Source organism: Hydra vulgaris, chromosome 14 (genome assembly GCF_038396675.1).
Source record: "Hydra vulgaris chromosome 14, alternate assembly HydraT2T_AEP".
NCBI classification, from domain to species: domain Eukaryota; kingdom Metazoa; phylum Cnidaria; class Hydrozoa; order Anthoathecata; family Hydridae; genus Hydra; species Hydra vulgaris.
This window is the reverse complement of record NC_088933.1, coordinates 35025618-35088484: the sequence shown is the minus strand read 5'-3', so window position 1 is coordinate 35088484 and position 62867 is coordinate 35025618. Positions and strand designations below refer to the sequence as shown.

At 28.3% G+C, this 62867-nt stretch overlaps 2 protein-coding genes across 3 annotated transcripts in view; both read right to left on the bottom strand.

Annotated features, from left to right (window-relative positions):
- Positions 1-12771: 12771 nt before the first annotated feature.
- LOC124805918 (uncharacterized) lies at positions 12772-40587 on the bottom strand. The gene is made up of 2 exons (XM_065818281.1): positions 40345-40587; positions 12772-20014 (listed from the first exon to the last, which is right to left on the bottom strand). The coding sequence occupies exon 2, from the start codon at positions 19891-19893 to the stop codon at positions 12913-12915; it is 6981 nt and encodes a 2326-aa protein (XP_065674353.1). The 5' UTR covers positions 19894-20014; positions 40345-40587; the 3' UTR covers positions 12772-12912.
- A 16567-nt stretch (positions 40588-57154) lies between these two features.
- LOC136090542 (uncharacterized) overlaps positions 57155-62867 on the bottom strand; it is a 10881-nt gene continuing 5168 nt past the window's right edge. For both annotated transcript variants that reach the window (XM_065817318.1, XM_065817319.1), the window contains 4 exons: positions 59681-59715; positions 59480-59536; positions 58486-58565; positions 57155-58384 (listed from right to left, as the gene is read on the bottom strand). In XM_065817318.1, the coding sequence (XP_065673390.1) occupies positions 58347-58384; positions 58486-58565; positions 59480-59536; positions 59681-59715 (210 nt within the window). In that variant the 3' untranslated portion in view covers positions 57155-58346. The remainder of the gene's footprint in view (positions 58385-58485; positions 58566-59479; positions 59537-59680; positions 59716-62867) is intronic.

Below are 62867 nucleotides of genomic sequence, written 5' to 3'. Positions count from 1 at the left end.
TCCAGTAAATAGTGAATCTTTATTTTCACCAAGCCAAATTGTAAATTCAGAAATTAGGAAGAATTCAAGAGAAAAATTAACTCCAAAGAAAACAAAGTTAATGAATATGTTGTCTTATTTGTCTTCAAATTTAGCTAGCTCTTCCAAAGAATACAAAAATAAAACAGATTTAGTAAAATCTTAAATGAAGACCATGTCATATAAGCTGAAAGTGTTAAGGCAAAGTGTCAAAAGAAAAGAAGGTATTATAAAAGCTTTAGGAGAAGAAATTAGAGACTTAAAACAGAAATTGCAAACATATTATTACAGTAGGCGTATTTGCAAACTTATTAATACAAAAAAAGCTGTACAAATTAAAGAGAAAGAAAAATTAAGGCAAATTAACCTCAAAAATAATAAAATTATTAGGGAAAAAAAAATAGCATTAGCTAGTTTAGAAAATGACATAACCCAGATGGAGGAGGAAATTATAGCAAATTCAGTTACGTCAGAAGATAGCAAGTCTTATGCATTACAAACTAGATTGTTAATTTATTGCATGTTGTTGTCTAATGTGTCAGCAGGTAATATTCCATTCCTATTGGAGAAAATTAAACAATGTTTTGGTATTGATATTTTTTATATTCCCCAGCGCTTTACTGTTGAGCAAATGGCTCGTGAGCTTGGCAGTATATCTGACCTACAAGCAGCAGAATGGGCCTTCGGTAACAAAAATCTGACTCTTGGGTTTGATGCAACAACACAAGAAGGTGTCCATATTAACAGCATTCACTTGACATCAAAGGATAAATGTCAAGTCATTGCTTTGGACCACTTACCTGGAGGTATATCAGATGATTATCAAAAACACATATGTAACACAATGGATTATATGGCATTAATTTATTCAGATTATCACTCGTTTTCATTTGACGAATGTTGTAAGTCAATTATCTCAAATATATCAAGCACAATGACAGACAGAGTTGCAGCAAACCAAAGTTTGAAACCCGGAGTAAGAGTTTGAATGAGCTAAACTGTCATTTGCACCCACTTGACACAATAGCTATTTCCTGTCGTTCGCCATTACAGTCTCAATTTGTTTATTCGGTTTTATTGGAAATAGAAACTGGCCAATTATTTGGATACGATTGTATGGCCATTAAAATTGTTTTAGCAATGAACAAATTGAGGTTTAAAGATGGCAAGGGTGATCCTGAAGGCTTTGTTAACTTTTTATACAATAAAAAACTGCCACGAGGTATAATTCCAAGATATCGTGGCTATCGTCTTCACATTCTTTTTCGTACTTGTTTCATCTTTATATAACACTACAATGCTTTTAAAGACTTTCTGACTATCGAAATAGTAAAATGTGGCACTCTTCAAACAGCACTGCAATCAGCGTTTTGCAATACAACTGCCATAAAAGAAATGTGCGTGCTAGCAATATTTTCCAAACTACTCACTGGACCCTGGATGAAAAAATTTTATGTATCAGCTGACGAAGCAAGTCTTGATCAAATTGCCGGTATCCAGGTAGTTAAAGGTGTTTTGCAAACTATTAAAAGCTGCATTTCTAATACAAGTGCACTGTTAAAAAGAAAAAATGATTTTTTTGGAAATCCTCTTAAACCAAATGTATCAGAACCTATAAATAATTTATGCTCCATTGATGAGCAGCTTGTTGGCATGATTAAAGCTGGTCTTATTGTGGTAATGGATGTTTTGAAACGTCAATATGAGAGATATTTCTCTCTTTCCATTACAGCGACACTCAAAGAGGAGACAGGTAGTGGAAGACTTCACAACATAGATAGTGAAGAGTTAATGGGTTTAGTGAAGCTAAATGAAGATCCCCTAATGCAACAATATGTTATTTATCTTGCAAAATAAGATCAAAAAGAATAAGACTATGGATTATTTAGATAGTCTTGACCAAGTATCTAGAGAAAATGTAGTTAAGTGGTCAATACAAGCAGCTCGTAAAAAACGGTTACACAATCGGTTAAATCATACTGCGTTACGAGCAGAAATTTCAAAAAGATAGACATGCAAAAGGCAAAAAATGGATGAAAAAGAAAAAAGAAAGCTTGAACGAGACCTGCGTCAACTATCTTTTAATGATATGAAAAATTTATACAAGCACTTATCTACCAAACAACTTGAAGACTTAGGTGACATAATGTCAGAAAGAATTGTTGGCAGAGAACTCTGCCATGAATGGTTTGTAAATGATAAGTCTGTCATGTATGATGGACAAGTAGAAAAAGTAAATAAAAGAAAAGAAGACAGAATTTATACTATTTCTTACTGGAAAAAAGATTAAAATGATTCAAAAGCAGTTGACTATTGCATGAAAAAGTTTTAGCTTGCTGCTGATGTCATATCAGGAGAGTTGATCTTTTCACAATTATGATAAAAAAAATGTGACTTGCAAAAAAGTACAGCGAGTGGTGTGACTTGCAAAAAACTACCGCAAGTGGTGTGACTTGCATAAAAGGTACTGCAAGTGGTGTGACTTGCAAAAAAAAGTACTGCAAGTGGTGTGACTTGTAAAAAAAGTACTGCAAGTGGTGTGAATTGCAATATATTTGTTAGGCAGCTCTGGCTTACGTTCTCGTCGTGTCTATCTTTAAAAATGATTGTTATTAAGTTTCATTAATGGAATTTAATTTTACAATCATTCACTAAAGGCCAAGACACAAATTACTAATAATATTATGAAAGAAAGGATACACTTACTTGTCTAGAAATGTGGTGCATATGTTTTTGCATTACTTTGTATCATTTTAAATAGCCTTTTCGATTTTTTTAATCTTTTTTTGCGCTCTTTTTGGCCCCATTTAGCCCCCTTAATACATCAAGTGGTTAGAGGTCAATAAAAATTTTTATTATATATTAATTGTATCAAAATTAAAATATCATTTTGTATATAGAAATGACTAATTTCACAAAAAATATGCTCTACAATGGACAAACCATTTTTAACAGCGAGTATAGAAGTTCGGTACCCCTTCTTGCCCCCTGGATATTACCTGCAGTTAGAGTCTTTTAATGTGGTAAAATATGTTTAGCTTATATCTAGAGTCTTGTAATGTGGTAAGATATCTTTTTATGTTAATTTCTTATATTAATTTTATTTATTTTTTATATAAAATTCTATACATAATCACATTTTATGCCTTTTTTTTTACTTTATTTAGGTTGGAGGGGGATGGCACATACCTTTTTCCTAAATCAATGTATTCATTACTAGTATATATTGTAAAGTAGTAAAATATGATTTTTATTTATATTAATAGATTTCCTTTTTATTATAAGGATAAAAATATTTATAAGAATGAATTGTTTTTGATAATAGGGTGTGTTGACTATCTCCTTCATATCCACCCTAAACAAAGATACACCTTTTATATGCGGTGGTGGTGTAGGAGAAAATTATAATAAAAGTTATATAGAAATGATTAATTTCATAAAAAGACGCTCTATTATGGAAAAAAAATGTTTTTTTGGGTGGTATAGGTGGTGGTTCGGCACTCCCTCTAGCCCCTTGGATAGGCCCAGTGAGCAGAGGCCATTTTAATTTTGTAGCTCACTGTTACACCTATCTTATGATACCAATTTATAGGCATTTCTATAATAAATAGCAGAGTTATAACAATTTAGGTAAAGAAAAACTAAATTTTGACCACAATTTCTTCAACAAATCCACATATCAAATTTTTGGTACTAAAAACAACATAACTTTTTGTCTAATCGTTCGTTTTTTATAATTTTTTCACCTTTAAAATACTGTATTAAAGGGCTTTCTAATGATATATAAGTATATTTTAAAACAATTGTATACTAAAATATGATATATTTTAGTATACGATTGTTTTAAAATTTTCATGCTACGTACCTACATTATATTGTAAATTTTGCAGTGATTTTAATGTTCAATCGATGATGGATTTAAAATTGGATTATTTTAAGCATCTAAAGGATTTTGAAGATATGTCAAGCAATCTGCAAATACTTATTTCAAAAAACTCTTTAATTGAAAGTGAACTAAACAATGTTAAAAAACTTTATTGTGAAAAAGAATAAAAGCTCAATATTATTGAAAACAAATTAGAACTATTAAAGTCCAAAAATAAATCATTTAATGTTAGAAATTTGAATAAAAAATAAAATATCGTTATACTCAACTGGAAATTAAAAAAATGAAATAAATTCATTAAAAAATGAAACAAAATATAAAATATCGCAATTAAAAAAAAAATAGAAGATATTACTTCAGTTCTTGAAAATTCCAGTATAAACATTTCTGAATTAAAAAACGAGAAAGTAAAGCTGCAAAAAAAAGTGAGTCATTTAAAAATTATTTTGCAAAATAAAACCAACTATATTAATGACTGCAATATAAAAGATGTTATAAGTTTAGAGGATGAAGTTGTTTCGTTATGTAATAAGACAAACATTTTAAACGAGGAGAATCAAAAACTTCAAAAATTGGTTTCTTTGTTAGATGACGAGGAAGTAATAACATTTGAAGATGGCAGATACAGCGATGACATTCGAGAAACTATCATGAAACTTCTTTTAATGAACGTGAGTATGAATAGTGTCAACGGAGTCATAAAAGTAGTATAAAACAAACTAGCAAATAAGAACATATCTAGGCTACCATCAGCCGCTGTGAAATGTAGGTTAATGCAGGAAGCTTCAATTTTAGGTCAATTTCAAGTTGCCGGAGCAATGCTTGAAAATAATTTGACAAATAAAAACTCTAATATAGGGAATTGTTTGCATGGTGATGGTACTCAGAAATACCATAAGCATTATCAAAATTTTCAAATTACTACAACCAGTGGGAAAACTTTATCTTTTGGTTTGTCAGAAGTGGTTGGAAAAGATGCGGCAACTGTCTTGCAAAACTTTACTAATATAGTAGATAACATTTGTGACGTTGTTAGCAACTCAGCCACTGAAAAAGAAATTAGCTTTGCTAAGTTAATAACATCAATTAAATCAACAGTGTCTGATCTATCTTCAGTTCTATCCTCTTTTTAACTCACAGTTAAAAACATTAAGAGAACAACTTTTGCCGATTGCAATTAATAACTGGCATTTGTTTTCTTCAGATGTCAAAGACAATATGAAGGACATAAGTAATTTTTTCTGTAAACTTCAATTGCTCGCTAACTTTGCATCTGAAACTGATAAGGTTTTGAATTCTTTTGAAAAGATTTTGCTTTAAAATGATTTTGAAACTGTTTTTGCTTTTAGTGGTAAAGAATGTGGTGCTGTAAGGTTAGTTCGTACCAGATGTAAGGCATTTTATTCAAGGGGTAGTGAGGAAGCTGGTGTTTAATTCTTTTCTTTCTTCTCGTAATGATAAATCATTTTTTGTTCCATTTATTGGAAATCGTTTTAATATTTTATATTACAATGCAGCTGCCCTATACTATCATAAGGATGCTATAACAGAATTTCTTAATGCTTGGTCTAACCCTAATAATTTATTGAAAGCAATTAAAGAAGACATCAAAAATCTTGTATTCATTGCTGAAGTCCGTGCATTAGGTATTGTTGACAAACTACTTACTGGTCCAATGTGGCGAACTATCGAATCACTTGATAGTATTTTATTTTTAAACCCCTACCTACTTCGCTTAAAAATTAGACTTTCATCACTTTGTATGGATGCATTTTTTTTATTATTTGCTAATGGAAAAATTTTTGAGGATACTAATCTTCTTCATCAAGATGTGGTTTACACCAAACTGTTTAAATGCACTCAAAATGATGAGTTTGATTCTTTAACTGTGCAATTACTTGAAATTATTTTCCATGCGATTCTTGTTATTTTGGAACGTCAGTGTGCTGATCAGTTACCAGGTGGTAAATATTGGAATCCATCTAACTCAGTTTCTGAAGCTGCTTCTAATGTCCCTGTCACTAACAAAGCATCAGAAAGTGACTTTGCCATTTTGGATTTAACGGTTCGCACAAAACCCAATGCAAATTTTCAAATTATCCAGGCTTTGACAATGTGGTCTCTGAACCAAACATTAGAATGGCTTAATGGTAAAACAGATGAAGAAAGAAAACAATTACTTGAATATTCAAGAACTAAAGTAACATTAATGAAAAGCAAATATGATGAAATAAAAGAAGCTCTTAAAAAAGATAAAGCTATGCACCTTCTAGCAAAGCAAGAAGAAAAAAATCGAGAAGAAATTAAAATACAAACATAAAAAAGTTGCAGCTTGTAATGATTTGATAAATGTATGGGCATGAGGGCATGGATATCATTAGAGGAGGCAGAGAAAACAGTTTCTAATATAGAAGAGCCATTGAAATCAAAAGTACTCCTTGCTCAACTTAATTTTTATCGCATAATCTAAAATGTCGATTGTGACAAAAAACTATTTTGTAAAACAAAGGTAGAAGGAAGCAAAAGAATAAACTTGTTTTCAGAGGAATTATATCAAAATCTTCTTATTGTTATTCAAGCAAATTTAACACCAAACAAACAATCTTTAACTAATATAAGTAATAATTTAAAACCTCGTAAAATACGTGATGCAGCTGTTGAAAACAAAAAAAAACTACATACCTTGTTAAGTATGAAAACGAACCTGATGAAGTATGATCATTCTTTTATTAATTGATTTTGAAAAAGGTGATTTTATTCTTTGTAGCTAGGATTGCAAGGTTGTTTTATTTACTGTAAATTTAGAATAGTGTTATAGTATATATTATTCTTATTTATTTTATTGTTATGTTCCAATAAAGTGTTTTTACTGCATTTGAGTTCAGTGGTTTTTATCTTTATAAATAGTTTGAATCATATCTGATATGTTTATCTGTACCAATTTTGTTTATTTGTTGTTGTTTATTTTCAGCTTAACTGCACATTATTATTAAAAAAAAAAAAAAAAAAGCTTATGCAAAAATACTATTACTTTTACATGAACTGCCTATCAAGTAAAGGAAAGAATCTAGAAATGGAGGGCTAACCTTAGGCTAATTTACTCTTACTTTTACATGAACTGCCTATCAAGTAAAGTAAAGAATCCAGAAATGGAGGGCTAACCTTAGGCTAATTTACTATTACTTTTACATGAACTGCCTATCAAGTAAAAGAAAGAATCCAGAAATGGAGGGCTAACCTTAGGCAACATGACAGCTCACTGATGGAGTGCAAAGTCCTATGGCTTACCTTCTCGTTGGTGCACTTCGTTAAGTAAGTTAGACAATTTTGTCTAATTTATGAACGGAATAGCCAAGGCAAATTATGTATAAAATTGCATAAATTTACAGATATGATGTCTGCAAAGTTTTGAATGAATTTTGAAAATTGAAATTTCTGTGTTTAAATAATTTGCAACATATAGTCAAACTTGGGTACATTAATAGTGCGATAATTTATTTTGAAGAAAAAACGATTTAAGACATCTTTAAAAAAATTAAGACAAATAGATAGATAAGATAATCCGCATAAGTATTTCCATGACTGTCAATCTATGTTATTATGACTGTTTATTTCCATGACTGTTAGTCTATGTTAATTCCATATCTGTTAGTCTATGTACTCTCATTTTCCTAATACACGAGGGAGGGGGTACTAAAAGTTTTATTACTTATCAGTAACTAGTATATATTTTTTAATTTTTAAAGCTGATTTTCACTGATTTTTATTTTTAGTTTTTAGATATCATTTTTTTGTTAATAATAAGCAAAAATTAATAAACGGGAGGGGGGTCTTAATAAGCTTAGGGTGGGTGGCAAAGTTTCTCAAAAATTATTAAACGCCCCCCCCCCCCTTTAACTATGGACTCGAGAGTACACAATCAAATAAACCCAAACACAATAAAATAGAACAATTCAACGAGTTTTTCATTCATTGTTTTCAAAATTTTTAAAAAAGTTAAAAGCCCTAACCCCATTAAAAAATAGAAATTTATCGTAGATCTTTAATCTACGATAAATTTATCCATAAAATATTATCGTAGGTGCTGAAAACAATAAATTAGTCAAAACAGTAAACTATAAGCGGTTAAATCTCTTTTTGAATTTATAATAATACTGAAATTATTAACAAGTCGTTGACTAAAATCTTTTTTGTTTATGTAAAAATAAATTTTAGATTTATGTTTATTTTGTACGTATTTTGACGTTTTCGGCCTGTTTTATTTGGGTCCACGTTGTTCAATTGATAATTTATTAAAGAAAAATAATATTAATTTATTTTAATAAAAATAATTTAAGTTAATATTTATCATCAAAGTTTTGTTACGCTTAACTTATTATAAATTAAAACATTTGAAAGTTTATTTTGTACAAAAAATTTTTAAACATATTGAGACATTATACTGTTAATTGACTATTTCATGGTAGGTCTGCGTTAACCCTCCAAAAAATTCTACTTATTATTTGTTCAAATAATTTGGATGTACAATTTAATTTCTAATAAAATTTTATTATAAGTTAGTTTACGCAACTTTTTATGCAAGAAAAAAAAAAGATAAAAACGTTTTTTTTGGGTGCCAAAAATTTAACGAGATACTTAAAGAAAATATTTCATAAAAAGTCTATGAATTGAAAATATTTAAACACGTATATCTTTGGAACTAAATAAGCTACAGAGGTGGTTGAAACCATTTTGAAAATGAAATATAATAAGGAATATAATGGATTTAATATAAAAAATATTTACATACGCTATGAATATTGCCTAAACTCCCTACTATATTGGCTATTTAGACCATTAAAATGTATAGACACGGTTTTAAGGTGGTCCAATACTAAAAAAACCGAAAAACTCGATTTTTCAAAAGTTACATATTTTTACCGAAACATTCTTCATTCTAAATATATATAGACTATTACAGCAAATGATTTTAAAAATGCTCTAAAATAGCAAGCTTTGTAATGAAGTTAAAAATTTTCCTTAGCAACGCCCGTAGCAACAGGTTGTTTATATTAGAAATAGGTGTTTTAAAGTGTTGTGCCATATACTCTTGATTTGGATTTATTTGACACTGCTGCCAGTAACTTTTCATGTTTATTTTAGTGAACCATAATTTTTAAGAACAATTATTATGTTTACTTACTTACAGACGTTTAATTACTTACAGAAAAACTAAATACCTTGTGTTTTACTTTATTTACCTCGTATTTTTTTTTTATTATGGGAAAAATGATTTAAGTTTAAGAAGAAAAGCAGGTGGTAGCAGGATATTTATAAAAAATAATTTTGAGGAAATTAATTTTCCGCAGCATCAACAGCCTGCAATACAAATGGTTTGACTTCTTAATCGAAAATCACTAGTGTAACTCAATCAAAAATGTTGACATCAACTTCTTCAAAGAAGTTATCACACAGCAGTAACAATAGTAATAGTAAAAGTTGATAATTCAAAGGAGTTGTCTTCATGCTTTATTTTTATTAGCACAGACATTGTTACTTTGATTAAACATTGTCGACAATGTCATGATAATTCAATTAAAATCTTAACTGATTTATCGAAAAAGAAAGACTTGGCTGTATTTTTAAACATTTCTTTTAAAAAAATCTTCGTGCAATTGGAAGTAGTTTTTTTATTCTAGCAAAGAGATCGAAAAGCAAGGTCCTGGAATGTCACCATTTGAAGTTAGTTATAAATCTGTCGTTGCCATAAGTGAGGTAAGAAGTCATTTTGGCTTAGAAAAGTTTTCTGGTCTAATGAACTCAACTCCTACAATAAACATAAAAACATTTAGTGGTATTCAAGATAAAATTTCTATCATATATCAAAGAGTAGCAGATGTTAAAATGAAAAATGCAGAAAATGAATTTTGATATTTTAACATAAATATACAACAAAATGATTTTGATATTAATGCAGTACCTGATGTTTTTGTTTCCTGTGATAGAGCTTGGCAAAAAAGGGTTCATTCCTCACCTAATTGTGTTGTCACTTTATTACTAGTGACTCAAGGAAATGCATTAGCTATCAGGTTCTTTCAAAAATATGTGTGTACATTATTAGAATCAAGAAAAAATAGCGATGCAGATCTTTATAAAAATATGAAGTGTTGTCCTAAATAAGTATTTGTTGGTGGTACCACTTTAGATATAAGCGTTGCATCAGCAGTAATTTCAAATAATTATGGCATTTCTGCTATATTAGACATATTTGAATGTTTAAATGTTACACCAGGTACATTTGCTACTCAGTACTGTACCAAGACATACCAAGAATGAATAAAGTTGATGGAAAAGAAGTCGCTCGACTCCATAAAACAAAGAAGAAAGCAGTTTTGTGCAATATAGTTTTACTGATATAGTAAATGAAAGTGAAGATCTTATGAAGCAGGAGTGTTTAAGATTTTAGTTTTTTTTTAATTAAGTTTATGTTAGCGTAGTTATTGTGTTTTGTAACATAGTTATTGTATACTGTATTTCAAAATTAAACTTTTTATTATAAATTAAATAATTCTATTTTAATTAAATGTTTTTCAAATACTAAAGTTTTTTATTAAAGTTCACAATGTTTTGCAATAATTTTCTGACCTTTATATATGTACTTTTTTCATTAAAAATTTAAACTATTGTTTTTCTCAAAATACAGGGTGGACCAAAAGTCACTGACCCTTTTTATTTTTTAATATTTTTTTTATTTCCTAATATTTTTTATTTTCTTAATATTTTTTATTTTTTTCAGATCCTGGAAATTAATTATGTAGAAATTCAGTACCGTCCAACGTACACAAATTGTAAAAGTTTTTGGATAAACCAATCATGTCTGATGAAGCCCACTTCCACAAAAATGGGTTCGTCAATAAACAAAACTGTCGCTTTTGGGCAATAGAAATCCCAAGAGCTGTGCATCAGAGAGAACTTCACCCTGTAAAGTGCACTGTATGGCACGCAATAACTTTAAATGAAATTATCGGGCCATAATTTTTTGAAGATGATAATGGAAATGCTGGGACTGTGACAGGAGAGAGGTACAGAGCTATGCTTCAAAATTTCTTATGGCCAGTAATTAAAAATCGAGTTGGAATGTGGTTCCAGCAGGATAGAGCAACAGTTTATACTGCAAGAGAAAGCATGCAATTACTCCGGCAACGTTTTAATGGAAGAATTATTTCTATATTTGGTGATGTCAATGGGGCATCTTGTTCTCCTGATCTCACAAGCCCAGACTTTTTCTTGTGGGGATGTCTAAAGGTAAAGGTTTATGTTAACAAGCTGCAATCTTTAATCGAGCTAAAGGAAAACATCACTAGAGAAATAAGAGAAATAAGCCTAGAAACTTTAGAAAAGGTTATGGCAGAGGTAATCGAAAGAACTGCAATTTGTGAAGCGAAAATGGAAGGCATATGCAGGATGTTATTTTTCGCACTTAACGATAAAGTTTCTAAAGCTTACTAAAAGTAAATTTGTGATAATAATAAAATTAAATTTGTGATTTGTGAAAATCAATTTCCATCGACTTTAAGATACTAAAATTTCATGCATATAACTGTTAAAATAAAAATGTTATTTAAAATTGAAATGGTTCAGTGACTTTTGGCCCACCCTGTATAAGTTTCTTTCACGCTGCGATAAATATCTTGTGATTGGATTGTCTGTTCCCGTTGAAATTTTCAGGAGTTGTTTATTATAAATATATACATTCACCTTACTAAAATAATTTATGTTAGTTAACTGGTTCCAAAAAGGTCTAGGTTCTAAGCCTTTTCGGGACTATTTTTTAGGCCATAAACCGGTTTTCTTACAAAAACTTAAACTATTTGATTTTGGCAGGGTGTGTAATCATCTGATATTAAAAAGCTGTGAAAATTTCATGATCATACCATTATTAGTTCACAAGCTGTTTATCGCAGCACGTAGTCCATATTTAGGGTCCATGGACCCAAAATAAAATTTTTAATTTTTTCGTCTTTACTGTACTTCAAAATATGAAATACTATATTCTGTATAAGAATCATAAAAAATAAATGCATTTTTAAAATTTTGATTTTATTAGTATAGGACCACCTTAACAATAACACTTTTTAAAAAGTGAAGTTAAAATAAATTTCGCGCAGTGACGTTAGCATGTGGCAAAAAAAAATTTCAATGACGAATTTGGTCTTGCAGTTATCTTGAATTTTTTGATTAATTTTAATCACGTTTTTTAAATTTTAATTTGTTAATTTTAATCATGAGCTTTTTAATTAATAATAATTATTTAAAAAAAAATTAATATATTATATAAATATTTATATATCATTTCACGGGTAAAGGTTTATTTTCATTAATTAGTAATAAATAAATTGTTATAAACTTTATAATATAAAGTTTTTTTTCCGTGATAAAAAATCACGTGACTAAACTCCCTATATAAAGAAATAACTTAGCAATCATCAATAGCTTTAGACTTTCTTAGAATAGATCCCATTAAGTATATTCTATACTTTATTATTAGAAGGAATTTTTCTAAAAATTTCTATTTAAATTTTGTTTCTAGTAATATTTTTGCTACAAAGTGACCTGCGGAAAAATTTTTGCCTTCATGAAGCTAAAATCTTTTGTGTATGTGACGTCACTTTTAACTCAACGTTGAATTCAACGATTTAAAAAAACCGCGTCATCATTATTTTAAATTAGTCTAAGGATTTTTTATTTTACATTACAAAAAGTTTCAAATCAATTATTATTTTTTATCAATAAATTGTATATTTTATGCTACTATACATAAAAATTGTAAGATAGTTAACTATCTTTTTTTAACTATCTTACAAATTTCAAAATAAACTTTGTGAAAATGACGAGAAATAGTGTTCATAGCTTCTAAAAAGACAAATACATGGGGATTTATTCGCACTAATAATACAAGCATGTTAACATTTAAATATTTTTAAATTTAAGTAATTATTCTTAAATTAATTTAAGTATAACTAAACGGGTCACAATTTCTCGATTACTACTCTAGGGAATAAATTAAGTGAAGAATATTTTTTCAAGAAGTCTGACGAACTTTTTACAGCACAACATTTTTTTTTATGATCTAACAAAGACTCTGAATATGGAACAGCTTTACGTTTATGTGAGCTTTTACAGGAGGCATATTGGTAATTATCTTTTAAAAACGGTCCATCTATCAAACTCGACGTGGTAGTTTCGTTATTGTATTCTTGCGTGGTATCATTTTTGATTAACAAACCTTCTGAAGAAATTATTTCGTTTTCTTGGAAATTAATAGCCCAAGAGTCTTCTTCTTCTTTTATCTTTCTGAGAATAGGTGTATCGAAAGAGTTGTGTGCACTATAAAGATATTGTTCTGTAGGGTTTGTTTCGTTTAAATTGGAAAAAGTAGAAAGACTTGGATTACACGCAGATTCAAAACTGTTCAGATTTTGGAATTCATCAGGATCACTCTTTATTTCATTAATCAAATGTTGTATGTTTTCGTGAGGTCGGTCAACATAGCCAAGTGGATATTTTTTATGAGGTTCATATACAGAACCAAATATACTGATATTATTAGAATTTTTAGTGGACACGTTTTCTTTTTCGAAATCTTCACTTGGATGATGTTTTTTCAAGTATTTATCTTTTAATGAAGGAATTTGTTTGTCGCTTAAAAAATTTTGTTTAACTTTTAATAATGGAGTTTGATTATCTTTTAACGAAGCTACTCGTTTTTTTCTTAAAGAAGTTTGTTTATATTTTAATATTGGAGATTGATTATCTTTTTGCCAAGAAATTCGTTTAGCTCTTAAAAAAATTTGTTTATTTTGGAATATAGAAGATCGATCATCTTTCAACGAAGAAATACGTTTAGCTTTTATAGAAGTTTGTTTATTTTTTATTACTAGAGTTCGATTATCTTTTAACGAAGGAACTCGTTTTTCTCTTAAAATAATTTGTTTATTATGGAATAAAGGAAATCGATTACCTTCTAACGAAGAAATTCGTTCAGTTCTTAAAAAAGTTTCCTTACTTTTTAATATAGAAGTTTGGTCCTCTTTTAACGAAGGAATTCCTTTTTCTCTTAAAGAAGTTTGTTTATATTTTAATTTTGGAGTTCGATTGTTTTTAAATGACGAAACTCGTTTAGCTCTTAAAAAAGTTCGATTTTCTTTTAATAATGGGGTTCGATTATCATCTAACGACAATAATCGATTTTCTGGTAATATAGGAGTTTGGTTGCTTTTTACAGAAACTCTGTTATCTTTAAATGACGAAGTTGTAGCATCTAATAGAAACGTAGAAGTTTTGTTCTTTTTAAATAAAGAAGTGCGTTTATCGTTTAATAAACAAGTTTGGGAATCTTGCAACGGAGAAATCCTATCATCTTTTATCAAAAAATTTTGATTATCATTTAACACCGGATGATTGTTACTTTTAAAAAAAGTTTGATTATCATTCATTAATCGACCTCGACTTTCTTTTATTATGCAACTGTCAAAATCAGTTTCCGGAAATATTGGCAATTGAGAATATTTACTATTATAATGAAGCAACTCCTGTACACAGTTTTCAAGACCAATTAAACTTAGAAATGAGCATGTTTGAGATATTTCTTGACTGTTTGGTAAAAAAAACCATTTTTTGCGCTTATTCCCAATCAGATGATATATTTTATCTCGTTCACCTAAAACAACGGCTGGTATAGAATTGCTACCCATTTTATCATTTGTAAGCGTTTTACTCGTAACATTAACTGTACTATTAAGGGCACATGATGCAAAAGTATAACATGTTTGGACTGCTAAATGATTTGAAGTTGCAAAAATACCACTTGATCTTTGACTAAAAGAGCATGAAGTGAAAGGACAACTTACAGCGTTTGAGGATACGGAAAGAACTTTTTTGCTATTAGCTACTACCGAGCCTTTTAAGGATTCTTTATAATGAACAGATTTGTTTAAACGATCAAGTGACAACTTAACAGTCAAACAATTTAAATTTTTGTTTAAATAATGGTTATCATTTGATGACATTACAGTAGGCAATACTTTTGACTTTTGGTTTAAATTCAATTTATCTATTGGTGCTACCATAACAGGTGGAACATTTGATGTCATTAAAACATTTAAAGAACTTGTTTTTTGATCTGCCTGATTATTTGATATTTTTTTTGGTCTTCCTTTTGGTAATGAAGTAAACGATGAAATACTTGAAATTGGCAAAAAGTGCTTATTTTTCAAATTTAATGGTTTAATTGTTTTTAAATTGAGATAACTATTTGATGTGAACATAACAGGTGGAACATTTGGTGTCATTAAAACAGTTGAACAACTTGTTTTTTGAACTGAGTTTCCCTTCAATGATAAAGTAAAAGCTAACCCATTTGAAATTGGCAAAATATGATTGTTTATCAAATTTGATGGTTTAATTGTTTTTAAATGAAGATTACTGTTCGATGACAAATTAGAAGATGGTATACTCCATTTTGCATTGATGTGTGTCACAGGTGAAATATTAAATTCTTTACTTAAATTTTTGTTACTAGTTATTGATAATGATATACTTTCTTTTGGTGCTATTTTAACAGATGAAGAATTTGATGCCATTAAAACAGGTGGACCATTCTGTGTCATTTTAACAGGTAAAACAGGTTTTTGATTTAAGCAAAAGTTTGCATTTGATGACATCATAGAAGATGAAATATTTGAAATTGACATTATATGATTGTTTATGTTTAAAAGGTATTTTTGACTTACCTCTTGAGTAACAGAAACATCTAAAAATGCTTGAGTTGAAGATGCATCTGAAACATCTGTATTTGTGCGTAATTGAATACTTGAATGAACATTTTGTGTTTGATTTAGTTGTATCTTTGAGATTGGTTGCAATAAAATTGATGAAACACTTGAGCATTGTGAAAAATTATACTTTTTTAAACCTGATTGATTATTTGAAACAACAAACAAAACATTTGCAGAGTTTTTGCTAACACTAGGTGCCACACAATACACTTTACCTAACAAATTCCCTGAAGCAATTTTGTTATCTGTTTGCAAAGAATTGTTTTTTGTGTTATGCATTTTTGTAAGGTCAGATTGTAGAATGCTTGGTACAACTATAGGTTTTATTGGCATACGGTTGGATTTAAGAATTCTTGACATGACTGTAGGTTTTACTGGCATAAGGTCGGATTTAAGAATGCTTGATATGGCTGTAGGTTTTACTGGCATAAGGCCAGACTGAAGAATGCTTGATGCAACTATAGGTTTTACTGTAATTTGATCACATTGAAGATTGTTTGGTGCTACAACAGGTTTTATTGCAATATAGCGAGATTGAGGCTTACTTAAAACAGCAGTAGATCTTGCTAAAATATAGTCAGATTTAAGAATACTTGATACAACTATGGATTTTACTATAGCTTGCTCAGATTTAAGCTTATTTGAGACACCTATAAGTTTTACCGGATTAAGATTAGATTGAAAAATGCTTGATGGAACTGCAGGATTTACAGTAACTTGATTAGATTGAAGCTTAGTTACCATCGTAGATCTTATTGGAATATAGCAAGATTGAAGCTTACTTGAAACAACCGTAGATATTGGTGTGACAAAATCAAATTGTAGCTTACTTGACACTACAATGGGTTTTAATGGAATAAGATCAGATTGAATCATGTTTGAAATTAGCTTAGGTTTTATTGCATTAAAGTTGGTTTGAAGCTTATCTAAGGCTGCAGCAGTCTGAATACTTTTATTTGAGTTTCTTGATGAAACAATGCCATAAGAAATTTGTAAAATATTTGGTTGGTGATGAAAAAGTGTACTTTGAGAAGTACAGGAACTTTTTTCCAGTAAGTAAGCTGAACTTGTTTTAGCTGCATTTTTTGCAATGTTACAACATGGTCTGGAGATGATTGGGTTGGAGTTTTTAACTGCATTAGTAATTAAACCTTCACTGACACTTGTACTGTTATTAAATACTCCAAAAGATGAGGTTGGAGGTAAACCTGGACCCTTACTGCTTACTGAAGAGATTTGTGTGTGTGATTGTTGATTCGAGTTGCATATTAAGTTTGTAGATGCAGATAAGATCATATTTATGCTAGTTGTTGGTGACTTAAAAGATGAAACAATAGCCTCACTAGTTTCAGATTGAGTTGTAGATAAAATAGTTGACTCACAAGTCGCAGATAAAGTTGTAGGTGAAATCATAGTACTACATGTTGCAGATATTGTAGATGACATAATTGCTTCACATGTTGTTGCTGATAATTTTGGTAAAAGATTTGTGCAAATGTCTTTGTTTAATAGTGGTTGACAATATTGAGATAAAACCTTACGAACATTATTGAACAATTTATCTTGATTAGAAACTATATTAGCTTTTATTGTAAAATCTTCTTTCATTATGGAAGCTTCTTTTAAAGGCTTGCTTAATGTGTTTATCTCATTATTTTCTAAAATGTTATTTGTTGAAAATAAATTAGCGTTCAAAGTTGTTGCTGCAATTTTTGTAAAACATTCCTCATCAACTGAAAAATGTTTATTAACTGATGTGGCGTGCTCACCTAATGCTTTTGTGACAATAGCACTGCTGTTCAACATTTCTCCATTGAGGTCATCATCATTTCTTACATTAAGGTCATCTCTAACAAAATTTTTCTTAGCCAGATAAGTACTGCATTTAGAAAGATCAACAGGTTGAATATTTAATGGATGGTTAAGACTAGCTTGGAAGTGTTTATCCTGATGGTTATGAGTTGTTGACAAATTCGTTTTTAAGTTGTTGCAACTATCGGAATATAAAACTTTTAAACTTTTTTGGCTATTTTCTGAGATAATACAAATATCTTCAAGATAAATTATATTTTTATTTTTATTAACTGCATTGTTTTGAATGTTGCAATATGAACTAGAGATGGTTGTATTGCTGCTTACTGCCCCAGTGAAAAGATTTTCCATTATGATTGGATTGCTGTTAAATATTCCAACATATGATGTTGTAGATGAAATTGTAGTTTCATTGCTTACAGATGAGATTGTCAGTTGAGGTTGCAGATCAAAGTTATTGTTGCATGTAATAATTCCAGAAGAAGATATCTTTAAAGGTAAAGCCACATTCTCACTTGCTGTTGGTGATACTAAAAGTGACATAGTACTGTCACAAGCCACTGGAGATATTAAAGGTGACATTTCTCTGCTAGCCAGAGAAGATATCAAAGGTAAAATGATGGTTTCTTTAGCTGTTGGTGATATTAAAGAAGATACAACTGTGTCACAAGATACTGACGATATTAAAGGCGATATGGTGGTTTTGGTAGCTGCTGAAGATGGCAGTAATGAAAACATAGTCTTGCTTGTTGCTGTTAAAAATAAAGGAAAATTAACCTTGGCTGCTGAAGACTTTATAGTTAAAATGATTTCACTAGTTTTTGGTAAAACCAATGCTTTACTTGTGTTAAGACTGTGCTGTTCACTATTTGGAGCACAAGTTGATGAAGTACATACATCCGATTGTTTTAATTTTTTAACAGCTGCATTATTTATCATTTCACAACATACAGTTGATAAATTAGTTTTTATTTCATTACTAGTCAATGATCCTATGATACCGTTGATGTTAAACACTCTAAAAACTTTATTTGTATTATGATTTTTTAACATTTCACTATCACTTAAGTTATCAGTTGAACACGCTGTCTTGAATATGATACCAGATGCACTTAAAGAGTCTTTTATGACACTATATGTTGAATTTATTTTTTCTACTGTAAAATCAATAGAACTACTTGGCCTGGGAACTTTAATAAGAACATCAGTTTTTCTATTTCTTCTTTTCTTTTTTATAATGATCGGTTTATGAGAAATACTTTCAACAGTTTCGCTTGTTTCTTTAGGTAAGTCGGAACTTATCATTTTAGCTGTTTTTTGAATATTGGGTGTATTAGAATCGCTTAATAAAGGAAACTGCTTTTGTGTTTCACAGACTTGATTTTTTAAATGAACTTTACATTCTAACAGACTATTAGTAAAATAATTCTGATTCATTTTAAAATAAGATGCAGGTAGACTTTTTATTTCCTTAGTTGTAGTCATAAAACACTTACGTTTTTTCTGAGTTTCCAAAACTTCACTTTGTTTCCTAGTTTGTAATACTTTACTGTTTGTCTTGTTTTTATAAATTTCCTTTTTTCTTTTTGACCTATTATTTTGTTTTATATCCATAAAATTATTTTCTGAACTTTTAAATTTCAATTCAACAGCTTTACTTAGCTCCATATTAGCTGTTGGATGGTTTCCTGAATCTCCAAATTCTGACTCAAAAACATTGCTATGCTCCAAAGTACCAATTTGATAGTTTTCTGAGTCCTTTAAAATTGACTCAATAACAATTGTTGGGATAAGATCATTTTTTTCTTTGAAATTTTCAATACTTTTTAAAATTGCTTCATTTTTATTTTCAGTAAAAATTAAATTATCCGGAGCAATAGAACAAGATAAACCATCTAGAGTATTATCTCCATTATCTGGAGCATTGTTTACAGCAGAGTGGTCAGTTGCAAACACAGAACTGGAAGGAACTATAAGATTATCTAAGATAGAGGTAACAACAGGACTATCTTGTAAAGTAGTAATAACAGAATTATCTTGGGAAATGCTAACAGTTAATTTATCAGGATAAGTGACAACTGAACTATCTTGACACATGGGAACCACAAAACTGTCTTTGGATGTATCAATACAACTATCATTATTAAAACTTGGTTGATCAGATTCAATAATTCTTTTTCTTATTTTGTTATCAGAATATTCAAATGGAGTGATGAAACAACCACAGTTATTTTCTAATTTCTCTTTAGCTGCAGGTTTTGTATGATTTGAAGTTAGAGCATTGCAAATATCTGTTTTAGGCAATATAAAAACATTAGATGACTTTATTTGTGTAATAGAATGATCACTGCTGTTTTTCATTTTTAAATCAGCATACAAACTTTATTAATGGAGGATTTAAGTTATGATAAGATTTGTCTCAGATAAGATTCAACATTTCAATCTTTCACAACATTGATTTCCAGAATTAAAGTGAAAACTTCTAAACAAAAAAAACTAATTTAAACACAAAAATTAAAGAAATTTAATTTTTTCACAAAATTTAAAGAAATTTAAGTTCGATGTTTATATTTATTCACTTCAATGCGTATTCGCATAACACGCATATTTTTTGTGTTCATTATGAATGCGTCAAGTAAAAATTTTAATAACATAGACATGATTATGTTTATAGTTGTATATTACTGTCATTAGTTGTATAGAAATTGTGAGACATTTAAATAACAAAAGTGATATTTAATTTAATGTGGCAATTATGTTGAGGTTGTTCTGGAGTCAATTCCAAACATCCTGTATGGAATTTAAATCCACTTTGTGCTTGGAATATATTCACCTTCCCACCATGAGTAGGTGAATATATTAAAAAGAGAAAAAAAAAATTGACTATATTATTGGTTTTTTATTTCAATTTCATCTTTTAAATATGCTATTCACTTAAACTAATTATATTAGTTTAAATTTTTTAAATAACATAAAATTTAAATAATGTTATTTAAGATAATTTAAACTAACATTATTAATTTAAATTTTTTTAAATAACATTTTTAAAAAGATGAAAGTGAATGAAAAAATCAAATAATATAGTTATTTATAAATAGTTATACGAAAGCACATTTTCACCATGCTGACACTTCATTACTATGCCACTTCATCTGAAATGCTTGAAACTTAATGGTTCTTAAATATGTTTTGAAAAAATACAGCTCAAATGCTTTGTGTAAACTCTGCAGTTTTTTTTGTTTTAATATTATAAAATCCATGTTAAATCCAAAGTTAACTCCTGATATTTTTGATATTGGTCACCCTTTTATGCACTCTTGTTAGGCTCAATTTATAACTTGATAATCAATGGCAAATGTAAGGTATCAATTTCAAAAGAATCAATATATTGATTCTTTTGAAATTAATGTTTTGTATTTGCTATCACATTAGGGTACATTCAAGAAAAAAATCCTAAATTTTTTTTCAGAGCGTATTTCTTTTTGGGCAAAAAGAGCTTTAATATGAAATACTTATCTTATCATAAACAAAATGAAAACTTGCTAAAAAAATATTAGAAGATAAACTTGCGCAGCAACTTTGAAAAAAAATCCATTGCTTGTTGTAACATTATTATTACTATTACTACTATTATTACTATTATTATTATTGTTATTATTATTATTATTATTGAGAACTAGTGGCTAGATGAAAATAAACACTATTGCAAACCATGTTTGAAATTAAAAAAAAAATCAAATAAGATAATAAAAAATCTTCCTACTTGTCAAAAAGCCATTCAGCAAAATGTTGAAAGACTTGTGGAAAAATAAAAAACTATTTGTATTTAGTACACAAAATTATAACTGATAAAATTTCTACCAAATAGAATATATGAATGTGATATTAAAATATTTACTTTAACATCTTCCCAAAAGAAAACTACAATGCAAAAAGTATAACAGATTTTACAAAGGATATTATAAAATATATTTAGCTAACAGTATGGAGAGTTATATTTGCATGTTTATGATGGTGCTAGAAACATGATGAAAACTTCTAAACTGCTGGATTACAAAGAACACCAACATTGCTCAGATCATGTGCTAAATTTATTTCTGGCTTCTGATGGTTTAAAAAAATGACCCGAAGTCTTCAAACTATTTTCAAAATGTAAAAAAATTGTAACACTAAATTGTAAATTTAAAGCTTTAAATTAGCTGTTCTTATAAAGGAATTTTTATAAATAAATAATGGTGTGGATGTTTGTAATAAATAACAAAAAACTGTAGAAGTAAAAAAAAAAATCTTGATAAACAATTTGTAATTAAACTAATATCAAAAAGAATCAAGCAAGCCTAAATGAGAATCTTATTATTGCAGATAGCAAAAATAAATTATTAAAAAAAAAAAAAAAAATAACTTATTTACAGAAAACTCATGGTACAAATCTAGACAACATAAAAGTTAAAAACTTTAAATATATAGTCGATATAACAATACACTATTTATGACAGGATCTATTGATCAGTTGTATAATGTTGTAAAGTCAATAATTATATCAATTAGCTTTAAGCATCTGAAATTACAGTTCTCCTGTTACCTCGTAATAGGAGTACAGCTCTAAAACTCAGTTTAATGGTTCTAAAGGTTTTCCAAACTCTGTAGTAACTCTCAAAAAAGCTGATTCTATCAACAGCTGTAAAACATCAGAGTATTAACAGTGCCATGTTATGCACGGAAGTGGTTTAGTGCTTTTAGTGTCCATTGTAAAGGCCACATAAGGAGCCCTAAGTTACAACTTTGGATTAATTAATAGGACTAATACAACAGCATAGCTAATTGCTTGGGATGCAATTAGTTATGCATGGTCTATCTAGGAATGAATAAAGTTCTCTTTAACTTAAACCATACCCAAAGTAACTAATAATATCAAACATAAAAAACCATTATCATCACCTAAGTGTTACAAAATATCTTTCACAAATATTCTTGGCCTTTAAAGTAACTTTCCATTAATTGAATTTTATTTCTTGCAAAATTTACCACACTTGCTTGCTCTTTGTGAGATGAATTTAAATTCAGCTGTTCCTACTTCAGATCTCAACATTGATAGCTACTATCCTTTGATTTACAAAGATTCCAATAGTTACATGCTTGGCATATATATCATGTAATGATCTCTTTAAATTTATATAAATCCCAAAGCTGATTGGGATTCTACTCCTGATTTTCTTCGTGAAAGTCTTTTGGCTAATGTCTTTTTTCTCTTTACTGATGTATGCACCTCCTACATAAACTCCTGGATCCAGGCAGGTATGGAAGCTTTTATTCCTTCTTGTCAGTTTCAAGTCAAGCCTCATTCTACTCTACACTTTTTATCTTTTTGTGCAGCTGCTATATCTAATGATAATCATTTGTTATTTGTTAATTGATAATCTTTTTCAAAAGAACAACTCTCTTGACAACAAACTCCATTTTATTATTGCAAGAAATCAATGTAAAAAGTTGTTGCCTGATTCATCCTCCATTTTTCTCAGTTTACTAAATCTTGTATCTTATCTTAGAAGTTAGACTCCAGAGATTTTTGGAAAATCTTTAACAGCATCATTAACAAAGGTATGTTGAACATTCTGTCACTAATTCATGAGTCTGATCTTATTACATATCCCAAGGATAATGCTGAACTACTTGCAAAGAACTTTTCTTTTAATTTGACTCTCGAATCTGCCATCTCCTGCCATTCCAGTTAAATAGGTTTACCCATTGTTAGAAATTTACTCTGGCTTCCATTGCTAAAATCATCTTTGTTAAACTCTTCCACTGCTTGTGGTCCAGACAAAATTCCTGTCATAGTCTTGCAAAAGTGTTCTCCAGAACTTTTTTTAATACTCTCTAAACTGTTTAACAAGTGCCTGGATCTTGTTTTCCTGTCTGCTGGAAAAATAGCATCTGTGGTTTTAGTTTAAAAAAAATCTGGAGAACAGTTTCACCCTCCAAATATCGTCCAATCAGCCTTCTCTCTATTATTAGCAAAATCTTTTGAAATCAACAAATTCTAACATCCAATATGAGTCTAATCCATACAAATTCTAACAACCCATATTACACGGTTTGTAGATTTGGGGTCCTAATATCAATGAAATACCCTATGGAAACCCTTTTAAAGGGTGATAGTGCATGTCATATGGAACACAAAATGAGTGATTTGAAAATCCTGGATTAAAATCCAACAGACTTATTTAGCTTTGAATGTTTTACTACGAAATACCCATACATTTAGGCTATGAGTAGCCCAAAAAGTTTGTTAAAAAAAAATTTTTTTGCATTTTTTTTTACAAAACACAACATATTAGCCTGTAAAATTCAAACCAATATTCTTTAATTAATTTATTTTCTAAGTGAGTTTGTTTTCAAGTTCTGTTACAACCTTGGATTTACATTAATATATTACAGAGAAAAGGCATGTTCTGAAGAAAATGTTCTTTTCTAAAAAAAATTAAATTCTCTTGCTGTTGTAGTCAATGACACATTTTAAAAGGTGACTGGCATAATCTGGGTGCAATGGATCTCTCTTAAATCTCTCCCAGTGAGATTTGAAGTTGGAATGTAGAGCTTCTGTTGCCTGCTCACTAAAGAGGCCGAGTCCAATTTGTTTCATCTTGATGAACTGTGGCACGTGGTAAAACACTGCATGCACTTTGGGAGTCACAGAAATAGGAAGGTTGGTGCAGCTAAGTTTGAACTGTTTAATCTTGGATTCATAGTCAGGGTCCAGGCTTTTTCCAAAGCACGAAGTGACCACTGTCTTGAATAGTGTGAGTGTTTGAATGAAGCCAAGAGCTGGGCTGAAACCTTCTTTTTCTGAAAGCTGTTGAAGCTTATCCAGACCTCTTAGAAGCTTCATGCAATCGTTCCCATTGAAATACCCCCCATGGTAAGGCTGGATAGGGATATGAAGTGATGGAGGCCATTCCTTGGCCCTTGGCCACAGGTCGCAAAGATTTTTAAAGATGTGGTTCACAACTCCAAGTGGAGCTCCATTGGTGGAATAGCCTCAAGGACAAACTTGTCATCTTGAAATTCAATCAAAGGTACATGAATGACATTTTTGAATTCCTTCGACTTTCTTGAATCTCCTCCTGCCTGGATGTATTCAGAATGCTGTCTTCTGATCTGGCCAAAAGTCCGAAGTTGTCCACAATTTTCAAGACCTGGAGATGCAGCATCACACCAACAACAAGGGTGTTTGCTAATGTGAGACTGAATGCCACAAAGAATGTTGGCCAGCTTTAGGTCACAAGAGACAACCAAAGAACCTGTTTGGCATTTTTCTTTGACTCGAATGAGGTCGAAAATGGCCTTCACATTCTGGCAACTCTCAGGAGTGTTTTGTGACAGTGCTATCAGCATCTGCTGCCTAACACTCGTTTTTTTGGTTGATGCTGGTGCCATCAGCTTGATTGTCTTCTGTACTGAGCTGTGTGGAGGAGTCTCATCTTCTTCCAACACAATGTGAGTGAAGCTCACTTTCAGAAATGATCCACCACCATCAATCCCAAGTTTTAAAATGGAAGATTCTGATAGTTTTCGTGATGCTCTGAAAACATCACTGAGATTTGCTGAGGCTCTGGCAGTGCACAACTTGACAAGTTTGACCATTCTCTGCCAATCTGATGTTGCTGACCATGAACTGATCATTAAGTTTCTGGCCAGCTAGAGCAAACTTCAAAGGAAAACTTGGCTCCACCAATCTAATTGGGCTGATTTGATTTAGTGCTGAACCTAGTTTTCGCATGCCATTGTTTAAAAGTCCAGTATTTTGCTGAATTTAAACCATATTTTCTGTTGTGAGTGGTTCTTTGAATAGCTGCTGAGCCGATGACGGACCTTTAAAAACAATAAAATAACATCCATTAGGAAAAAAAATATTTATGCTTGCAATGAGAATGATTTAAAGTAAAATTAGGTTGATGAAATAAAATTGAAGCAGGGTAATTAATTAAGAGATGAATTTTCAATAAAAGCAGTTGCAATTAGCATTTTAATTAATATAAAAGCATTCTTGTTTCTTTTTCTCATAATTAATTATTAAAGGTCATAAATTAAATGTTTGTGAATCAACATTTTGAGTGCCTTTAATTTAGCATAATGATACTATGATAATTAACTAGACAATAGAAGTAATTACCTCTCCTCAATAGCAAAGGTTTTCCACAAGGCTGACTGAGTCTAATAGTGTTATTTGGAGATGCGCTTTTGGATGCTAAGACTGCTGCAGCCACTTGCTCTGCACCTACGGGATCATCTGTGGCCATTCTTCTCAGGTTTTCATGGCGAGTTCCAATGGTGCAGTTGTGAAGAAGTCCTCGGCCAATAATTAACAAGCACTTTGTGCAGCGCTTTTCAGAACTCTGAGAAGTTTGCTTTGGAATTTTTTCCTCAGATTCTTTGACTTAGTTAAACGGATGCTTCTCCTTTCTTTTGTTCTTGGCAATTTGGCATAAAAGGCACTCACAAACTGACGAAACTCTGGTTGTAGGTTTGATAGAAATTGACTTGAAGTCAAAAAGTTTAGGCACATGATTGATTTTTCCAGCACAAAGTTTTCCAATTTGAGATCTGCATGAAACACAAGTAGCCAAAGGCACTCTTTCATTACTGAAATCTATGTCTGTTTGAATCAGTTGAAGAATTTCCAACTTATAGTTTTCAGTCAACTCTTGATCACCCTTTTTCATGCATAAAACACAAACAGATTTTCTGCAATCTTCATGAGTTTTTGCAAATGTAGGCATCTTTAAATTTATTTAAAAAGCGTTCACTGTGTTTACATTTTGCTTTCTTCTTTGAATAATTTCCCGAAAAAATTATTGGCCGGTAATTTTTTAACCGAGGGGCAAAGTTCGAACTTGAGAATTTATCTTGATACATCGGAACAGCAATAAGATGCATATTTGGATAAAAGCTTTTAAAATAAAAAAGTTTTGTTTTTATGCATTACATTTTATATTATATATATTGTTTAAACAAAGCATGTCTTGTAGCATTTTAAGCACTTAAATAGATCGCATTATGGTATGCAAAAGCTTATAAACTTCTTGACCAAAATTATGGTTTGGATGTTAATGAGGGATTTCAAAACCCTTTATTTTGGGCTCCCATAGGCATGCACTATCACCTCTTAAAAGGATTTTCATAGGGTATTTCATTGATATTAGGACCCCAAATCTACAAACCGTGATTAGTCTAATAACTTACTCTCTAAAAATTAATATGGTTTTCAATCTTCTCATTCTACAGATGACTTACTAACTACTGTAACTGAAAGATAGATGGAAGCGTGAGACAAGGGCTGTTACTCTTGACATATCTAAAAAGCTTTCAATAAAGTTTGGAATGCTGGACTTCTTCATAAATTGCTTGTATGTTAATTTCAAATTTATAAATTTAAATTTTTAATTCTACAAGTTTAATTTTATTGTAAACAAAATAACGTGAATGTGTGTTGCATGTTTATATTGATTCTGCAAACAAATTTAACTCATTTTTTTAGCTCACAAAGTGGTATACATTTAATCAAAGAATAAATAAAATAAAATAAAAAAAACATGGTATATTATAATATAAATTATTAATATTATTATATACACAGTAAATTTTTTGATTAAAAGCAAACCACTAGCAATAAATAAGAATCAAGAGAAAAGAAAAACTCAATCAAAATAGTTGAATTTTGAATGAGACATAATAATAAATATAACAAACAAAACTTTTTTATATAAGTTATTAAATTATTCATAATTAGTTTTACAAGAAAAAAAGATAAAAGAGTACACTTAATTTTTTTTAATTTTGTTACAAACTAAATAAAGAGCCCTGTATGTAAGTATTGATAAGCCAGTATAAATATACATGTGAATAATAACTATTTTCTTAACAATAATTTATATTTTAAATAAAACTTTATTTTTGTAACACTACAAAAATTGATTTCGAACACTTCAAATCTTTTGCTACTGTTATTTAACAGTAAGTTAATATCAGTAATTTTTTTTTTTTTTTTTTTTTTTTTGTTATTCATCTCCTCAAGGCCGATAAAGCCACTACAGATGAGGAGGCTACTTAATAGTGGTTATAACCCTCTCTCAACTCTATAACTCCGAAACACAAACCTTGATTTAATTGAACCTTGAAATAATTTGGGAAAGATGCTATTTTAGTTTTATATCATGGTCTACTAAATTACACGGTCATGTATGTTACATGTATGTTAATTTTTTTCTCCGCGCAGAAGCCTTAATTATCAAGGTTTGTGTTTCGGAGTTATAGAGTTGAGAGAGGGTTGTAACCACAACTTATGTAGCCTCCTCGACTGAAGTGGCCTTCATTGCCTTGGTGAGGTGAATTGAAATAAAAAATAATAAAAAAAGAGAGAATGACAGTGCAATATGAGAAAAATTTAGATTTTAAAAATCATAAAAGGGTTAAAAGAATCTTTTAAGAAATTTTTAAATAATTTTCTAAAAAAACTATTTTAGAAAACTATTTAAAATTGAAAAAGTTGAATCATATCCTGCCTAATATGCGTGTTGCATATGGTTGTAAATCTGCATAGAACAGCTCTTTGAAAGATATAAAGTTTCAAGTTTTAATTTTCTGTTAAAAAAAAATAAACAGTTACTAAATTATTGGGCTCATTTTTTAAACCATAGTGATTGGGTGTCTTCACCAAATTATGTTTTGCAAGAAAATAATGAAAGTATATAATAATGAAAGTTTATAATATGCTATAAAATCCAGGCTAAATTAGAATCTCAACCCTTTTGCAATTTTTTCAAGCAAATGCTTAAAACACATTATTATTGTTTTGAGAAGACCACCAAAAATTCATATTTATCAAGAAGATAAAATTCAAAAAAATTGAATGGAACAAGCGAAACATTCACTAGAAGATTTTAAAACATCTCAATTGAGTAATTTATTACAATTTCATATTTGATCAATTAAAATATTTTTCATCAGTTCTTTAATTGATAAAAATTGATTATATGTTGCTTTGGAATATAAAAAAATAATGTTCCACTTCCTTCATGGTTTGAGGTCACAATGTCAAGTTAACTAGTTTGAGGTCATTGAGGCCAAGTTAACTTGATTATACTAGTATGATAGAAAATTTGCATTGCACATAAAATTTATAGCTTCTTCTGATAAAAAATATACTTGATATATATATATGATGAAACAAGTAGTTGAATATACTATAAAACAAAACCACAATATTCTGCCAATATATTTGACATGCTATATTGTTAAGATATGACATGATATATTGTTAACATCTAAACAAGCATATGAAATTTTGCTTGAAATGTTTCCATTACCGTTTATAGAATAAACTAAAACAGGATAAAGTTGATACAATAAAGGCTGTTAAAACACATTAGAAAGATTTGATACATGGAGATATATCACTAATAGTAGATGAATTCTATTTTCAGAAATAGGTAAATTAGTTTAGTGGTGCCTACCAGGGTTGGGGTAAAATACATTTTAAAATACAAATACATGGACTTTAGATTTCCAAATACAAATTCAAATACAAATATATGTAATCAGAGTTTTTAAATACAAATACAAATATTTGCATTTTAAGATTAGAAAAAATACAAAGACTTTTTCAATACACAACTGATAATATAAACTGATAAAATGATATATTAAATAGAAGAATGAAAAAAAACCTTTTGGTTTTTCTCAAATAAACACGGATTAACCTCGTTTAAGGAATTACAAATAAATTTCAATCAAATACAAATATTTAGGAAATTTTTAGTTAAATACAATACAAATATGCCAATTTAGCCTATTATTACCAAATACAAATACAAATATAATCCCAACCCTGGTGTCTACATGGGTGCAGATGATTGGTTTAGGGCACTTTCAGAGCAAATATCAGATTTTATTAGTTACTAAGCGAAAGTGCATTTGTGTTTTTTTAGTGTCCTGTATTAAGAGCATTTAGTTTGCTTCATTCTAAAACAAACAAATTTCATTGTTAACCAATGAAATTTGTTTATTAACATTATTCAACTATCATTCGATTGCTAACTTAAATAATTTAAAACTTCTTGCAAAAGTCATTTTGAAGACAATAGAATGTGTGAAAAAAATGATTGATTTGTAAATGTAAGCATTTAACTTGCTTCTTTTTTGTTAATTCTTTTATAATTAATTTTTCTTTTATTATTAATTTTTTATTAATTCCTTTTAATTTTAAATTACTTCTAAAAAATGTATATTACGACTATTATAATATCCTATATGATATATAAAGCATGTTTCAGTACAAAAGTGTCAAGTATTACTAGAAACCAGTGAAAAAATCTATCCTTGAACCATATCCAGCCAACCCAGATATACTTCAAACTACCTATGATAGATTTAACATCTATACATAGGTTTTATATTATCTATTGGTTCTAAAAGCTAGCTCAGACATGTTCCAAACACAGAAATATACTCCCATGGAAACAGCAATTATGTATGCAACTGTACCTATATATTTTAGTCATATTACTAGAAACCAGTGTAAAAATTTCATCCCTGAACCATATCCACCCAACTCAGCCATACTTCAAATTACCTATTATGGATTTAGCATCTATACATGGGATTTATATTATCTTCTGGTTCTAAAAGCTAGCTCAGACATGTTACAGAAACAAACATATTTTTCCGCGGAAACAGCAATAATGTATGTAACCATGTGATACGCTATAATGATACTAAAAGCATTGCACAATAAGAAAAGAGAAGTATATCATTAATAAATATGAAGAAATAAAAAAAAATTCGTAATAGATGTGTATATGTGTATATTAGCCTAGTACAGAAAATAGTCTTACCTCTCAAGTCTAAACATAAATAATTTTAAAAAAAGCAAAAATATGCATCAGAGGATTAGACCAAGTTGTCAAGCCCAAGTGAAATAAGGAAAAAAATAAGGAAGAGAGAAAAGAAAAAAATATATATTTAACAGCTGTTCAAAACAAAACAAAGACACTATAGTAAAGCATTTAGTAAAAAATAATAATGATAACTTAGACACCACGCATGTAATAGAAATGTAATGAAAACTAAACAGGACACATAAGTAACCATAAATCTACAGTAAATCCGAAAGTTTAACAGACTTAAAACAAATATACATTATATTTAGTTATATCAATATTAAAATGAATAAATATAAAATGATAGGAGGTATAAGATAAAGAAAAAACATTGATTTTGTGTAATCATAATTTAGGTAGTGGTGGTAAAAAACTTGTCCTCAGAATTGCGCTTATTATTACCAGCATTTCAAAGAGGCTCAGCACTAATACTTAGTTTATCTCGTCAGTTAAACATCATTGCCATCTATGTTTTACCCCACAATTTATACCTACTCCATACTGCAGTAACAACCACAAGCCTAACTTTACCCAAATTAGTAAAGCACTAATATTTTTGAAGAAATAATAAGAATAGTGAAAGATGTGAATTCAATAACAAATAATATAACAAATTTAAGATAATATATATATATATATATATATATAAATATATATATATATATATATATATATATATATATATATATATATATATATATATATATATATATATATATATATATATATATATATATATATATATATGTATAATAAGATAAGTATATAAAAATAAAACATAAAATTTCTTTTTAACAAAAATGAAAAAAAAACCAATAGACTAAAATGCAAATGATAATGTAAAATAATAAAAATTATTCTAATATAAAACCGCAAAATACTCTACTGCACTACCAATGTGATAAATGCTGAAATAATAAATTATAAAAATTATAAAAACAACAAAACCATACAAAGTTTAACGCTGCTATAGATATCTAAATTAAATGTTGCTAACCAATCAAAATTATTTGTTTTGTTTTTACATTTAGTTTCCTTCATATTAAACTTAAATTTAATTTATTAACCAATCAAATTTGTTTATTAACCATCATTTAACTATCATTCGAATACTAACTTAAATAATTTAAAACTTCTTTCAAAAGTTATTTTGAAGACAATTGAATGTATGAAAAAAATGATCAATTTGTAAATGTAAGCATTTAACTTTATTATTACTTCTAAAAAATGCATAATATGTCTACCAAGAAAAAATTAAAATAATTTCACATGCAACTCAAGAATCAATTTAAAAATAAAAATAAAAAGATCAATTTGAAAATATATGAATTTAAAAAACATACTACAAATTCAATCAAAGTAAAGTTTTCATTTTAAAATTCCAATAAAGTATAAGTTTAAAAGCCCTTAATGTCTAGATATATATATTTTTTAATTTTAGCAGTTACTGTTATGTTTTCTACTGTGTTATTTAAGAGTAATACTCTTATAATTAGAATTATTAGGAGAATAATACTTTGAATAATTATAATATTTCTATGAATAGATATGCATTAAGTATTGTAACTTAATTGTAAAGATTATATAGTGTTTAATTGTTTTTTGTATCTATTATCTTTAGTGAAACGTTAAGGCTTTTATATACCTTCACTCAAAAACTCATTCATACAAAATTAATGTCTAAGGCAATTATATTGTTGCAATCCTTAATAATTGAGCTGTTATGCTGTTATGTCTTTCTCAACCAGACACAATTAAAGACGGCTTTTAAACCCTTCCTTATATTCAAAAAGATACTGCAAACCTGTTTTTAAAATGCACAAGGTGAAATTATTTTGTTTATTTAAATATTATTAAACGGTTATTTAAGAAAAGCTTTAAAAATTACATTTGTACAATAAGTTTCTTATGCACTGTTTATTTTCAATGAAACAAAAATTGCAAGTTTTAAAAGTTATTTTCCGGAACAGAAAGACATTTCTAGTTTTCTGACTTTTTATTATTATTTTTTTTTTAAACATCTTTGCTTCCAACAAGGCTGCAAGCAACCACTTATTAGAGTTGGAAGTTAGTGGAAGAGAAAAAATGAAGTTTATAGAGCAAGATAACAATTGACGGACGACTTAAAGGATTACAAATTATATGAATCAGTAAAGCAAGATGAAGGAAGCGAATTCCAAAGAGCTGATGTTTGAGGAAAAAAGCTAGACAAATAAGTGTTTTTGGAGCACTTAGGAACAGTCGCAGAAAAAGGATGAGACTTAACTGAATGACGAGTAACACAAGAATATTAGCATATTTGTTTTATAGTATTTGTAGAAAAGAGAAAGAGAAGCAATATTGCGACGATATGATAATGGTTGTAGGTTGGCTGCAAGAGCAGGTCCAACTATGTTTTTAATGCATTTTCGCACCTTGTCTAAAAGAGAAAGGACATCATTAGAAGATCCGCCCCAGATATGGCAACAGTACTCCAAACATGGCCGGATTTGAGATTTACAGAGATAGAGAATAGAATCCGAAGTAAGAAAGTGTCGAGCTTGATAAAGAGATGCAACCTTAGCAGATGCTAATTTTGCAACTAATTTGATACATGGTTTCCAAGAAAGATTGAAAGTAAGAGTTAATCCTAGAAAATGAAGAGTAGATGAATCATCAAGTATATCACGGTTCATAAATATAGAAAGATCTAAATTATTGCGATAACGATTGGCTGAAAAAAATTGAGTTTTATCTGTATTGAAGTTCACCAGCCACTGTGAGCCCCATGCTGTAGCAGAAGTGAGGCCCTTTGCAAGCTCAAATGCCCCCTCCAAGCAATCAGAAAGTGTTGGTTTCTTATCACAACAAGAGTAAATGGTAGTATCATCAGCAAACAATGCCACCTTAGATGTGAGAATATCTGGAAGATCGTTAAAGTAAATTAAAAAGAGTATAGGGTCAAGGTTAGAACCTTGAGGAACCCCTGAAGTTACAGAATAAGAAGAGTGCTGTTGATCGAGGACAACTTTTATACTACGATTGGAAAGGAAGGATTCAATAATCTTAAAGGTGTTGCCAGATACACCATAAGAATAAAGCTTATGGAGAAGACCAGCATGCCAAACTTTATCAAATATTTTACAAAAATGGTGAACCATTTCATATTCAAAACAATAATCTAGTCCAAATAAACTTGGTAATACAATGATTTTTGATGATATTAAAATAACTTTTTTAAGGCGACTAGCTGATTGTCTGCTCTCTACACAACTCTGTGTTCTCAAGCAAAGTGGCAACTTATCAAAAAAGGCTTTTCAGTTGCATCCATGATAGTGAAAGCAAGTCCCTGAAGGGGCGGTATGCTGTATGGAAATGGCAAAGAGTTCAGTTTATTAATAATCTGCTGAAAAACATGGAAATACATTTCAACTTTTTTATAATGGATGATATCGTTTGACAAAGATATCATTTGACAAAGACACCATTTCAACTTTTTTTGATCTTGACTCATACATTTTCTTCTATGTCTAGTAAACAAGGATTCTAAAGAGTTTTTGTAAAAGTGTGTGGCTCTTTTTGTTGGGCAATGTGATAAACAACTTTGTATGATGCTTCCAAACACTGTTTTTGTGTTAGAGTAAAACCTAGTCTGGGTAAAGTAAGGGCTTTCTCAAATTGAGCTTTTTTAGCACAAAAAACGTCAACATTATTGAATGCATTACCCAGGTGGACAGATTTAAGATGTTCTAGTGACTTTGCTGGCTTCAAACTGCTAATAGTAAGCACTTTGCCACATAAAAAGCACTGTGGCATTAATGCTCCATCTTGTTCAGTAACAAAAGTGAAACCATAGGTGACATGAATCATTATTGTTTCTTTTGTTAACAAAATGTAATAAAGAATAAAGTTATTTTCTACAAAAATACACTTTAATTAATAAAAAACTAAACATTATCAAACTTCACATATCTTGCTATCAACTGAAAATATAAAAACTTTACCATTCACAAAATTCCACACTGTAATTTTTTTCATACTCGTACCAGCTACATGGATCCCCAAAACACATATCATGACCAAAAGTTAAGAAGCTTTGCTATAAAGCTTAAATTTTCTCAATATCAACAGATAAGTGGTGGGTGATTTCTAGTAAGGTTACTAGAAGTTCAACATTCAGAAATTAATTTAGCATTTCAGTCTTCAATTAGCAAAAGTGAAAATTTTTCAAGAAGATTGAATGGTCAAAGCAGTGGTTAATGTATTTCATATATAAAAATTGTCAAGTCATGCAATGTGGAAGAAAAAATTCATTTTGAATATTCAATTCAAATTTGGAATCCTCAATAGCAATAACAAATATTATAAATAGATAACACGAAAGTTTTAATACTTTTTTGTAATGGCATTGTGTATACCACAAATTCCCAATGGGTTTAAAATTTTCAAATTTTTTTTTTGGGTGAAGTAATACAAAAATATTAATAAAAATTCTTAATATTTTGTAGAGCAATGACAATAAATACTTCCAATATCACAAAAAGCCAGTAAAAAATATATTCCTGGCTAACACCCTGCATACAAACACAAAAACATGGTATAGATACAAATATGTATATGTAATTGATAAAAAATGTCAGTTTTAAGTGAATATATTGTAATATCATGATTGTATTTGTAATGTTATATAAGCTATCGTTTTATGATAGTATCAAGATTAATTATAATATCTTTTTTTGTAGTCGCACAGTCATTTTTTTTCTTATAAATAAATCAATATACTTTTTATTTTTTCTTATAAATAAATCATCCTTTGCAATGACATCGCAAATGGAGGAAGCATCTTTTTAATGGTAAAAGGCTGAAAAATAGAAAAAAGAAAAAGCAAATAAAAATAGAAGATTTACAAAAAACTAATGAAGTGAAAACAATGAAATTATTAAAGAATATAAATTGAAGAAAAATATTAAATAAACAGAACAACTAAAAGCAAAGTTAAAAGAAAAAATGTTCTTGAGATATTCAAAAATGAAAAACTTTAATAAGTTATCATAAGAAAACAAAACAAAAAAAACAATCTTTAAGTTTTATTAATCTACTTTGTTTGCATTGTTTATATTGTTATCGTGTATTTTTGTGTATTAGTTTGCATTGTTTATACTGTTATCGTGTATTTTTGTGTATTGATTATATTGTCATGTATTTTTGTGTATTGTTTATATTGTCGTGTTTTTTTGTGTATTGTTTATAGTGTAGTGTACTTTTTATATTGCCGTGCTTTTCTATTTTTGTTTATATTGATGTTTTTATACGTGTATTGTTTATATTGTTGTGCATTTTTTTTTTTTCTTTTTTTTTTTTTTTTTTTTTAATGTGGTGTTGCTGCTAATTATATTTATTATTGTTGCGTTTTTACATTTGCTGCTATTATTCAAGTGATTTCATTTTTTTTTTGTCTCATAGTATTTAATAAAATCTTTTTGTTTTCATTTTATTTTTTATCACCCTTGTCAGTGTGAATGAATGAGATTACACAACAATTAACAGTCAGAATCCGATCGTTAAACATTGTGTTATCTCATTCATTCATTATCTCTCATTTCAGCTCATTCACTTTTTCCTTTTTTGTTACTAGTCTGGCTTTTTTAATAGTTATTGTTCTTTTTTTTATTATAACTATTTTATGGTCACTATCTATATTATTACTTTTTGCTGTTTGTTTGTTTTTTACTTTATTTGTTTATTTTGTTAAGGTGTCACCCCAACGACTAGTTTTTAAGTATACGAGTGACACCGAACCTAATTTAATAAAAGTATAAATAAATCTGTAATTTTTCAATTTTATGGGCAAATAAATGGATAAAAAAAAATAGGCCTCTTAGAATTAGCCTCTAAAATGTAACAAACATAGCCATGTAATATAAATGGGGGTTAAAGTAGAATAGAAAATCAAGTGGAACGGTGTTAAAAAGTTCAAATTATGTATTCAAAAGGATGCGGAATACCCCATTTAGGTGCGGAATTAGTCCTTCAATTTTTTGCTGTAGGTGTATTTTTGTTAGGTACATTTTAGATGTATTTTGAAGACTCCAGTGAAGACCAAAATTACTACTTCTATTTAGTGTTACTTTAAAGGCTTAGCATTGTGGAGGAAGGGAGCAGGGGTCAGAGAAATGAGTGGAGGCAACAGGGGTTAGGGGAGGCACACTAACTCCTGGATATATTTTTTTTGTACTTGTGATAAATTTATTTTACAAATACTTTTATGTGCCTTTTATCATAAGTATCAAGTAAACGTCTAAGACATTTACTTAATAGTTATGATTAAAAAAAATGACATTGTTTTGTCATTGTTGATCACAGACAACTTTTGATAATCTTTAGTCTATTGAAACTTCTCTCATCATAAGCAGATATGAAAAAGTTAAGTCGATTTTGTAGAGTATAGACAAGTTATGAAAACATGATGTCATCTATTTCTCTTTTAAGAATGGATGTAGGTCTTTCATTTGTAGTTCAGTCGTCATTGCTGGAGATACTAATGTACTCACTTTGAAAGAAGGGCCAGCGCAAGTAGGATTCAAGTGGGGAGAAAAGTTTTTGCATAAAACATTTTTGATGCATAAAAATGAATCTTATATATTTTTATGTACTTTCATAAGTTAGTTACCATTTGCAAATAATTACAGTTTTATGAACATCTGTGACTGAACAGTCTTAGTAGTTTTGATACACTGAACAATAAAATATTTTTTCAAATTTTTTTTAGGTGTTCAAAGAAGTCCTTACAGTCTTATCACATAGCACTGCTGAAGAGCATTTGAAAGAAAGCTTAAGCTTCTTTCCTTACTGATGTTATAAGACTTGCCAAGAGGTGGCGTTGCACCATAAATCTCTAGCTTCTGAGGCAAGCCCGCTAACCACTGCGCTAAAATTTAGGAGGCATCAGCTGACTTACCTGAGAAGCGTGGGGAGGGGGCAGCTCCCCTATCTTATGTGAAATGTCAAAATTAAATAGTTATACTACGAAAAAACTTTTGAAATGAGCTAATTTCTGGTGTTAAAATAGAAAAAAAATAATATAAACAAGAAATAGTTTTGTTTATAAAATTATTTTAGGAAATTTACAATTTATTATCAATATAAATTTAGCTATATATATTTATATATATATATATATATATATATATATATATATATATATATATATATATATATATATATATATATATATATATATATATATATATATATATATATATAATATATATATATATATATATATATATATATATATATATATATATATATAAATATATATATATATATATATATAAATATATATATATATATATATATATATGTATGTATATATATATATATATATATATATATATATATATATATATATATATATATATATATGTTACTGTTACCCGCAGTACCAGGAATTAGCAAAATGCTAATGTTTATAGTATAATTTAATATTGCAACTCTGAGTTTCATGTGTTATCACAATCATCAGGCAAGTAGTAAAAGTTTAATTTTGCTACGATTTGTTTAGTGGAAATACGGTATATATTTGTATTTTAGATCGTTACGAGACGGAAATTGATTAGAAGTTAGGTTAATAATATTATTAATTTGTTTTTAGTTGGCTAATAATTGTGAAATAGTTATATGTTAACAACATTAAACATATAACTATTTCACAATTATTAGCCAACTAAAAACAAATTAATAATATTATTAACCTAACTACTAATCAATTTCCGTCTCGTAACGATCTAAAATACAAATATATACCGTAATGTCCACTAAACAAATCGTAGCAAAATTAAACTTTTACTACTTGCCTGATGATTGTGATAACACATGAAACTCAGAGTTGCAATATTAAATTATACTATCAACATTAGCATTTTGCTAATTCCTGGTACTGCGGGTAACAGTAACATATATATTATATAGCTCTAGTTTATCTATTGAACACTCTTTTAAGTATACAATATTATACATGATAATATAAAGATATTTTCTTTATTCATATATATACACTTACGTATATATATATATATATATATATATATATATAATATATATATATATATATATATATATATATATATATATATATATATCGTGGTCAAGTTTTCAAAACCAAATAGGATTTGCATGGTTATGCATATTATAGCATGAAATCACATGCCTTCCTGGCAAAGCCTGATTTATAGCTTGTTTGTTTTGTATTTTTTTTAATTTAGCTTTTAAAGAATAATATTTATCATAAATACATAATTATATAAATAAATACTATATATAACATTCATTAACACAGATATAAAAAATCATTAATTGTAAATTGTTACTTCTTTTAAAAGCATTTCAATAATATAAAAACATCAAAAATCAAACTTATTTATTTGTAACAGCTTTCAAAAATATTTTTGATTTTTTCTATACTAAAACATTTTTTTATTTCTTTAATGATTTTTATTAACTTTAATGATTCTAATAGAAAGTTCTTTAAAGAGAATTTTGTTGTCTATGACAGTTATTTTTTACAGTAACATAATATATACTTTTTAATAAGATTTATTATAACAAATGCATACTTATATAATTTATATAATTTAAATCAGAAAAATTATATTCAACTTTCAATGATGTGAATGAAACAAAAATCATCATTATTAAACTGTTATTTTACTTAAAAGCATTTTGCTTCTATAAAAACATAATAAAAACAAAACTTTCGATCTTATTTATTTAAAAGATATATTTATGAATCTTTTTAATATAACATTGTGCGATCCCAGGCCTACCTGATTAAGCTGGATATATCTATATATATATATATATATATATATATATATATATATATATATATATATATATATATATATATATATATATATATATATATATATACATTTGTGTGTTGTCAGAAAGTTAAGACCATTAATTTAATTACAAATTAATAGTTTTTTAAAAAACTGCAAAAACGCAAATTTAATTAACAAGAATGTTTTTAAAAACATTCTGAATGTTATTAACAATATAAACAATGTTTTTATTTTTTTTTTTTTAATAAAATATTTTTATTATTTTTTTTTTTACTGTAAATCATGCGCGGAGTGTTGCTACATCGACTATCTTATAGCCTGACTCTCAACAAAGTGCTGCTTTATTGACTGACAAATAGCCTGACTTGCAACAGAGTGCTGCTACATCTACTATCTTTTAGCCTGACTCCCAAGGGAGTGCTGCTACATCGACTGAGGGTTTGGTTAGGGCAGGCAGTCTATCAATTATATTCACAACCAAAAGATGGTTTGATGTGATTTATCTAAATTAATCACAACTTTTTCTATTAATATTGCAATTTGATAGAGCTTATGTTTGATAATGCCTATGTTGAAAAATTATCCTTCTGAATAGCCACTATACTTTAACTTAATATGATGAAGTACATTACAGTGAATAAACAGCAATAAAAAACTATTTGTAGATGGATATGTGATTGATTTGAAAATTTTTTTATTTTTATTTTATTTTTAAGAACTATTTTACCCTCGTTATTATTAGTTAATTATACAATTTGACTTTTAGTTTTAACTTTTAGTTAAAACAAAAATTAACTTTAATGAAACATTGACTTGAAAAGGAAGCATTATAAACTAAAATTAGAAAACAAACTTCAAAACATAAATTTAAAAATCATGCTAACTTATCTTTACTTAAAATTTAATGAGCACCTTATAAACATTTTAAAACTTATTTTAGTTTTTGTATTGTATACTGTTGTATACCCAAAATAGTTGTGGTCAGTAGTTAGAACAGAGATAAAATATGAATATATGCAATAAGGATAAACTAACAGAATATTTTTACTTACAAATTACACCATAATAAAAATATTTTTAACACATTTCATTCATATCTACAATAGTATTAGCAAACTAAAATAACTTAAACATGATAAATTATTCCGTGACGCAAATTTAATGAAAGCGTCGAATCAATTGAGTAATCAAATAAAACGTTTTTACTCTCAGAGGTGGTCGATAAAATCGTTTACCGTATTATTGTTTGTTTCAAAAGAAAGATGGTTTCATGTTGCGCAAAATATGTTACGTATAACAAGGTAATCGCACCTTATCTATGTTTAGGTGAAATAATATTCTCATGTTAATATTGTTATTAAGTATTTAGTTACACTGCAATTATTTTTACATCCAAAAAACTATCTTGCTTGTTAGAGAGAAAAATGGAACAGCATAAAAAGCGGAATTCTAAAACGTCAAAATGCCGAAAAAAATGGCGTAAAAAATCAACTTGCGGTAACCGTAAAAAAAGACAACGTTATGTTTAGTATGCCCCGATGCATATTTTGAAACGCACAATCTGATTCGCTGACTTTGAAAGTGAGTGGGCACGTTTTTTAAAACTTAAAAACCAAAACAACTGTCCGAAAGTGTATTGAATTAAAGTGAAATTGAATGCTTATACAAAAAATCAAAGAAAAGTAACAATTAATTTACAACTTATTTAAATTAAAGTACTTTAATTTAAATAAGTTGTAAATTAATTGTTACTATTCTTTGATTTTTTGTATAAGCATAAAATTTTATGTACTTACATAAAATTTTACAAAACTTTAAAACTTAAAATAACCGTGATTTTTAAATTACAAAGTAGTAAATTCAAAGTAAAGATTTAAAAAGCAAATTTGTTTTCTTACGGTTTAATCACTCAAAGCATGTAAAAGTCAACAATTGGTTTAAAAAAGAATGAAACCGATGGTGAAATTTGACCATGAGACGATTCTCCTACGATAAATTTCCCAACACATTTATATATTTTACCTATCAGTATGTTCATATCAATATGTTCATAATCATATGTAACAATACTTTACCACATTATATATCTTTTGTGTGTTAACTATCAATAAAGTATAAATAACTTGGTATAACATTATGTTTCCATTAATACTATCGTTTGCCCTGCAAAAAATGTTTATATATAAAAAAAGTCTACCCAGTTAACGAGTGCAACTGGGTTTCAACTGGGGTAAATGATAGGACCTATCTGGGTATCCCACATGAGCCTCAATATGATTTTTTCAGCGGGGTCCTATCTGGGATTATTCTTGGTTTTAGACGGGAAACTCCATATTGAACGCAGATGTTCTTCCGTTTAGTGCACGTTTTTTTAACTATTTTAAGTTTATTTTTTGAAGATTTGAGAGTTGCATTTTTTTTGGCATAAAAAAGTTAAGGTATATTTATAATAAGTTCGCTGTAAAGGCAATAATTTGTATTAGGCGCATGAATATTTAGTCTAACATAAATTGTATGAACAGATTGAAAAGCAGATTTGAATTTTAAAATTTTTTTAAGCAATAAAAAATTATTATTATACAATGATTTGATACAATCTGCTCGACAATAGTTCTATTTTGCCTCAATATTCTCTAATCACACCACGATGATTGCATAAAATACTCTGCTTTAACTTGTATTGTTTTTCTTCTTTAGTGTTTTCATCCATTTTTACACTAATTTTATTAGGTAAAAAAAAGGATTTCAATAATATAACAATATATAGTATATATACTTTCAAAGAAATATAGATCGTAAATATATATTGATAATATTATTTAGGACATACCATGCAGTGCGCCATATCTTGCTTGTAACAAACTAGCATCAGGCATTTAAAAACACAAATGAAAAAATGAAAACGCAAAACAAAAGCTGAATCAATATAGAATATAAACCATATATGTATGAGATAACCATAGCTGGAATAAAGTAGAGGTTTGGAGAATAAAACTTATTTATTACTATAGTTTGTTGTTACACACTAACCATCTGAAAGCAACTTTAAAATCAAAATACTATTACTATTACATCTTTTGCACAAAAAATTTGTAATTGTTCAAAAATAACATTAATAAAAAAATAAAGTATAAAAATAATTACTGGAGAGCTGAAACCTCAATATGACACAATTTATAATATTTTGTAAATTTCTCATGTTGCTATCATTAGCCAGTGGGCACAGGTACGTTCACTATATGGACAATGTACGTCCAAAACAAGTCCGTCCGTGAACTAAACCTGAACCTTCATAACACAGTTTTTACGTTCATTATATGAACAATGCACGTTGATTATATGGGTAATGTACATCCAAAACAAGTCCGTCCGTTCGTGAACTAAAACAGGATCTTCGTTGCACAATTTAACACACATCGAACTCAAATAGCAACCAAACTAAAATGTAAGTATAGTCGTATACATAACAAATTCGTCGTTATTATTTTTACTATGATCATAGTTTTATACAATTTTAATTTTTTTATTTTAATTCTTAAATTGATCTGTGGAAGACAAGCAAAACGTGTTTTAAAAACACGTTTGATTGTCTTTTGCAAATCTCATCTCTTAAGAAAATACTTTTTTCCCAAGAGAAGAGACCGTTGTAAATTACATGACAATAGCTAAATGAAAGTTTCCTCAGCAAGCAAGCCTGTGTCCGCCCAATGTACAAAATAAAATTAGCAAATTATTCGGATTGGACGAATTTTTAAATAATATATTAATAATATATATAATACACGATTCTAACGCGTGTCTAACGCATGTTTAAGTAAATAAGTTTTTAAGTAAATAAAAAAAGATTTCCTTCTTCAATATATAAACACGTTTTAATAGACTTTTTGCATTTTATTCAAATAACATTTATTACATAATAGTATATAAAATTATTTTTCATGATGTGAAAAAACTGTAAAATATTTTTTACTACAGAAATAAAAAAGTGTATGCTAATTTTCTTGTATTAAATTTTTATTTAGAAAATGAAAACGTTTTTCATACTCTTTTATTCGCCGATAAGTTAAAAAATAAGTTGATCTTGATTTTAAAAAAGTATAAAACAATCTTTCAAACCCTTCCAATTTTTGTGACATCAAGCAGCTGGTTCAGCAGGAAGCAGTTTTGTTTATAAACAAAACATCTTTAAATCTAAAAATGAAGATGTTTTGTTATAACATTTTAGTAAAAGATATGATACCCTGATTTCAAGTTTTTATTTAAATTGTAATTTTAGTTCAGATCCTGACAATTTTTTAATTAAAGAATCAAATTTAGCTAATTTTGATGTTAATAATATTGATTAAAAGGCAAATGAATAGGTTTTATTGAGCTCTGACAATCAAAATAAACAATTTTATACTGAAATAAATGAAATACTTGGTGATTAGTCTTTGAATTATAAGATAACTCATGTAGCACTTGCATTACATTTATGCAAGTGCAACATGATTATTCTTAAACTACATTTCCATACAATGTAGGGAAATATAGTTTAAGAATAGAAGTTACGTAAGAAGTATAATGCAAAGAAGTGATGTAAGTGCCATAAGAGTTATCTTATATTGCAAAGATCAATTGTCAAGTATGTTATTGAAGTAAATATGTAAGTTAAATAAATAGTATACTTAAAAATTGAACTCTTCTTTACTTTAATGTTTATTTTATGCACTTAATTAATGACAATTCAGTAGTAGTTATACCATTAATGTATATTATCAGTATGAGTTTATGTTACTGGCTTCCTTTTGTGTTGTTGGATAAGAAAGTTTTATAAAAAAATATAGAAGAGCTTAAAACATTTCAGGAACATCTGCCAAATTGAACATCACATTTATATGATAATTTCTAAAGTTCAAACTTTGATTGCTAATATCTGCATTAACATTACATTTAAATTAACAATACAATGATAAAAACTAATGTTGAATTCTTTGAAGTGCTAATGTATTTTTATTTAAAATAACTTTTTCATGGGAGAATTTTTAATTATTTCTGAGAGACAATTTCACACAGTATTTTACTTTTTACTTTCCTAGCAAATCATAAAAAGTTTGTCAATATTTAAAACAAGAGACATCAAATCTTAACAAAGATGACGATAAACAATCTATGTCAAAAAAATGCAGAAGGAGTTATTGATCATACAACGAAGAACATAATAAGGACAACTGCACATTACTTATATGTTCGATTGTTCCTCCAGGACTAACAAACTCTTTAGTTAAATCAATTTTTAACCTAACAAGCTTACATTTTATCCCAGGCTTAGAAATACCAAAAGTACAGCTGCAGGGGACAATATCCTAAACAGTTTTAAGTAAGTTCAAATTTTTTCTTCTTAAACAAGAATAAAAGATGCTTTGTCTTAATTACTTTCAAAAAAATTTTAATTTATAAGTATTCTACTTGTGAAACTTCCAAGTGTTTTATAAATTTTATTATCTGTAATATATTTATAATAATAAATTTTTCTCTTCAAGTGAGAGTGAAACAATTTTCATCAATTTGCTAACTTACACAACTCAGACACAGTGAACACATTTTGGTTGTTTAGTTACGTTAAACAAGTTATTATGTATTTTTATTTTAAAATGTTATGTATATACAGTAGGGTGCAAAAAAAAAGCCACACAAACATTTTTTCTTGATTTTAAGTATATAATTTATAAGGAAGCAAAACTAAAAAAATTGGGTGTGGTAGTGAAAAATCTTGGACAGAAAAGGTATGTTTATATATACACTGATATTTATATTAATAAAATCTTTAAATAACAGATTAATAAAAACGCGTTTAATATTTTAGAAAATAACTAACATAATTAGAAATTAGACAAGTTATTGAAGCTGCTGACCAAGGAGAGTCTCACAGAAGCATTGGAAAATGTTTTAAAAGACAAAACTAAACTATTAGCGGATTGGTGAAGAAACATAAGCACACTGGTACAGCTTAAAGGTCTGAAATATCAAAAGTGGAAGATCGCTATATACTTAATGCTGTCAAAAAAGACAGTAAAATTACATGTTCTGAGATAAAACTTAGATTTGAACCTTAATAATATCTCAAAATGATCAAAATCTCGTTGAATAAAAGCATTAGTTGAGTTTTATAGAAGGACTTTTCCCTAGTAATGGCTACATCTTTCAACAAGATAACGATCCCAAACATATGGCACGGTTGAAAAAAAAATATCTGGCATGGAAATCGATACCAGTTATGTCTTGGCTAGCACAGTTCTGATTTAAATCCAATAGAAAATCTTTGGTCTGTATTGGATAGAAAATTGCAAGATCGTAGGGAAACAAATGAAGATGAATTGTTCCAAATACTTCTTGCTGGTTGGAATGCTTTAGCAAATGACTTATTAAAAAGACTTGTAAATAGTATGCCTTCTAGATGCAGTCATAAGAAACAAAGGATGGCCAATTAAGCACTAATACAGCTAAAACTTGAAAAATACTTTATAAACCCTAATTTCTTTTCATTATATGTAATGTACAATAATCTTATATACATTTTTATATTTTATATGAGTTTAAGACATTTTATGGTGTTTTTTTTAATCAAAAAATTGAGTGTGGCTTTTTTTTTTGCACCCCCCTGTAGTTAATATGCTGAACTTCTTATTAAATTTCTTTAGTATCTTAAAAGTATTTAATGATAATTAATAACAATATTAGCAAATGGTAACAAGCAAAACAACAAACTTAGAAGAATTTGTCTTTTAATAGAGGCAATCAGCACTCATTCAAAAAACGTAAACAAGTTGCAAAGGATTTAAATGATTATTATTTTATTATAATCTTCAAATTGTTGAATCTTTTTGCTGTTATATCAAGAATGTTTTGATAAAACATTTTATTGACAAATTTACTTATCACATGGGTGCTGTTCATAAGTTAAACTTTAAATTTAAAAGCTTGCTTAAAAGCAGTGTTTTTAATTAACTGTTCTTTGCATAAAATTCTGCTGCAAATAAAATTATACATAGTAGACTAAATTGATTGAGAGATCTGCATTAGCATTAAAAGAAGTAGGAAAAGGACACAAATCAAGTTATAAATTTTTTTGAAAAAAGTTGTAACTTTTCAAGGACTTCTATAAGTAGTACTAGTAAATACATAATAGATTTGTAAGTATTAAAACATTTTCAAGGAATATATGTATCCATTGAAGCAAGCTGTTATTTCTAGAAGATCTATTTCATTTTATTGATTAATGTACAACGAGTTTCTCAGAGGTGACTTTTTGTTATTTAAAGATGTTGTTAGTTGTGGGCCTTATGTAAAATTCTATATATTACCACTGAAAGTAAAGTGTGTTGGACATGTGCAGTTTTTTTCTGATTTCATTGAATTCAACAATGTAAACAACTGGAACTTAATAATGGATCTCAATAATGACTTAACAATACAATCTTTTGTTGATACTATAAACAAACATGATTCTGAGCTTTTTAAGTTATCTGGGTTTTTAACAAATGAATTTTTAAATACATTTTAAAGATATGCCTAAATTGAGAAAAAAAATGCTGGACTAGCACATTTAAAATAATATACATTTCAACTTTTTTTAGAATTGTGTACTATATAAAGTACAATTTCTCTAATTCGAATTTCAAAGGTGAAATAAAAGGTTGAATTTAGAGATTTTTTAGTTAGAAAATTGATTTATCTATTTTTATTATACAAAAATTTATTATTTTATTAAAAAAGATTGTTTTAAAACGTGTGTAAAAATATTGTTTCTTTTTCTCATAGAAACTATAATTTATTTGATCCTTGTCAGCAAAACTATATCAAGTACTTCTTTTATCAACGGTTGCTCAAGTAGAGCAGACCGTGACAAGATGTCTTTCCATACTTCCCCACTGTTTTTTATTTCTTTAAGCAGCACAAGCCATAAATAATACTGCAACAGCTTCATATCTTTTAGAAGTATTTATTTGGTAGCACGAGATCAACATACAACATACTTGTACTAAACGTAAAAGTCCTTGAAATGTTACTACTTATTTTATAAATTTTTTGATTTGATTTGTATCTTTTACTTCTTTCATATCTTAAACCAATGAAGACCTTTATATCGAACTTTCATCAAATGCGTATACTTTTCTTAACTGCAGGATTCAATGTAAAGAGCAGCTACTTTTACACACACAGCTTTTAACTTTAAAGTTTAATTTATGAACATCATCCATGCAAGGAGTTAAATTATAAATAAAAGTTCAATGTTTTATAAAAAACATTCTGGAATTTCAGCTGAAGGTAAACAATAATTTGAAGTTTATAGTGTTTTAGTATATGGTAAAATTGTAATCATTTAATTCTTCTACAACTTTTTTGTATGAGTGTTAATTGCCTCTAAAATCACATATTTTTCTAAGTTTTTTTGGTTTTGCTTGTTTGTGTTGTACTACTGTTCAAATTATACAATTTACGTAGTTGCTAAGGTTAATTACCTTGTTTGACAGTTTTTAGAATATAGTTTATTTAATATTGAGTTTTTTTTTTTTTTTAAACTAATTATATCATGAGAAAGCGAATTAAATTCTACATAAATTTAATCGAAATAATAAACCTTTTTGCTGTTTTTTTGATAGGAACCACATTAATAGATAATAGTATTTAGCGTTAAACTAATGTGCATTTATTTGACCTACAAGATGGCGTCAGAATAACAATGTTTCCATTGTGACGTCAATTGAACACCATCTATATTATGTTACTTTGTTGATGATTAATACTTATGATTTTTTCTGGTTCTAATAACTAGTTTCAATAATTTCGAATTGTTAAACATGTAAAATGCTTGTAGTGTTCACCTACATCTCACATGACATTGTCATTCTGCAAGTATATTATAATGGCTATATATAGATATTTATTATGAAATAAATTTATGATATAATGGCTATAAATAAGACCATGTTATAGTTTATAATACTAAATATGATAAGTAGTTTATGCAAGTCATTGACAAGTATTCAATGAGTTATTTTGCATAATAACTCCATAAAAGATCATGAGCATATCTTTTAATTGATTTATTTTTAATAGGTTGTGTGATAACAACATTAAATTTAGGAAAACGTGAATTCAGCGTACCTGATGAAAAAAATAAGAATGATTTACATACATAAGGATGATTAACATAACTATAACACAAACAACTTACAAACTATTCATAAAATTAATCATTCTACTCCAAATATTATCACTTTTATTCATCAGTCAGACCAAACACTAATACTTGGTCAACCATGACCCAGAGTGGAATTTCTTATGGGATAGCAGTCTCGGATGAAAGCTGGAGATTTTCTTGTGTTCATACTGCACCATAAGGCACAAATCTATCTTATCAAATAATCACAGTAAACCACCTATCACACAAAATCACTAACACTACATATAGATTTTGTTTAAATGAATAGAGGCTACCTGCTAACTGTTTTATAAAACGAATAATTCTACACTACATCAAACACTTTTCATAACATTATAATAACGTAACATGTGCACAGTTACTCTGGTTATCTATACAAATTATGAAACACATTTTTGTACATCCTACCTTTACCTGTACGTGTACAATTTCCATATGATTTTAGATTACTAATGTACTTGTCAAGAAATAAATATACAAGATATTGTTACTGTATTGTTGTCAGTCTATTTGAATATTCTAGATTATTTAGTTATAACAGTTCTTATATATATTCTATATGACTAATATGACTTTTCTATAACTTAATGGCCTTAATATGTATTCTATATGAATTTACATATATTTTATGACTATATGACTTTATTTGAAATCACGCCTAGCTTATGTTATACCAGTTTAAATGACTTTTAACTAAGTTTGTACTAACAACTCATACTAATAACACATGCTACTACAGTATGCATGCTCACATACTTTACATTGACTATTTACATTGCATGCACTATAAGAAACTGAAGCAGTTTACAACCCTCGCTACCCAAATTATTCTTGAAAAAATCACTATTCTTAATGTCACTCATGTCAAAAAACCACTTTCAATTGTATGCAAGTTAAACTAAACTCCACCTAGTGTCTTTTGATCTCAGCATCAATACAGAAGCTTGTAGCAATTGTCCTAATGGGACACCCAGAGATAAGACCTTTTGTGTAAGCACAAAGGGAAATTTTAACAAATAGGATACCCTGATGTATAGCTAGAGTGGAACCTCTTGTTCGGATACCAGTCTTGGTTGAAAGCTGGGGGTCTTCTTGTGTTCATACTTCATACTGTACCATAAGGCACGAATCCACACCATCCGTGAGTCATCCATGACACGCATCTGTAATGTATGTTTACTTTACTAAAAACACAAACCACATGTTCACTTATAAAATGAATAATTCTGCTCAACGACTGACACTCTTGTGCATCAAATTTACACTCTACACTAACAATTTTTCATTAGCTCTACAATTAATTACACTTACTTTCCTCAGCTATTGTTTATTATTTCTGTTTATATTTACTACATGTAACTATGATTAATTTTTAATATCTCTCTTCTTAGAGGCTTTTTGTTTTCCACTGAACATTGTCCTTTTGTACTTTTATCTCAATCTGCTACACTCTTTTTAACTTATTATGCTTCTCTAAGGCACTCACTGCTCAGTGCAGTTCTATTAGAAGGCATTACATTCAACACAAAAAATATAACTTTGTTTTTAAAATTTATTATGAAATTTTAAATTTTGTATAAATTAAATTATATTTTGGGAATAGTGCCAAAAGATTTACAAGTAACTCTAAGCAGACTTACTTCAATAGAAACGAAGCTGATCATGCATTCACAGATTTTGAATGCAATACTTAATGCAGTAACTCAAAATAAGCATAATGATAAAAAACCTTTCTCTTGATAGCATACAAGAACTAACCGATTTTGATGAGAAGCTAAAAGAAAATAACACTTTCAAGTTATTAGTGTGTCATTTGCATAACTTTTATATCGAATGATGTTAATCATCTTGCTCAAATCGGAGGAAGGAATATTTTAGATACAACACGCAGGTTATTGAAAATTATTTTCTCAAAAGTACTGATATTTTCTGTTAAATTTTGCAGGGGAGGAGTAAAAAGGTTGGAATCGGCAACTTAAAAATAACTTTTTTGTATTGTCAGTAGGTCATACACGATCAAAATTCAACTTAACTTGGTATTTAACAACTATGAGTATTATTTTGTTTGTAAAAAAATGTATTATGTACAAATATATGTTTGGGAATTAAAGTCGACATTTGACAAAGGAATTAAAGTCGACATTTGACAAAATATTAATACTGGAAACTAATCAAAATTATTTTATATATAACTTAATTTTTATGCTTTGGTCTAAGTATTATTAGTATATAATCACGTAATAAACTTAGAAAAATAAGCTTATAAAATATTTTTAAAAGTAAATTAAATATAGTTTACTTTTAATTTTAGATTTAATTTTACTTTTTTTTTTCTTAGATGTTGTTAAAAAGAACAAGTTATTAAGCGACGTAACCACTTCATGTGCTAAACGACTTTTAAAGATTTGACTCAAACAGTCCTGTGACCATGAAAGATGTAGAAGTGATCCCGAACAAGGAAGTAAGCGATCATGTCAAAAAAAATCCAAGATTCTATCGGCAATCAATTTTTATAAATGACTGTAAAAATGATATAGTTTATCTGTTTGTTCATATAAAATATTGAAAAACACTTTAACAAAGACTTTTTTCTCAATTTTTATAATTAACAGGTCAATAAAGTAATCGCCCAATTTACTTTATTTGATTACTTTATTTTGGTGTTGATTAAGTTTTTCGGATATTCGATTAACGTATTTTAAGCAATGGATAAACGTACCATTATAACATTGGGTAAGCGTTGTTTTTAGTATTGGCCAATGAGCATTGTTTGGACCTTGCGCCAATGATCACTTCGGTGATTGCCCAATGCATTACCCAACATTGTGCCAATGTAAGTCAATCTATTGGGCCAATATTGGGCCAATTATTCTTGCTAGCTGGGTTGCAGGTCCATGATAGATCAAGAATGACTTAGGTCCAAGATAAGTAAATGGAAAATAAAATCTGAAGATTGACCAAGTTTAGACTCTAGGAAGGATTCAGTTCCGAAGAAAATGATTCAGATCTTAACAATTTATTGTTCTTGTATATCAAGATATATAACAAAAGAAACTGCTGATACAATATAAGAATAAGCTTGGTTTTTCTTTATGCTATTACTGAACAATAAGATATGCGCTGTCTCTCTTTTTCCTTGTAATAAAAACTAACATTGATCACCATATTGTGGCTCTTTTTGTTTGTGAATATGAAACCACAGAATTTATTGCAGAAGCACTTATTATATCAAAAAATGGATTTCTTTATTGCTACCAAAATTCTTTTTAGAGAAATAAATGCACATGAAATTATTTTGAAAGGTAAAACAATTATTGTTATTTATTGATACTATATAGAACTGTGCAATTTGATTTCAAGAAATTATGCTTTTTATTTATTATGGAATTTTTTGTAATTTATTATTGAAACTTTTATATAAACTTTTACATATATTATTATTTTGATTATAAGGCATACTTGCTTAGATAATTTAAATGTTGATTTTTTATTTAGGCTGTAAATGCATGGAAGAGATTAAAAATACCAGGTCAACCTGACGACAAAGCAGTTTATAGATTAATTGCTTTAAAGTTTTCTCATGCCATTAAACATATCATGCAGCAAAAGAACTAAAGATGGTATTTAAAAACAATCTTGGTAGTTTCTTTAATTTTGTAAATAACAAACTTAAAACGATTAGTAAACTGACTGAGATTCGTCAATCGGATAATACTCTTTCACAAGATAAAGAAAGTATATCTGGTACTTTTAATAAGTTTTTTGCAAGTGTTTATACCGTTGGTAACGGCTCATCGCCAAAGTTTATGGATTGTGTTCACATAAGTACAGCTTGTCTGTCATCGATAAATTTCTCTCCATCTACTGTAGAAAAAATATTCAGATCAATTAAATCTAATACACCTACTGGTTTAGATAGCATTCTATCTAAACATTCTATTAAAATTCTGAGCCAAAAATTTAGTTACCTTTTAGTTATTTAAATATGTAATTAAATATGTAAATAATAATTTAGTTATTTAAATATTGTGTATTACAGATATGCTGAAAAATAGCAAATATTGTTCCAATACATAAAAAAAGACCAAAATTTAATCGAAGTAATTATATACCTATTTCATTGACATCTATTTTTTGCCGTGCACTGGAAAGAATTAATAATGAGCTAATAAATTATTTTTTACTCAATAACATTATCACAAAAGAGCAACATGGTTTTATTCATAAAGGTAGTACTTGCACTAACGTTCTTGAAAGTCTTCATGACTAGACTTTAAATGTCCACCACAATATTCCTACTGACATTGCTTATTTTGATTTTAAGAAAGCTTTTGATTCAGTTTTACATCCTAAATTACTAATAAAACTACCCACTTATGGCATAATTGGCTTCAAATCTTCTGATTTGAATTACCAATTGTTTACATATGAGATCTCAAGTAGTTAAGTTAAACAATGTTACTTACGCAATATCTGTAACAATTGGTGTTCCACAAAGAAGTGCTCTAGGACTTACTTTATTCTTTTTTTTCATCAATGATATTAGTGATATTTATAAAAAGCTTAACGTTAAAATTTTTGCTGATGATATAAAACTATATTCCACTAATGATATACTCTCAGTCAGACCTTGCCACAGCTGTTATGTGTTTGTATGATTGGAGTTGTACTCGGCAATTTCAGATAGCAACGGTAATATTCTTCTTTGCACCATTGCTAATCGGAATCAAAACTCAATTAATTGTGTTTAAAGTATAAATACCCAGGAACTTGATCATGTTAATAGTATTCGTGATCATGGAATAATGATTGATAGTCACCTAAAATTTGATCAGCGTATTCATCTTATTGTACATAAAGCAATGTTGAGAGCCTATCTAATTCTAAAAGCTTTTCATTCACAAGATAGATCTCTAATGGTAAAACCCTACTGTACTTGTGTACGTCCTATGCTAGACATGGTCATTTAGATGTGGAAAGTTATTATTCGCAAGCGCATTGTCATATACAAATATTATAATTTTAAAGATGGTGACAGTCTTTAGATACAAAAAATTTTTCTGAGTAACAACAACATATCTTAAGTTTGCCTTAGTAGTTATTATTTGTATATTTTTGATAGAATGAAATAATTATAAAGATAATTAAATCGTGGATTCAAAATTGATAAAAACAAGATAAAGATATTTTCGTATATAAAAAACTGGGATTCTCTGCTACATTTATCTAACTATTAAAAGCGTGGTTTGTTACCATTTTCAAAACTCTTTTTCTAAAAATCTGAACGTGACAATTTATTATGTTTTACTTTTTTATTTACAATAGTCTTTACTTGATTTGAAATTTTTTTTGAATCTGAGTATTCAATTTTTTTCTGTACAAAAATAGAGTTTACCTAACACTACCTACACTAAGACAAAAGTCTTAATTTATATATGTATGATACATTTATATTCATGTATATAACTAAAAAAATATATAATTATATGTGAATGATTATGATGCATATAATAGGCTACTAAGTCAACAAGTTACTTATAAACAATTTAATATAAAATATTTATATATAAATTGTATATAAATTTATGATGTTAAACAGGGGTGTACCCTCATGGTCGTTTGGTGGCACAGGACGACTCGTTTTCTCCAAGGGCAACTGAAATTAAAAAAAAATGCCTGTCAGCAGCCCAGCAGGACGACCAGACAGTTTGTTACTTAAAAAATTGTTTATTAACAAAACTATATTTTAATCTAAACATTTTAAAGATAAGAATTTTATTCCTTGCAATTATTTAAGAGAAAACTTTAAAAAGCATTTAAAGTAGTTCAAGGGTTGAATTAAGCGATCGTGTAATGCAAAATCCGGAAAAATATCTGGTCTTCAAAATTTTAGTTTATGAAAAACCGTGTAACTTGTTTTTTAAGGGGCGAATCAACTTAAATTTGTTAGCGAAAAAGTTATAAAAAATTAAACAATAAACTTACGACTACAAAAGTAATAACACTCTAGTAACTAACTGCATTAAAAAAGTAATAACACTATAATAAAGTTATTACTTTTAAAATTCATTTGTTTTAATTCTCATTTTCATCATTCAATCATTTATTATAATTATTATAACTTTTATACTTCATTCTTTATTCAAACCAGGGGCGGATCCAATATTTTTTGATCTTCGAGATATCTAGCTTCCAGACATGGAGCTAACTCCAAACATTTATATGTTTATGCTTATGTCAAATAAGGATGCTTCGCAAAAAATTGCGATAATTAGAGCCTGGGAACAAAAAAGGCCCCAAAATTTTTCGCCCTCCTGCTCCAAACGCAAGAGCAATAAGTTGATAAAATATTATTTGTATTATTTTCAACTAGACTTATATTCATCGATAAATTTCATAGTAAAGCATTTTAACGTTCAAAAATTATGACCATATAAAGTTTACCCCCCCCCCCCTTCTCAATATGAGGGGGTTGCAAATTTTATATGGCCATAATTTTTGAACGCTGTAAGAAAATACTATAAAACTTTAAATTTATCGATAAATATAAGTCTAGTTGAGAATAATACAAACAATATTTCATCAACTGGTTGCTCTCACGTTTGGGGTAGGAGAACTAAAGTTTTAGGTTTTTTTGTTCCCAGCCTCCAATCATCGCAATTTTTTGCAAACCCTCATTATTTGACAAAAGTATAAACATATAAATGTTTGAAATTAGCTCTATGTCTGGAAGATATATATCCCGAAGATCAAAAAATGCTGGATCAGCCCCTGGTTCAAACAACAAAAGTTCCAAATTTTAATTGAAGTAGAAAAGCATCTAGAAAAATAGAGTGTATATTCAAATAATATTTAAAACTTATTAAGGAACTTAAACAACTTTATAAAAACGTACTGTATAAAAAGTTTAGTATTATGAAAAAACGTTACTTATAGTCCGCAAAAACGCGCGTTAATTTTAAAATCAACTAATAAAAATTTTTTATTTGTTCAAAAAATATGGCGAGGGTTTTTAACTTTATATGGTCATAATTTGTGAACGTTAAAATAATTTACTATGAAATTTTTTCGATGAATATAAGTCTAGTTGAAAATAATACAAATAATATTTTATCAACTAATTGTTCTCACGTTTGGGGCAGGAGGGCGAAAATTTTGGGGCCTTTTTTGTTCCCAGGCTCCAATCATCGCAATTTTTTGCGAGGCATCCTCATTTTAACATAAGTGTAAACATATGTTTGGAGTTTTTATAAAGTTGTTTAAGTGTGTTTGTAAAAGTTCCTAAAGCTTTTGATAAATAAATTAAAAAACATTTTGGTAATAAAAGTTTAAAAAATAAGTGTATAAACAAAAGTAAAGGGTTTAAAAAATAAAAATAAAAAACAAGAAAAAAAAACCGAAACAAATAAAACAAAGTTAAAAGAAAAAAGTCTCTGAAAATGGAAAATAATAAAAAAAAGCTAAAATTTTTTCTATCAACAATATTTTATGGAAAGAAAAGAAAAAGAACAACTTTAATTAATTTTGTACATTTACGTTACAATTAATTATTAATTTTATACAGTTTATGTCGTGAATTTATGTATATAAAAAATGTTGAATGTATTTTTTTTTTTTTTTTTTTTGCATTTTTCTCAGTCAATTTAGTTGTTGTTGCTTTTTCTATAATTTGATCAGCTTTTCCTTGTATACATCAACGAACTAAAAACCTGCATTAATAATGTTTTAACATACTATTTTACCGATGACACTAACCTGTTAATTGTTAAAGATTCGCTTGAAAAAATGCAGTTAAAAACTAATGAGGCCATATTTTTTGTTATTAATTGGCTTAGAGTGAAATAAAATTTCACTAAACGCTACAAAAACCTAAATAGTTGTCTTTAAAACCAAAAATCAACAAAACAAGGAACAATGTACTTTCAACATAAATGAAAAATATTAACTTCGTCAAAAACTGTGAAGTACCTTGGAGTTTGGCTGGATGAGTGTCTTTCTTAAAGGTATCACCAAACTTATTTACAAACTATGTCGATCAGTTGGAATATTAGCTAAGATCAGACATTTTGTAAATTTTTTTTGAAACACTTATGAGTATTTATCATGCCATATTTGGATCGCAGCTTAGTAGGTATGCGACATGAAAATTTTAAACAAATTAAATAGTAGATTGTTATATATTATTAGAAAGGCCTTCAATTCAAATCTTTCAAAAGTGAAAAAATTAAAAAAATCGGACAATTCTATAAAAAGTTATACTCGGTTAAGTGACGAATTTCTGATATATGAATGTCTTGATAAAACTGAAGCAAAAAAAAAATTTTTTTACTAAAATTATCATAACTTTGTCAATGCTTATCAAAATCTTATATCTTGGTATTAAAAATAATTGCAAGAATAACCTACAAAACTATAACAATCTTTAGCTATCGGGCGTACCGTATGGGGCGGCGGCCTCACTAAAACTCCATCTTTACGGTCAATGTAATGTGATTAATTAATAAATGCGTGTTTCCCTCATGAAACTGTTCTATTTCATATGCAAAAAGTTATTACAATTTCATTCCACTTCACCGCCAAATATCAGAGGTTAATCAATTAGATAGGGTGGACGTTGGGTGTTAAAATTTAACACTCCTTTATTAAAAAAAAAATCATTCTCATAATTATTTTTATCTTTTTTTCAAAATATACATCTAATAGATCAAGTATCAAAAATGAATAATTTATTTTTACATCTTTAAAACATAAACTAGTGGTGTTCACATAGACACGAGGAAAGGGGCGTATCCCTTCCCCTCCAACCTAAAAAAAACTTTAAAATAAGGTTTACTAAAATAAAAATTGCTATTATTTTAAATGACTTATCTTAATACAAAATTATTTCTACCATATTACAGTAGTACTATTACAAGATTCATTAAAGTATTTATTTTGCAGAGAGTGGTGTCAGTTACCCCCTCCGACCTAAAAAAATATATATATCTTGAAGTGTTTTTGTAAAACTAATGGAAAAATAACGCTTATACTGTTATCGCTTGTAAAATATTTGGTTGGAGAGTATTCCCAAACAAATCTGTCTTTCTGGTAAACAATGCAGCTGGATTACCTTGCAATCTGTAATTGTTAGTACAACTTTTTTAATTATAGCAACATGTTCAAATGTTGATCATGTTGACCAACATGATCAAAAGTTGCTTTTTCATCCAGGGTCCTGTTAGAAGTTTTCCTAATAATGCAAGCAAGCATATTTGATTTATAGCAGCTGTATTACAAAATGCAACACACAAAATATTTTGTAAAGTTTTTTTTTTTACTGTTCCAATAGTCAAAAATTGCATAAATTGATTATGATGTTTTATAAAAATGAAACAAGTGTGGAACAGAATATGTAGATGGTTTGAACGATGACTTGGAATAATACTTCGCTGTAATTTGTTATTGTACAAAAAATTGACAAATCTTTTTGGATCGCCAATAATTTTAACAGTAATACAATCATTACCAAATAATTGGCAATTATTCATTTTCAAGAGTCTTTAATGCTAACCAACATGAAATAGCAATTGTGTCAAGAGGGTTTAAGTGGCAGTTTAACTTGTTCAAACTTTTACCCCACACATCACCAGTTTTTCTGACTGTAAAATGACCAAAACTCTATCGGATACTGTGTTTGATATATTTGAGATTATTAAACATCAACAATCATCGTAGGGTTGCGAAAACAATCATCGTAGGGTTTATATAAAAAATGCCTATTTTTAAGTATGGAAAATTTGCAGTGTTATGGCACCGAAAATGAGAGTATTTTTAGGTCATATTGACTTTTGAATAACTTTTGAACCGTTATTACATTTGAATTGAAATTTTCCATAGTGAACCAACAACTATAAGAAAATGAAATACAACAATTTTATTTTTTTAAATCTGTCGGGATTATCCAGAATCAACTATTTTACAGACTGAGGGTTTTTAATGATTTACTTACTTTTGGGATCATATTGACTTTTGAATAACTTTTGAACCGTGATCACATTTGACTTGAAATTTTCCATAGTGATCCAACGGCTATAATAAAATAAAAATTTATTTTTTTTTATTTAAATCTGTCGGGGTTGTCCAGAATCATCTATTTTACTGACTGAGGGTTTTGACTGTTTTACTTACTTTTAGGGTCATATTAATTTTTTTTAATAACTTTTGAACCGTTATTACATTTGACCTGAAATTTTCCATAGTGATTTAAACAACTATAAGAAATGAAAAATCCAAAAAAAAAATTTTAATCAGTCGGACTTGTCTAGAACCATCTATTTTACAGACTGACTTTATATTATATACTAAGTTTTGGAAAATAAAATTTGGGACATGTTATAATTGCACCATGCAAACATGCATAATAGAAGCCAAATAATACATCATTTGGAAATTATTGTATAATTCACAGATTGGTCTAAGAGTTACGGCATAAATAATAGACCGGTCAGTAAATTGCAGAAACAGGGCTGTAGAAACCAATTTAGCATACCTCTTTAAATACATTTGATATTTTTGAACCGATAATACATTCGACTTGAAATTTTAAATAGTGATCCAATTTTTATTGAATCTGTTGGGGTTATCCAGACTTTAATTTTACAGACTGAAGGGTTTTTACTTATTTAATTATGTTTTAGACAAAAAAATTTAGAGTTACACTGTAATTACACCATGCAAATATGCATAAAGGAATCATGGAATCCAAATAACACTTGGAGAATAAAATTTAAGGTTATATTATAAAAACTCCATGCAAATATGTATAAAGGATCATGAAATCAAATTAATACATCTTTTTAAAACTATTACTTAATTAACAGACCGATAAGTAAATTATTGTGTAAGGGCATTAAAATCTGTTGCAATTATTCAAAATTACCTATTTAACAGACAGAAGATTTTTTTTTAAAGTTAAAATTTTATTTTAAATAAAAATAACTTACAGCAAATGAACTTCCTGAGTACTTACAACAGCAATAGCAAGTATAACAGCAGAAACTCTATTTAAAAATGTAATGAAATTATTATTAAAAACACGAGTACATGTGTTAAAAATATTCTGTTAATTCGTTTCAAAAATTATAAATTAAAATAAATTATAAATTAACAATTCAAACTAAATAAATATAAAATAAGAAACTTACGCTTTAAGAGTCTTTATGTGAACTATTGACAACACCTAAGATAAAGAAATGAAAATAACATAAAAAAAAGTATGTTATTCTAAAATCTTGGTTTTTAGTGAATGATTAGAAGTAGCGAGTTTCAGTAACGAAACAACCTAATGATCATATTTAACAATAGACATCAGCAAGAAGGTAAGCCAAGTTGTCTATCAATACAAAACATCACAACAATAACATCACAATCACAAAACATAAAGACCTGTGGCACTAAACACTGCTAATTCATACTAGTGTTACCACTTAGCTAACAACGTTAACTTCTATCCTCAAACCTCTGCTGTTTCTAACCAACATTAATGATCATCCCAAAAAGCTCACAGGTATTTGTTGATGATATAAGAAACATATGGATTTCAATCATCTCGAATTATCTTTTCATACTATCTTCTCATGGAAACCTTATATACAAATCATTGCAAAGTTAGTAATTTTATACAATATTATAGTAATATATAGTTCTTAAGTACTCCAAAAATTCTTATTCATCTAGTTTATTCCCTAGAACATAAGTTTTTTGGAATCTGCTCCATTTATCTTGTTTTCCTGATTCATAAAATTTGCAATATTTTAAGTTGTTTGTTAATCATTATCTTGCTCTATAATCTTCATCTTGGCTCTTCCAACTCTTAAAGTGGTTCCTTGCAGCCTTATTGGAAATAAAGATTAATTAAAAAAGAAAAAGAAAAAATTCAATCTCACGTTATTTAACAAAGTGTTAATTAAGCTCTGATACTTCTCTTGATGGTGCTTCTTTTGACGTTATTGGTTTGTTATCTTCTTCTAGTTGTTCTATCCCTACTTTTAGCCACACAAGTAAATTTGTCCCAAAAGATGTTTCTGCTTTTAAAAGTTAATCTTCTGATTTAAACTTAAAATTTGCTAAAATTTGCTTTTTTAAAGCTCTGTTACTCCAACTAATATTGTGTACATGCCTTTAAAAAGAGACTCTGATGATTGCCTTTATGAAACTCAAAACAACTGATGAAACGAATGATTCAATATTAAAAGAGAGTTTGAATTACTTTGAAAATCTTATAGAAGAGCTAAGGGAAAGAATTGATGATTTCGAAAGAAATGTAATTGATGTTTTTGAAGGAGGTAGATCTAATGAGGAAATTGGCTCTGTATATTACAACCTCTTAAGTAAAAAATGGCTGGAACTTCATGTGGGACACTTTCAAAAAAAACCTCAGCTGCTGAATTTTTTAGTGAAATAAGCCTTTTATCAAAAGCTCAAGTTAGAGAGGCTATGTTGAATAGTACACACAATGTTCTTCATACAAATGACACAAAGTACAATTTTTATAAGGTTGGTAGTTTTCAAGTCACAACATCATCTGGTAGCTACACATTAGGAATAGCGCACCAAAATAAGGCACAACCTTATTTTGGTGCGCTAAAAAGTTTACTCTCTGATATGGCTCATTTATTTTCTCCTGAAAAGGACAACTACAAGGATGAATTTAGTTGTTAATTCAAGTTTTTTTAACAAATTTAGACATTAGAGAGGAGCAATTTTGCCTTTCGTTGTTGAAAACTATGATCAGCTTCCTTTAAATGAAAAATAAAAAATTTCACAAATGCATCATGTTTTTTGTGATTTACATGTTATCCCCAGTTTAGGGGTATATGCTGAAAAAAGCAATCATAGAATGGGAAAAAAAGGTTGTGCAGGAAGGTGGCATTCATAATGGTTTTACAAATTCCCAAAATTAGTGTATCTTTGACATTTTATACGAACTTTCAAAACTTACAAGCTATAAACATGGTGATCAGCATAATGGGAAAGCTGATGAATGGAAGGCATTTTTGCATAAAAGGTTTTTAAAAAAACATATGGTTTTATTTCTGCATCATCGATTAAAAATTATATTTGTACTTGGTGGAGCAAATTTGTAAAAAGTGAATATTTCTTAATACAAAATTTGGGTGTTTGAGGGAAACAATACCACCTTCAATATTTAAAAATTCCAATATAGTCTTGGCAGTATCAAATGGTCTTTTATAAATGAAAATATGCGGACCTTTTTTTTATTTATTTTAAAGACCTTTTTAGTCCCCTCCTTGGCAAGTGACAAACCCGCCCCTGTAATAAATTAAAGTATTAAAATACAAAATACTTGCCCTAATGTTAAAAATTAAGGGAATTAGGCGTAATTAACTCAAAATTGTACTATAACTTATGAAAGATATAAGTTCTTACACATTTTCAGTTTTGTTCACTTTTGAACTTTTGAAGTTGATATGATTTTTTGTTTTGTCTTTTAGAATAAAACAGTTTAGCCTATAACCAAACTTACAGTTTTGATGAGCTCAATCCAAGAATGCTTTTAAAAAATTTAGATTAGTTACTTTTAATTTATTAACATTTTAAGAATTTCACTCTCAATTTCATTTTTAGAAAACGAATAAGGATGTGAATAAGAAGTTTTTTTATTTTGAATAACAAACAAAAGTGATGGAAAGAACAAAGATTTTTATACCATTTAAAGCAGTTATATATTATTTTCATAAAATGAACTGTCCTATTTAGCTACTATTTAAGTTTCTAATTAAGTGAAAAAAAGACATCATCAAATTTCAAAAAGCCAACGCAAAAATTTATTTATAATTTAGTAAACAAACGCAAAAATCAAAACAAAAAACGCCATAAAATACACAGAAAAAAAGCATATAATGCATACATAATTTTAAAACAAAACTCCTAAGTATCAAATCTTCAAAAAAAACAAATAAATACTTGATTTAGAAAGAGAAAAGGCTATACTTGCCTTTTGGACAGAGAACCTTTTTAAAAAAAGTTTTTTTTAAACTAATTCTACCTTAAAGTTTTTAGACGTCGAGAACTAAAAATTTTTGTATAAATTTGAAAAAGGTTCCCCTTTTCATTTGATTTGTCATCCTTTTTTTACTCTATATGGAAATTTTCATGCAAATTAGATGCGTTTTAGTACTTAAATAATCTTACCTTCAAAAGTTACTTTTGAAAAAACATGTCCGCGACAACTTTTTAAGCAAAAGTGGTCTCAAGATATTGATTATATTTAAGTGAAGCCATATGAAGCATAGTACTTTCCATATATGGCTAGAAAGAAGTTGAGTTACACTAATTAATGCAAAAAATCTTAAGGTTCTTGCTTAACCG

Bases quoted from the DNA above. Each gene is read 5' to 3' on its own strand.
- LOC124805918 (XM_065818281.1), bottom strand. From the start codon at position 19,893: ATGAAAAACAGCAGTGATCATTCTATTACACAAATAAAGTCATCTAAT.